Source organism: Asparagus officinalis, chromosome 10 (assembly GCF_001876935.1).
Source record: "Asparagus officinalis chromosome 10, Aspof.V1, whole genome shotgun sequence".
Taxonomy (NCBI): Eukaryota; Viridiplantae; Streptophyta; class Magnoliopsida; order Asparagales; family Asparagaceae; genus Asparagus; species Asparagus officinalis.
The window spans coordinates 3,353,260-3,424,321 of NC_033803.1; the positions used below are offsets into that span (position 1 = coordinate 3,353,260).

Below are 71,062 nucleotides of genomic sequence, written 5' to 3' on the forward strand. Positions count from 1 at the left end.
TAGCAAAAAACTCATATCACATAGTTTTTGCTCTTTACATATTACAATGGGTTAATTGTGCAACTATAAGGGGAGAAACATTGAATCTGTTGGCGTATGTGGCTAAATCTGTAATAAAACAGTGAGAACTGAAATGCTATAATTTAAAAAAAAAATTCAAGTTTAGTTGTTGTGTGTTTATGAAACGTTGTGCTTAAAGCAATATTTAGCCTACTCTGGTGCAAGGATCCCAATATCAAATTGCTTTCAGAAACAACAGTACAATACTCTAGTGTGTACTAACCCAATATTGTTAAGATCTCCTTGATCTATAAGATCTTTCGGTCAAGAAAAAGATATACTCGGTCTGTTAAACCTTTCGGTTTAAGCAAAGATCTCATTGATCTGTTAAAACCTTTCAGTTCAATAACCTTTCGGTTCAGGTAGAGATCTCTTTGATCTGTTAAAACTTTTTGGTTCAATAACCTTTCGGTTCAGGCAAAGATCTTTCGATCCGTAAAAACCTTTCGGTTCAGAGCTATGTTCCTTCGGGCACAGATTAAAGCTTTCACGCTTTCAGACTCTACAGCAGCAGCACAATAGCAAAAAACACTTGTTTGTTTTTCGTATCTCTTTTTTCCTTTTATATCCAAGAGCTCCCTAGTTAATTAATTATATTACAAGTCACTTTATGTTTGTATAATTTGGTCCCTAAAACTTCCAACGTTATTGTAAAACTCTACACCATATTAATTATTAGTAATGTAAAATAATATATTAATAGATAATTCCATGTTAATAAAGTATTTATGGAATGGGGAAAAGAGGGAGTTTTGTGGAAAAACTTTTCAAGAACTATATTACCCCTGTTCTTTTTTTATATTACCTTCCAATACTAACTAAACTAAATTAATTATCATTGTTTAATTATATTATATGTCACTTTAAGTTTGTATAATTTAGTCCCTAAACTTCCAACATTACTGTAAAACTCTACATCATATTAATTAGGGAAAAATGCTTCCAGCCCCCAAAAGCCAAGTGAACGTGCTTCCTACCCCCAAGACTTGGTCAATGGGTGTTTTACCCCTAAAATTAAAGATTGTGTTCTCTGAGCCCCCAAAACACAAAACCCAAGACATTAAAACATGCGAAGACCATAATACCCTTCTCTCTCTCTTTCTTTTTTTATTAAAATATGATGAGGATTATTTTTATTATTTTTCTCTCTCTCTCTCTCTTTATCATGATGTACCAAGAGGATAGTTGAAATGATTGATGAGGATTATTTTATTATTTTCGTTTTTTTATTATTTTCGTTGTTTGTATTGGGAGGTTGTTAAAGTTACGGGTTGATTGTTAAGGTTACGGGTTGGTTGTTAAGGTTAAGGGTTTGTTGTTAAGGTTATGAATCCTCTCTCTCTCTCTCTCTTTCTTTTTTTATTAAAATATGATGGGGATTATTTTATTATTTTTGTTTTCTCTCTCTCTTTATCATGATGTACCAAGAGGATAGTTGAAATGATTGATGAGGATTATTTTATTATTTTCGTTTTTTATTATTTTGGTTGTTTGTATTGGGAGGTTGTTAAAGTTACGGGTTGATTGTTAAGGTTACGGGTTGGTTGTTAAGGTTAAGGGTTTGTTGTTAAGGTTATGAATCCTCTCTCTCTCTCTTTCTTTTTTTATTAAAATATGATGGGGATTATTTTATTATTTTTGTTTTCTCTCTCTCTTTATCATGATGTACCAAGAGGATAGTTGAAATGATTGATGAGGATTATTTTATTATTTTCGTTTTTTATTATTTTGGTTGTTTGTATTGGGAGGTTGTTAAAGTTACGGGTTGATTGTTAAGGTTACAAGTTGGTTGTTAAGGTTAAGGGTTTGTTGTTAAGGTTATGAATCCTCTCTCTCTCTTTCTTTTTTTTATTAAAATATAATGGGGATTATTTTATTATTTTTGTTTTCTCTCTCTCTTTATCATGATGTACCAAGAGGATAGTTGAAATGATTGATGAGGATTATTTTATTATTTTCGTTTCTTATTATTTTGGTTGTTTGTATTGGGAGGTTGTTAAAGTTACGGGTTGATTGTTAAGGTTACGGGTTGGTTGTTAAGGTTAAGGGTTTGTTGTTAAGGTTATGAATCCTCTCTCTCTCTCTTTCTTTTTTTATTAAAATATGATGGGGATTATTTTATTATTTTTGTTTTCTCTCTCTCTTTATCATGATGTACCAAGAGGATAGTTGAAATGATTGATGATGATTATTTTATTATTTTCGTTTTTTATTATTTTGGTTGTTTGTATTGGGAGGTTGTTAAAGTTACGGGAGAGAGAGAGAGAGGATTCACAACCTTAACAACAAACCCTTAACCTTAACAACCAACCCGTAACCTTAACAATCAACCCGTAACTTTAACAACCTCCCAATACAAACAACCAAAATAATAAAAAACAAAAATAATAAAATAATCCTCATCAATCATTTCAACTATCCTCTTGGTACATCATGATAAAGAGAGAGAGAAAACAAAAATAATAAAATAATCCCCATCATATTTTAATAAAAAAAGAAAGAGAGAGAGAGAGGATTCATAACCTTAACAACAAACCCTTAACCTTAACAACCAACCCGTAACCTTAACAATCAACCCGTAACTTTAACAACCTCCCAATACAAACAACCAAAATAATAAAAAACAAAAATAATAAAATAATCCTCATCAATCATTTCAACTATCCTCTTGGTACATCATGATAAAGAGAGAGAGAAAACAAAAATAATAAAATAATCCCCATCATATTTTAATAAAAAAAGAAAGAGAGAGAGAGAGGATTCATAACCTTAACAACAAACCCTTAACCTTAACAACCAACCCGTAACCTTAACAATCAACCCGTAACTTTAACAACCTCCCAATACAAACAACCAAAATAATAAAAAACGAAAATAATAAAATAATCCTCATCAATCATTTTAACTATCCTCTTGGTACATCATGATAAAGAGAGAGAGAAAACAAAAATAATAAAATAATCCCTATCATATTTTAATAAAAAAAGAAAGAGAGAGAGAAGGGTATTATGGTCTTCACATGTTTTAATGTCTTGGGTTTTGTGTTTTGGGGGCTCAGAGAATAGATTCTTTATTTTTAGGGGTAAAACGCCCATTGACCAAGTCCTGGGGGTGGGAAGCATGGTCACTTGGCTTTTGGGGGCTGGAAGCATTTTTCCCTATTAATTATTAGTAATATATAATAATATATTAATAGATAATTGTCTGTTAATAAAGTATTTATGAAAATAGTATGAAACATAGAATTATTCTAAAATTATACCATGGCACTCATGTAGGGAATTACAAAGAGCACCCTAATGTTTAGGTATATAACAGAAGATATAAACATAAAATTTTAGAAAATATTAAGATATTTAAGTTTGCTAAGATACATTTTCTAAAATTAAAAAAAGTGCAGCAAGATACAAGTGGAGGCATATAAGTATAATTTTGGTAAACTATAAGATATTTAAGTTTGTTAAGCCTATAAAAGATTTAAAATCTTTGTTATCCACAAACAATATATGATCCTATTGATAAATAATATTCGTCATACAATATGAAGCCAGATGCGTAGCTTATATTTGTATTGTAGAGAAGATGTGAAAAAAAATTAAAGTATCATATTTTGAATGAGTCTCAAGATTTTAAATTATTTCCTAAAATTATATACTTCGCTTAGAAAACTTTAGAAGAGGCTTTCGAATGACTACTATAGGGTGTTGGATATCAAATAAATATTGAACAAATAAAATCTATGATATCGAATTGTAGAAACAGGGAGATGTATATAATATTGGGTGTCATATGAGATAATATTCAAACATAGCATGACATTATAATATGTAATCTAACATATTAATGAATTTTAAACATAAGAATTTATATCAGGATATATGCTTAAAGTTTGGGAGAGCTGAAAGTGGAGAAATTTAGGAGAAAAATTGTAGCCTTTATGGGTTTTGTGGGTTCCAATTTTGTTTCCCAAACACAATTCAAAACCGAGCCCAAAATCAAATTAAAAGTGACACAATTTTCTCAATATCTTCAAAGGAACATATCATCAATATTTTCGATAGTGGTCGATATATCAAAAAAATCACCAAACAAAAGAAAACAACATAAAATATTATCAAGATAAAGTCTATAACGTCATATATTGGCCGATAAGGAAATATATCGATCGATATTTAATGCAATGCCTATAAGAGTAAATATGTAAATGTTATTTAGATATTAGTTCATTGATTTTAAATATCCAAAAATTCTATGTTATGCCCTCACATTTTGAAAATGCTCATAATTTTAGGGACTAATATTAAATTATTAAAATTCTGATGGACAAATTATGAATAAGCCATATTTAAAAGAAAAGTAATAACCCACTCAACTATGGGGATTATCTTAAAAACATACCCAACTAATTCAATTTGACAAAAGCCCCTTCTTATGGGGGTGTATTATAGATAACCTTTTTCTCAATTTTGGTGCAATTTAGAAAAAAACCTCTCAACTATAATGTGTCTTATAAAAACTCCCCTAATCTTTTACACATCTATCAACAAACCTTCTTAAGATAGTCACTTCAATATGTGATTTGGATAAAATACTCTCTTGAAGAAAGTAATGTTAGTTAAAAAGAAACCATCAACCGATAATAAAAGGATCACAGCCAATTTGCAATTCTTTTTCCCTCTATATCACCTCTTTTTCATTCATTTGGTAAAAACCAATGTAATTCTTTTATGGTTGATGGATATTTTTTAACTTTACAAATCAAGTACTTGTTACATAATAGATATGACTCAATGCTATTAGTTTTGAAAGGTTAAGTTTTAGTGAGAAAAATTCACATGGGTTAAATCAAAATTTTTTAAGTTGAGATAGATTATCTATAAAACACTCAAAACTTGATGGAGATTTTTTCCCCCTCAGTTTTAAAGGGAGGGGGGTTGATGGGGAGGGCGGTTGACATGCCCCCCATAGTTGAGGGGGAGTTTTCTACAATTAACCCTTAAACAAAAGCACAACGTCAGGCACATGTGATATCAAGTTTATAAGAGTGGAGTTTATAGCAAGTTTATCACTCAATGAACTTGTTTGTGTTATTGTCCTTAAATTTATCTTGTACATCAACCCGAAAAATCTTTTACTATAAGAATCTCTAAGAGAAATTTATTATTTAAGTTGTCATTTTATATTACTCACATTCTTTTAAGTTTATGAAGCTCAAAGCTTGGATATGTGTATCATTGCGGATATTGTATTCATGTAATTCCGTAAGCTATATTTGGATGTTGTTTGACATTGGATTGATATGAATTATTTTGTTAAAATACAATCAATATGAGTGCATGATATGTATAAATCATTCTCAGACTATATTTTATAATTTTCTAAAACTAGAGAGTAATCGTTTTGACAGATCAATTAGTAGTTGGGAAGATGTAAAAATAGTACAATATGAGATTTTAAAATTGATCACATTATTTATATTTTCTTTCTTGATTGAATTTGCGCATTCTAAATTAGAAAATTGTAGAAAAAAGTTCTTGAATATCTATAATACTCGATCACCGGATAAACAATAGGTGGAAGTAAACAATAAGTGGAAGATATTTTTTATAACTGAACAAAATCCTTAATGACTAGATAAAACCTACCATTTTTCTTTGATGAATTCAAGAATTTATTTTTTTCATTAATAATGATAGTTTTTTTCCATATTGGTCCCTTACATCATTAATATTTAAAAAAATTACTAATTAATGTTAAAATCATTAATATTTTAAAGCTTTAAACATCACTATTTCTTTCAAAGACAAAACGTTAAAACCAACAAGATTTTACACATGAAATATCCAAAAAAAAATAATATACTATGATAATTATAAAGTTTTTTGCAACTATGTTATAGTAAATGAATAAACTTAAAGCAAATAATTAAGATATTTGACTATGTACAGTTCATATGCATTCCATCTAGTATTCTTAAATATGCAAGCTTGAGGATATTTAAGTGTAATTATCCAAAAAAAATCAGAAAATTTTAAGTGCAATTAGACATCTTACATCAGAATCCCCTTAGGATTCCCCAAGATTACTAGAATCCTTCATGAATATACATCTCCCAAAGTTCCTTCACCTTGCCCAAAAAATATAATAATACGCACATCATCGGTTTTCGTGACGCCACTCCCGTAATTTACATCCCTACCCCTGGCAGAAAGGTTCCAGGCCTTGAGTTTACGAGTCACATCTTGGGCAATTCTGTAATTTAACTCAAGATTGTGGGGCCCATGAAGATGAAAGATTCCATTATCAGGCTTAAGGTACTGCAGAGATACTACTGGACGTAGCTGGAGATTCTACATACCCGTTTACACCTGAAAATGAAAATAAAAATAAAAGTGCGAAAAACAAAATAAAATCACAGTAAAATTCCAATTTCATGAAGGATTTCGCTTGGAACATTTTTCTGTCGTTTTTCTCAATAGCTTTTGTGTTCCTAGCATCAAACGAGGAGAAGAAAAAGGCGCCAACTTTGTGTTGGAATCATCTACTAAAAGTGGGAGCTTTTTCCTTCTTCTTTTTTTCCTCTTTTCTTCTGCAAGTTGTAATTTTTTTTTTTTTGACTGATCAAGATACTTATATGCTCCTTTGATTCTAGTTGCCCATATTCTTTCTCTGATTAATTTTGTTGATACTCGTTCACTTTTGACATAATTAACTGAAAAGTTAAAAAGATTGAATTTTGGTGATTTTCCTTTGATGGGTTTTGCTTGAATTGGGCTTTGCAGCAGTAGCTAGCTTTTCATGAGATGGAATTTTGAAGAAATTATTGGATTCAAATATGGGAGATGCTAGTGCTCAAAGACCTGGGAGCTCACTGGAGAGAGCCGTGTCATGTTCTTCAGTCGATTTCGATCTCATGGATGAGATGTTATCAGGAGATTGCTGGTTCCAAACAAACACCCCTTCGCTTGATACACAAGAAAATGAAACCCCAGAACAGGGCTCTGATCAAAAACTCTACTTGTTGATTCAACCAAGAAGCCCAACTCCTCCTCTAAAAGATAGACTGATCCATGCACTGAGACGCATTAAGGAAGCTCAAAGAGACAGTGATGTCCTTGTTCAAATTTGGGTTCCAATTCGTACGGAAGGCAAACACTTTCTCTCAACCTTTGGCCAGCCATTTTGGCTCGACACGAACTGTCAGAGTTTAGTGAGTTATAGAGCAGCATCAGCAGGCTACCAGTTCTCAGCCGAAGAGAACTCGAACGAGGCTTTAGGATTGCCTGGCCGAGTTTTTTTAGGCAAAGTTCCTGAATGGACACCAGATGTTCGATACTTTAGCAGCTTCGAGTTTCCTCGAGTTGATCATGCTCAAACGTGTAATGTTCGTGGGACCATCGCGATACCTGTTTTTGAGAGAGATAGTCGATCGTGCCTCGGAGTTGTGGAGGTTGTTCTGACTATGCAGAAGATTAACTATAGTTCGGATATTGAGAGTATTTGCAGTGCTCTTCAGGTTTGTTTGAACTTTTTTTTTAATTAGTCTGTTTTTTAGTTTTAGCAATTGGGTATCATTGTGATATTGTTTCATTTAAATTCAATTTGTAGACGTTGAAGTTTTTATACATTCATCGGTTGTTTTCTACTGTCGATGCAAACTCGAAGAGCCAAAGTGCTTCATCTTTGAGCTCTCGTGTTGGTTGCACTTTGGTGAATCCCGTAGTGATACCTGCGTTGTAGGATGACTTGAAAATATTCCTTTTGGAAATAACATAGGAATAAGAATATGTTTTTATCGTACCAACTTTGAAGAATCCTTCCTATTCTTATGGACTTTACGATTATTCGATGCGATAAGCGAGCATGAGAGGTCTTAGAAGAAACATTTGTGATATTTTTCCTAACATCGACCTAATTTCAACACCGTGGTCATTCTTAATATCTACACTCTACACTAAGCCTCATGATAAACTCATAGCCAGTGCATAGTTGCATAGTACATGGTATTGTAATAAATCTCAATGTCTTATTTTTTTTCTTATTAATACCTCATGATAAATACATCACCGGGGTACACCTGCACGTTATCTCTTTGCTTCGTACGTTTCCTTTACATTGTCTATTTATTTACAAAGATTTAGATCTAAGCTAATTAAACTCTTTGATCAGATGCATTTCTTTTACCTTATTTCAGCTTTTTGGGTATGCCATCAGACATAGCCTTTTTTGAGATAGCTAGCTGCGAATTTTGTTGACTCTTAAGTTTACGAACTTAGAACTCTCCCAAATAAAGACAAAAAACTTACTTTTATTTCTTCAATTTTTTCTTGATGAAATAAGGATTACAATAGCTAGCCCTTTATATAGGCTTCAAAAATAAAACGTATAGGCATACCAATAGACACAAATTAAACTCCTCTTTTAATGTCATAAAGATAAAATATCATAAAGGAGTGAGTAACTCGTATTCTTCCATAACATATGTCTCTTCCCCTTCTAAACTTATGACCCTTGCACTTCTAAAACTCATGCTATTAACCTCATTTATTCTAACATTTTAATTTGATATTCCAACACGCCCCTTCAAATCAAAATGTCTTTATGCCAAGCATGTCTCTTAGCCTCATGAAAGTTTCACCTGATAATAGCTTGGTGAATATGTCTGCTACTTGTTCAGTGGTGTGACAATGCTTCAGTTCAACGGCTTTCTGCTTTACATGGTCTCTGAGAAAATGAAATTGTGTATTTATGTGTTTGCTCCTCCCATGATGTACTGGGTTCTTTGCAAGCTGGATGACTGATTTGTTGTCCACAAAAATTACGGTCGGGTCTTCTTGTGGATGATCCAACACCTTTAATATGTTCCGCAACCAAATTGCTTCACATACTGTAGATGCAGCCGCCACATACTCTGTTTCACATGAAGATAAGGCTACAATTCCTTGCTTCTTTGAGGTCCATGAAAATGCAGTTGACCCAAGATAGAAGACATAACCTGTGGTGCTTTTCCTCTCATCTTGGTCACCTCCTCAGTCACTATCTGAGTAACCAACTAGTTGTGCATTTTCATCATATGCATAGAAGAGACCCAGGTTGAGTGTGCCTTTGATATACTTTAGTATCCTCTTTGTAGCTAGCCAGTGAGTCTCTTTCGGTGTCTCCATGTAGCAACTCACAAGTCCGACTCCATAAGTAAATATCGGGTCTTGTGATCATCAAGTATCTCAGGCTGCCAACTAGACTTTTGAAAAGAGTTGAATCCGCGAAACGTCTGTCTCCTTCTCTTGAGAGCTTCATTCTGATGGCTACTGGGGTATTCACAGGGTTGCATTCATTCATCTTGAACTTCTCTAAGATCTCCTTCATGTACTTCTTCTGAGATATAAAAATCCTCTCTTGTTGATGCTTCACTTCAATGCCAAGAAAATAGAACATCAATCCATTATCCATCATCTCAAATTCATTGAACATTACCGCCTTGAATTCAGCAAGTATCTCGGTACTGCTTCCTATGTATAATAAATCATCAACATAAAGATAAATTATTAGAAAAATTCACCTTTATGGTTCCTCTTCATGTTGATGGCATGTTCATAAGGACATTTAATGAAACCGTTTTGATGAAGATAGCCATTAATTTGAGCGTTCCACGGCCGTGGTGCCTGCTTTAAGCCATACAAGGCTTTCTTCAAATGGTACACTTTGTCTTTTCGCCCTTTCACAAGAAAGCTTTCTGGTTGTTGTACGTATACCTCTTCCTCAAGAACGCCATTGAGGAATGCTAACTTGACATCCAAATGATATATATTCTACCTGTGATGAGCTGCAAGTGAAATTAATAGTCTCATCGTATCCATTCGATCAACCGGAGCAAAGACTTCTTCATAGTCGATGTCGTACTTTTGTTTGTAACCTTTCGCTACAAGCCCCGCCTTGTACCGATTAACTTCAACATTTGCTATGCGTTTGATCTTGTACACCCACTTGACCCCTATTAGCTTGTGATTTTGTGGAAGTGTTGTCAACTCCCAAATGTCATTCTTTTGGATGGCGTGGATCTCCTCCTCCATTGTTGTTCGCTAACAATCTTCTTTTACCGCTTCTTGGAAGGTATGAGGTTCATGATCACCATATAAACAGAAGAGATTTGACTCTTCGTCTTCTTCTATCTGCTCATAAATCTTTTTGAGGCTTCTCATTTTGATGGGACCTCGTTACACGGTAGATCCGTTGCTACTACCTTCCCCAGAATATGGAGAACCTCTTGTAGGAGAGAGTGTAGAATGTGGATGAGATGGTGGCGTACGTAGCTGGTGATGGTTCCTCATGTAGAGACTCATCAAGTTCATTCACCATGGGTTGATCTTTGGTAGTCTCTTCATTGCTCCAGTTCCATGCTTCTTCTTCATTGAAGACAACTTTCGAAAGAGAGTTATTCGAGAGATAAACTCTCGTTGTTCCTGTGCGCGACTCGTTAAAACAGCATTATATGAATGTGACTGTTTTAAACGAGAAGTCATCCCACGAAAAGTCTCTGTATTATCGAAACCTAAGCCGAGACATTTCCGCAAAAGAAGAACAACTGCCCAAGATGATGAATTCCCTGAAGTCACCATCAACGTGGCTGATAGAAGAAAGTCTAAACAGCATTCAAGTGACTCAAATCCCGACTTTTCCCCGAAAGGAAAAGTCTTCCATACTTCTTCTTCATTGAAGACAATGTCTCTACTAACAACTAGTTTCTTGGTTAGTGGATTGTAGAGCTTGTATGCCTTCGACTCCTCGCTATATCCGATAAAAATATATTTTTTACCGCGATTGTCAAGCTTCTTCCTTTTGATTTTAGGTACTTGAGCATATGCAACACACCCAAAAATTCGTAGGTGTGTCACACTAGGCGTGTAACCGCTCCATGTCTCTTGAGGTGTCTTGTTCTTCACTATCTTTGTGGGATATCGGTTAAGAAAATAAGCTGAGCACACTATGGCTTCTGCCCAGAACTGCTTTGGCAATCCCTTTTCTTTGAGCATGGTTCTTATCATGTCGAGGATGGTCCGGTTCTTTCTTTCTGCAATGCTATTTTGTTGTGGTGTGTAGGCAGTAATAAACTGTCTCTTTATACCTTGCTCCCTGCAATATTCTTGAAACAGATTTGATGTGTACTCACCATCTCGGTCAGATCGAAGAATTTTTAGTTTGTGGCCGCTCTCCGCTTCAACTAAAGCTTTAAAATGCTTGAATGTAGTAAAGACAGTAAATTTTTCTTTAAGAGTGTACACCCATAATTTTCTACTGAAGTCATCAATGAAGGTTATAGAATATCTATTACCTCCCAAAGAGACGGGATCGATCGGTCCGCAGATGTCGGTGTGAACAAGTTGCAATGGTGCATTTGCTCTCCATGATTTTTCACTAGGAAAAGGAAGTCGTGGTTGCTTGCTAATTACACAACCTTCACAAATATGATTCGGTGGATCGATTGTTGGTAGAACTCGTACCGTGTCAGCTATAGACAGTAACTTCAGGCCGCTGAAGTTTAGATGGACAAAGCGAAGATGCCACCTCCATGAGTCCTTGAAAACACTTGTCGACTTTCGTGTTTAAATGCAAGGGAAACATGCGGTTCGTTGTCATCTTAACACAAGCTATGAGGTCTCCATTTGTATTTTTTTAGCCAAAGATGATTGTTCTCCATATGTACTTTGTATCCCTTTCTGAGTAATTGACTGATGTTAAGAATATTACTTTTCATGTTAAGAATATAGTAAACATCGAAAATATACTCGGGCTTACCATCCTTTGGGTAAATTTTAATCTTCCCTTTGCCTTCAGCCGTGAGTTTTGAAGAATCTCCGAGACTCACACTTCCATGAACTCCTTCTGCGAGTTCCATGAAAAGTTCTTTCTTTCCGCACATGTGGTTGCTAGCACCCGAGTCAAGGTACCAAGCATCATTCTCAACACTTGAAAATCATCATTAGCAAGAAGAAGCGTAGAGTTGTTACCCACATCATTTGTTGCTTCGGTAAGATTGATTTGGTCTTTAGTTTTGTGCCAACAATCTGAAGCATAGTGCCCAAACTTGTAACAGTTATAGCACTGAACATTCTTGTTGTTTCCACGCCTAGGTGTAGATCTTCCACGATTGCTTCGTCCTCATCCTCTAAAGCTTTGGGTCTCCACTTGATTTTGAGTGGTTTGCTGTTGGAGACCACGTCCCCTGCCTCTACCACGACCTCTACCTTATGAGGCTTGATTACTTAGAGTCAATGTTGACTCTAGTACTTATTCCAAAACTATGGAACTAGCATTCTTTTGCATTCGTTATTCATGAACTTGGAGAGATCCCAAGAACTCCTCTATTGAGATCTCCTCTAAATTTTTTGACTCCTCAATTGTCGCCATCACGTGCTCGAATTTTGGTGTAAGGGATCGGAGCAACTTCTCCATCACTCGGATGTCCTCCATCTTCTCTCCATTTCTCCTCATTTTATTCACAATTAGAAGTAATCGTGAATAATAATCGAAGATTTTTATTTCATCTTTCATTTGAGCGGCTTCAAGATCGCCCCTCAAAGTTTGGAGGCGAATTCGCTTCACCCGCTCGACACCTTTGTAGATGGTAGCAAGGATTTCTCATGCTTCCTTGCCCGTCGTTGCTTCGGCAACTCTCTCAAATGTAGACTCGTTCAACCCTTGATAGATAGAAAACGAGTCTTGATATCCTTCTTTCTTTGCTCTCTGAGAGCCTTCTTCTCTTCGGCGGTGTAGGTGGCTTCTATTTCTGGTGTAGGTTCCGTGAACCCATCAATGATCAGCTCCCACAACTCTTGAGAACCAAATAAAGCTCTCATTTGGATTGATCAACTCTCATAGTTATCTTTCGATAGTTTGGGCACTTGAGTTTGACAAGATAATTTGTGGTAGCCATGAGAAGAAGAGAGAATGGAAAAATTGGATCAAGTGGCTCTGATATCACTGTTGACTCTTAAGTTTACGAACTTAGAACTCTCCTAAATGAAGACAAGGAACTTACTTTTATTTCTTTAATTTTTTCTTGATGAAACAAGGATTACAATAGCCCTTTATATAGGCTTTAAAAACAAAACGTATAGGCATACCAATAGTCACAAATTAAACTCCTCTTTTAATATCATAAAAATAAAATATCATAAAGGAGTGAGTAACTCTTATTCTTCCATAACCTATGTCTCTTCCCCTTCTAAACTTATGACAATTGCACTTCTAAAACTCATGCTATTAACCTCATTTATTCTAACATTTTAATTTGATATTCCAACACATTTTGCTTGGTTATCACAAATTTTTTCCTTGTTCTGCCTTTCTTCTCGGACGCTTGATCGTACTCCAGTTACATATCAATTAAGCTGTAAATAATGATAAAACCAAGTCCCCTTGGAGTCCTCGTTGTCAAAGGTGCACACATTGTTCCGAGTAAAATCAACATAGTGCACCCTACCGCTTGTTTCTTGCATGCAATATTATTTTTTAAGGAAAACTTTTAAATAGTATTGTTGAATATTTTGCATTCTTAATTTTGAGGACGAACTTTATGGTGCTATATCTAGAGGATTTTGAAGGCTAAGTCTCAGAAATGATTTAAAACGTCTTCCTCTTTCGGATAATTTCTGAACGCAAAAATAATATTCGCAGGCAGTGGATCTTCGAACTTCCGATGTTCTCAGTGTTCCCCGATTAAAGGTGCGCTAGCGACTACCCTACACATTATAGACCACTCAACCTCGGCCAAGTAAATGACAAGGGTCTTGATTCTTTTTAATTTCTCAGGTGAGTGAGAATTCGTACCAAGCAGCTTTACCGGAGATCCAAGCAGTACTAAAAGCTGTATGCGACACTCATAGTCTTCCACTAGCCCAAACATGGATCAAATGCATTCAGCAAAATAAACAAGGAAGCCGACACTCCAACGAAAACTATAAAGACTGTGTATCGCCTGTTGTTTCTGCTTGTTACGTGAATGATCTTTCGATGTTGAGCTTTCATGAAGCTTGCGCTGAGCACCACTTACTCATAGGTCAAGGTGTTGTTGGCAAAGCTTTTACGACGAATCAACCGTGTTTCTATCCGAACGTGACTGATTTCATCAAGACACAGTACCCTCTCTCTCATCATGCTAAACTGTTCGATTTAAGGGCAGCAGTGGCTATTCGACTTCGAAGCGTTCACACTGGAAGAGCTGACTTTGTGCTGGAGTTTTTCTTGCCTGTGGATTGCGTCGAGAGCGAAGAACAGAAACTGATGCTTAATTCGTTGTCTATCACGATACAGAAGGTTTGCAAGAGTTTGAGAGTTGTAACCGACAAGGAGCTCGAAAGTGAGGCTATGTTAACTGATTCAGTTGCGACTTCTTCTATACCTTTGGAATTTAGCAAGGAGATCAAAGAATTCAGTGTCGCTACTAACTGGGACGCATCAGAGGCTGGACATTTACAAAGAACTGATGATCAAAAGGATTCTTTTTGTGGTGATGCTTGGTTTCCACAATCCGGAAAGACAACTGAAAAGAGGCGTGCAAAGGCGGAAAAAACTGTCAGCTTGCAAGTTCTTCGGCAATATTTTTCTGGTAGCCTGAAAGATGCTGCAAAAAGCCTTGGAGGTAAGCCTTTTCTCTTCATAAGATGTGAAATTTTGTAAACCATATATCCTTCTTAGATAAGCATATATAATCTTGAATTTTACGTTGTTTTCACGACTATATATTCTTTCTATAAACTTGGAAAATATACTTATCACCAGGAAACAAAGTACCTACTGAACCATCTTCTGTGTCATATATGACGACATGCACTTAATATCAAAACTAATGTGTGTTGCTTGGATCATTCTACTACTTGGCATGATCTGTGTGTTCTTTTTGCCCATCATTTTAGATATTTTACATTATCAATGTTAACATGTAGTTTTTAACTGGTTATCTAACAACAAACTTTCTTTCTCTGAGGATTAAAGAGGCAAAAAAATTAATAGAAACTATAGGGGGTATATCCGCAACTGGGTGATACTACATGAGGTCCATCCACAACTATCCCATAAATGAAGGGTTTCATGACATCAGACGCAATTCAGAGTGCATATCACAGTGTTTTACGCCAAAGATTTCTGCTACTATTAAATAGTTCTCCTATGGGTAAAAGATTGAATATTGCTCATTGAAAACACTTGTGTGACATAGTACCTACTATGATCTAATGAGTTAATAATCTATGAAGTAACAACACATGTGATATAACTTGTAATATAATAATCAGTTACTCTTGCATACTTGCAGGTTGCATCAGATACATACAACCCAGTTAACCTCTCCAGAGGAGTAGTCAAACCTTAGCTGGCCTGGGAGAATAGCATCTTACTCGGAAAGGGCAAGGGGGCACTAGTGGCCCGCTTCGTCCATTGACCGAGCAAGTACCTATCCAGATTTTATCAGCAAAGGGAGCTTTCCCAATTATCGAGGACAGGACCTTGACAAGAGTGCTTGACGCTAGGAATCTGCCGTGAGGCTGGCCCAGGTCATGCGAGTGTTGTGTTTGTCCCCATGTAGCCCCTCGTAATCGTAAAAGCTCCCCTTGCTGATAAAATCTAGATAGGTACTTGCTCGGTCAATGGACGAAGCGGGCCACTAGTGCCCCTTGCCCTTTTCGAGTAAGATGCTATTCTCCTTGGTCTCCCAGGTCAGCCAAGGCTTGACTCCTCCTCTGGAGGGGTTAACCGGGTTGTATGCTTCTGAGGCATCTTGTAATGAAAAGTTATTGTATCTACAGTAAGCACCTACCGCTACAGTGATCACCAATCGCGGACCTATTAAATATCACTGTAGCAATACTGTAACAACAGTGCGCACCTACCACAAAATCGCCTATATATAGCTCTCCCTAGCATTAAGTTCTGATCATGCCAGTGTCTTCAATTAAGAGTGAAAATAAAGAGAGAGGGAGAGAGAAAGAGAGAAAAATAGAGAGAGTTTCTCATTGAAAGGAGAGATTGTAACTCCAAAGTTTTTTCTTATAGTGGATTCTTCTATCTTTGCTCATGGTTTTTACCCTAAATTTATTTAGAAGGTTTTTCACGTAAATCTGTGTGTTCATTTTATTATTTCTGCTCTACTATTCACTAGGGCATTGCTCTATTGGGCCATGAGTTTGTTCCAACAAGTGGTATCAGAGCCTGACTTAGAGTGCGTGTATCTACTTATCGTATGCTCTGTGACTGCCATGAAATGTGGATCCTCTATATCAGAAAATAAGTTAGATTATAATTTATCTTTTGAAGACGATGGTACTATTCACGAGTACATTACTGTTCATAAATATGATACTATTCACAAGTATAGTACTATTCACGGATACGATTACTGTTCATAAATAAAGTTATTGTTTACATTAAATAGTAAGAAGCTACTGTTCATGGTAGAGATAATGGTGGTAAAGTTCGATATCGAGAAATTCAACGGGAGTAATTTCTCACTGTGAAAGTTGAAGATAAATGCTATTTTGAGAAAAAAATAATTGCCTAGCGTCATCGGTGCAAGATCAGATGACATCACAGATGATAAAAAATGGAACGAGATGGACGGGAATGCTATTACTAATCTCCATCTGGCATTAGTAGATGGGGTACTGTCAAGTATAGAGGAGAAGAAGACATCAAAGGAGATCTGGGATACTCTAATAAAACTATATGATGTAAAATCCATGCACAATAAAATATTCTTAAAAATGAGACTTTACACTCTAAGGATGATGAAATCTTCATCAATGACTGACCACATCAACACCCTAAACATGTTCTCCCAACTCACAACAACGGGGCATGCAATCAGTGTGAATGAACGTGTAGAGCTTCTACATCAGAGTCTACCTGACTCGTATGATCAGCTCATCATTAATCTCACAAACAACGTCCTTACGGACAATGCAGTCTTCGATAACATTACAGCCGCTATTCTGGAGGAAGAAAGTGGACGCAAAAATAAGGAAGACAAGCAGGCAAGTTCGCAATAAGTAGAGGCCTTATCGGTGACGAGAGGAAGATCAACGAAATATGACTCCAGTAGGAGTCATACCCATAGTAGATCAAAATCAAGAAGTAAGAAGAATATCAAATGCTATAACTGTGGCAAAAGGGGCACGTGAAATCAGAGTGTTGGCACAAATAGAAGAGTGGTGATAAAAAGTCTTTAGAGCCATCAACGTCTCAAGGATGCGTTGTCAGCATATCAGACGATGATGAAATTTTATACAGTAGAACAACCACTGTTGATGAAGGCAGAAAGATGTTTGCTGATGTCTGGCTTCTAGATTCAGCGGCCTCTTGGTACATGACCTCTCTGAGAGAATGGTTTCACAAATATGAACTTATCTCAAGAGGATCTGTATTCATGGGTAATGATCATGCCTTGGAGATTTCTGGTATTGGCACTATCAAAATCAAAATGTTTGACGATACAATATGCATCATTTAAGATGTGTGACATGTGAAGGGCTTGAAGAAGAATCTATTGTTTTTTTGATAATTAGATCAGCTTGGGTGCAAAACCCATATAGAAAACGAGATCATGAAGATTGTTAGAGGGGGGGCTTGTTGTGATAAAAGGAGAAAAGATAGATGTAAATATATACATGCTCAAGGGAGAAACCCTATATAAAGTTGATTCATGTGTAGCATCAACTAGCCACAGAGAAGAACAAATCATGATGTGGCATCGCAAACTAGGCCGCATGTCAGAATTGTAGGCATAAAAAATTGTCTATAAAGCCCAAAACTAAGCTCAAGACGAAGAGAAGACAAAGAACGTCATCATCTAAGTCAGAGAGGATCATCCAATGCAAAATGAAGCAAATGAAAATGCAAAACAATAGCCAAAATGGATTGGAACTGTCTCACAGTTACCGAGACAGTATACACTGTCTCGCATAACCGAGATAGTGTAGACTATCATAACCGAGACAGTGTAGACCGTCTCGGAAATGCGAGACAGTAAGAACTGTCCTGCCAACTATAGGATAATTACTCGTGTTTTCTAATGATTTTGTGACTTTTTGTGGGGACCATGTGACTCCATAACTGCTTGGAAACATCCATAAACACGGAGAGGCCGTTACAAACTAAAAATTCGCCCACAATCCCTGAAAATCACAGCATTTAACAGAGCGGTCGGCGATTACAAAAATATCTGGAATAACTCCTTCATCCGAGACAGTAAACACTATCTCGGAAATAGGAATTATCGGTTTCAAGTTGTTTTGAATTCTTATATTCAGTTACGACTTCCAAGGGCTATAAATACCCCTTTAGCACCCTTATATACACAGGGTGGACCGAATTGACAGTAGGAGACGGCCGTATTGGTAAACTTTGAGATCCAGAGAGAGAGTCATTCACTATTTTCAAGAAATCCTAAGAGCATTCGGTGTTTTCCTTGAGACCAAATATTGATTTGATCTTGAGAAGAGTATTTGTCTTACTTTGCTAAGATAGTTACTTTTGTTCTTGTTTCTAAAACGAAACATCAACACAAAACCTTCTTCACGATCAACTTAGATCATTGAATCGATGATCCACGAATCAAAGCGTCTGCGGCACGAGCAAAGATCTCACGCAAGAAAAAGCTAATAAAGAGTTTCTGTGTGTATTTCTAGGGAGCATCCCTAATCTTGTTTTGTTGTAAAGAGAAGTTATACAAATCACAAAGCTCACTCTTTTGTTTCTATTGTAATGATAAACGATTGTAATGGAAGCTGTAATGAAATCTGTTCCCGACGCAAACAAGAACGAGGCTTGAAGATTCTCTCCAACCAGAAGCTACTTCCTAGACTTAATTTGGTAGCTCTTTCATTCCGCGAGCATTGTGTTATAAGTAAGCAGCATCATCTAAAGTTCAACACATCGAGTTTTAGAAACAAGACTATTCTGGAACTAGTTCATTCTGATGTATGGCAAGCACCAGTTACATCCATGAAAGGAGCAAAATACTTTGTGTTCTTTATTGATAATTACTCCAGGAGATGTTGAATGTATCCTATCAAAAAGAAGGCGGATGTATTCTTAATTTTTAAAGCCTACAAAGCGCGATTCGAGCTTGAATCTGAAAAGAAGATCAAGTACTTGAGGTCAGATAATAGAGGATAATATGCAGACGGTGAATTTCTTATATTCTGCAAGCAAGAAGGCATCAAAAAATAATTCAGTACTGCTTTTACTTCTTAATAAAATGGAGTGGCAGAGTGGATGAACAGAACTCTGTTAGAAAGAATAAGAGTAATGTTGGCAACTGTAAATTTGGATAAAGTTTTTTGAGTGGAAGTAGTAAAAACCGTATGTTATGTGGTGAATCGATCTCTATCAACTGAAATACAGTTAAAGACGCCAATGGAGATATGGATTGGCAAGCCAGCTGAATATTCCAACCTCCATATATTTAGAAGTCCAGTGTACGTAATGTACAATACCCAAGAAATTACAAAGCTAGATTTAAAATTTAGAAAATACATATTCTTGGGGTATGCTAAAGGAGTTAAGGGATATCGCTTGTGGGATACTACTATCCATAAGGTTATCTTCAGCAAAGATGTTATCTTTGTAGAGAACCAACTACAAAGTGAAGAGAAAAAAAGTTGTTCATTAGCACCCTTAAATGACGATGTACTGACTCGGTTGTTCATTGGCACCCTCAAGGGGGTTGTCTTTGAATGGTTCATGAAACTGCCTGCGGGATGTATCTAGAAATGAGCGGATCTAGAGAGACTATTCTTGTCAAGATTCTTTGAAGACGATATAGAAATCACTGTCACTACTCTTCTTGTCACTAAGTAGAAGAAGGGAGAGCCCATCAAAGCCTTCGTGAGAGGTTCCGAAGTGTGGTTCTTGTCCAACGGTATGACACAGTCTACTCTGTTGGAAACCTGTCGACATAACTTACAGACCCAACTCCTAACCCAAATGGGAGTTGCAGAGTGCCGCTTCTGGAAACAACTAGTTTCTCAAGGCGAACAGGCTCAAGAAATAGTTATTAGGGTCGAAGCTGAAGAAGAAAGTAAGCAGAAACAACATGCGCAATGGGTCCAAGCCCAATCTTCCCGGTCAAAAGGGAAAGATATTGTGACTACTGAAGTTAATCCCCGGCCATCACCTACCAAGGGTAAACCGTCGGGTCAGCAAAGAGTACCTAATCAATACTCCTTCAAAGAGGAGCATGCGGTCTTTTTATGCAAGTTACTTCAGAAGAGTGGCAAGCTGAAACTCCCTGAAGTTAAAAAGCCTGAAGAAGTAGGGAAGGTAAATGATCCAAACTACTGACTTTATTATAGGACGTTAGGACATTCAACGAAGAGATGCTACATCTTCAAAGATGTCCTACATGCTTTGATTAATGACGAAGTGCTCAAGCTGAAGTCAGAACAGAAAATCGTATCCACCAACATGATATCAGTCCAATTCGGGAATTTCCCACCCGTTGTAGCTCCCAATGGCGTTGTTCTTATCCCTAAGGGAGACTTACACCTAAAAAATACTGATTTGCATAGTCAAAAAGATAAAGGATTGGTATCCCTTACTACTCCGAAAGGAGAGATAGTGTGGGTCCATCCCGATCTACTTGACGACCAGCAGTGGACAAGTGTGTCAGAGAAAACTAGGGGAAAGAATGCCTAATCTTGGTATTCGCCTGGATGCTCATGATGAGACCTTCTTCATTGAACTGTTGTCTCGCAAAATGGTCTATACTGTTATCGCAGGACGAGATGCGATCTATACCTCAAAAGGCTGTTAAAGAGAAGCCTTGGCAAATTTCTTAGCTGACTATTAAGCACCAGATTCTCCTAAGATGGAGTGGGGGTTGGTTACTTGGAATTCACGGGATTAAGAATAAAGAAGTTTCTAAGTTGTTATGTTTAACAAAACACCTCTGTCAACTGTAAAAATAATCCCCAACGAAGTTAATCCTAAATTGGTAAGACCATTTGTAGTAGAGTCGGTGTAGTCGAGTGGGGCTTACTATTTCATTAATCAAAAAGACGATAGGCTCATGGTGTTAATTAACGGGAGATTTCTCAAGAAATATTACCCATGTAAATCATTTAGCTCCCTTCTTCCCCTGCTAAGTCTTAGTCAAAATTGGGGATTTATTATTTATTATTTATTATTTCTTGAACAAAATAACGAATTCTCAAAACTATCAAGTTAACAAAACACCTCTGATAATATAAGCACTTCAACGTGCACCACCACCAAAATTAACTTATCAATCTTATCCAATAAGATGATAAGACCACAAAACTATCAAGTTAACAATACACCTATGATAGTCAATTCCTTCAATAGATTGATAACACCACAAAGCTATCAAGTTAACAATACACCTATAATAAGACTACAAAATCAACTTATCAATTCCCTCATCAATCCTCTCCAATAGGATGATGGGTTTACAAAAATATCATCAAGTTAACATGACACCTCTGATGATAAAATTAACTTATCGACTCTCTTCAATAGAGAGATAAGTCTTCAAAAACCTCGTCAAGTTAACAATACACCTCTGACAACCAAATTAACTTATCAATCCTCTTCAATAGGATGATAAGTCCATAAAATTGCTTAAATTGCAACACAACCACGTCAAGTTAATAATATACCTCTGACGACCAAATCAACTCATCAACCCTCTTTAATAAGATGATAAGTCCACAAAGTTGCTCAAATCATAACACAAACCTGTCAAGTTAACAATACACATCTGATAACCAAATCAACTTATAAATCCTCTTCAATATGATGATAAGTCCACAAAGTTGCTCAAATCGTAACACAACCCCGTTAAGTTAATAATACACATCTGACGACCAAATCAACTTATCAACTCTCTTCAATAGAGTGATAGGTCTTCAAAAAACTTGTTCAAATCACAAGTGTAAAATATCATCAAGTTAACATTACACCTCTGATGATAAAATTAACTTATTAATTCTCTTCAATAGAATGATAAGTCCACAAATTTTTGTTATGTTAACACCACACCTCTAACAGTTAAACCCCCACAAACTTGTTCTTTTCAACAGAACGACAAGTGTTCATTATCAAAGCGTGAGGGTCATCCCCACGTTCCAAATTTCAAACGCGAGGGTCATCCCTACGTTCTAAATTCTAAACGCAAGGGTCACCCCCGTGTTCCAATATTAATACACGGAGGTCACCTCTGTGTTTCAAAGGCAATACGCGAGGCTCACTTTCGCGTTTCACAAGACAAACACGAGGCTCATGTTCGCATTTCAGAAGCCAAACGTGAGGTTCACCCCCGCATTTCAGAAGCTGAAGCATGGCGCTCACCATCGCATGGGTCTTGCGTGGAAAATCCCTTCAACCAAGTTCATGATACCTTCGAAACGGATGTAGTGAACAAGTCTTCCATGATGAGGAATCAACAATTCTAAGATCAAAATCGAGATCCAAAGTATTTCAAAAATTCGTTCCAATCAACCGTAAACTTTCAAAAACTTTAAAGGGGGTTCTGTAGGTTGTCTAAAAATTATTACGGATAGATGATTCTCACAAAGCACTGATGATGAGAGTTATAATCTGACAACTTTCACATCGACTGATGAAAGTTACAATCTGACGATTTTCATGATAATAGATGATGGAAGTTACAATCTGAGGATTTCCACATTAACAGACGAAAGTTACAATTTGATAACTTTTACATCAACAGACGAAGGTTACGATCTGACGACCTTCACAACAGCATATGAGAGTTACAAATTGATGACTCTCATATTTTAAAGAGTCTAATAGGATTACAAGATGATGATCCTTGCAACACTCGAAAAAAGAGATTATAAATTGACGATCTTTTTAAACCAAAACGCGAGGGTTATCCCCGCATTTTAAGTTTAAAACGCGGGGCTCACCTCCGGTTTCAAGTTCAAAACGCGAAGCTCACCTCCGCATTCCAAGCTTCAAACGCGAAGCTCAACCCCGCGTTTTATTAGTTAGACGCGAAGGTCATTTTTAAAACGCGAGCCTCGAGTTTGACCCATTCAAACACGTTTTAAACGGTTCCAAAATTATTTTGCATGTATTAAGGGCATGAAACCCTCATTAAGGAGTGATTTAAAGGGTCGGTTACACCCCTTAAACCCCTATAAATAGCTAAGAAGTCAGCTACAAAGGATCTTTTTGGGGATCATCTTGGAGGTGGGCACTCTTTGGAGCTTTTGTTAAAGCTTTGGAGCAATTTGCATTGGCTTTTTGAACCGTGTTTCGGTTGAAGAACTTGGAGATTGATTACTGAACTATTTTCAGTTAAAAAGGATTAATTTTTTTCTAAAATCAACTCTTTTACAGAGTTCTTAAACTCGTCTAGAGTTCCTAAACTCGTTCAGAGTTCTTAAACTCGTTAAGAGTTCAAAACTTACCTTGCAAGTTCTTCCTGACGTCAAGTCAAGAGGAATAGACTAACGTTCCACGAAGTGAAGTGCTCAGATCGTCAACGAGATACAAGAATCAAACTCCCATCGCCACCAAGAAGAACCCAACTTTAAACAAAGCAGAAGGTCTTCATCGATCTTTCTCTCTTTTATAAACCGGGAAATCGATAAGAGAAATTATAAAAAAAAATTCTAAGTCAGTTAGAGAGAGATTACTGTGAGAGATTGTATTTACTCTTTTTCTAAGTTAGTTAGGGAGATTAATACAAATTTACTTCTCAAATTTCTCGCAATATTTTTCCAACAAATAATCGTATCAAAGAATTAAAGGCACAGTTGGCTAGGAAATTTAAAATAAAAGATTTAGGATCTGCAAACAAGATTCTAGGGATACAAATTTACCAAGACAGAATTAATAGAAAGATTTGTCTTCCTCAAAAGAATTATTTGAAGAAAATATTGCGACGCTTTAACATGCAAGATTGTAAGTTAATTTCTACCTCACTTTCTGTTAATTTTAAGTTATCCTCCAGTATGAGTCCTAACAGTGAAGAAGAGAGGATGGAGATGTCTCGAGTACTATATGCATCAGTAGTGGGGGAAGTCTAATGTTCACTATGATTTGTACAAGACCAGACATTACACAAGCAGTGAGAGTGGTTAGTCGATACATGACGAATCCTGATAAAGAGTATTGGAATGATGTAAAGAGGATCCTAAGATGCATTAAGGGAAGCTCTAATGTCGCATTATGTTATGGGAGATCAGATTTTATTATCAATGGATATGTTGATTCTGATTATGCAGGTGATCGTGATAATAGCAAATCCATCACAGGCTATGTGTTTGCACTTGCTGGCGGAGCTGTAAGCTAAATTTCAAAACTACAGTCAGTTGTGGCTACTTTAACAACAGAAACAGAATATGTAACAGCTACACAAGCTAGTAAAGAGACGATACGGTTGAGGATGGTGCTGGAGGAACTCGGGTATGAACAAAAAAAGATTTCTCTATTTTGTGACAGTCATAGTGCTTTACATTTGGTAAGAAATCAAGTCTTCCATTCAAAGATAAAACACATTCGAGTTTGTGTCACTTCGTCTATGAGAAAGTGGAAGAAGGAACAACGGATATGCAAAAAATTCACACCAAAGACAAGTTAGCAGATTTTTTAACAAAATCAGTCAATACTGATAAATTTATTTGGTGTTGATCCTCTTGTGCTATGTCGGAGACATGAGCAACATGAAGATGACAAGATATAAAGAATGGTGTGAATGTATGATTGATACTCAATTAAATTTTCAAGTGGGAGATTGATGAAAAGTTACTGTATCTACAGTAATCACCTACACGCTATAGTAATCACCAAACGCAGACTCATTAAATGTTAATGTAGCAACACTGTAGTAACAGTGCACACCTAACACAAATTCACCTATATATAGCTCTCCATGACGTTAAGTTCTGATCATCCTAGTGTCTCCAATTAAGAGAGAGAGAGAGAGAGAGAGAGAGAGAGAGAGAGAGTTTCTCCTTAAAAAGAGAGATCGTAACTCCTAAGTTTTTCCTCATAGTGGATTCTTCTTTCATTGTCTGTGGTTTTTACCCAAAATCCATTTACGGGGTTTTTCACGTAAATCTGTGTGTTCATTTCATTACTTCTGCTTTACTATTCGATGGGAACCTGCTCTATTGGGCCCCGGGTTTGTCCCAACAACCTGCAAGTATGAAGAATAATAAAAATAATAATTCAGGGGTCAATCTGCACTTTGGGTTAGTGCAAGGAGTCTAATCCACAACAATGGTTCTAGAGGAGTTCCATCCGTATTAACTCTTCGATTATTTGTCCTTTGGTTACAACTGCTAATAGATTTCCCAGGGTTACAACAGCTTATATATAGATTTCCCGTGCATGGTGATAATTTTATGTAGTGCTGATGATCCTCGTCTCCGAATTTTTCTCTGTTTCAGTATGCCCGACTACCCTGAAAAGGATATGCAGACAGCACGGGATAAGTCGTTGGCCTTCAAGAAAAATTAAGAAAGTCGGCCACTCTCTAAAGAAACTCCAAGTTGTTATCGATTCAGTCCAGGGTGCTGAAGGGACTTTTCAGTTTAGTTCTGTATACGAAGATTTCGCGAAAATTTCGAGGCCCGATAAATTGTTATCAGGAAAGCAGACCGATCATCCAGAATCATCAAACACGCTTCAGAACCAAGACGCCAGGTTTAGTTCTCAGACTTCTTCATCGAACTCCCTCTCCTGCTCTTCTTGCTCCCACAGTTCCAACTCGAATTTGGGGGTTCATGCCCCTAAACCTGGTATAAAACAAGAAGCGCCCCAAGATGAGAACCAGATAGCCAAGCTTAAGAGAGAAAATAGTGAGGTAAAGTTGCAGGTCTCGGCTCGAGACCCACCAAGAACTCTGGTTCAATCGCAAAAGAGATCAGACGTGCTCAAGGTCAAGGCAGCGTTTGGTGAAGAAAACATCCGGTTCAGGCTGAAGCCTTCTTGGGGATTCCACGAACTAAAGCAAGAGGTATTGAAGATGTTTAACATAGATGACCTATGTTCTGTGGGTCTCAAGTACTTAGACGACGATTCTGAGTGGGTCCTGTTAACATGTGATGCTGATCTTCAAGAATGCATCGATGTGTATAAATCATCTAGTTGTGGTACTATCAAGATGTCTGTGCATCGTGTTGCAGCTCGCATGGCCTTGTTAAGCTTCGCACAACTGCACTAGAAGGGCGGCCTGGTGCACGAAGCTTCAGCTGTTTGCTGGGTTCGGGAACGGTCGGATCACTTTAGTTCTATTGTACGCAGCATTACCTTGCATTTTTTACAAAAGTCTGTTCTCATGACTCAAACACGTGACCTCCTGGTCACATCTTACTATTTTGTAAGGTAACTCTTCCCACTACACTCGACAATAATGACTGCATTGATAGACAGGTGACTGCACTGATAGTGGCTATACTGATATGTCATGTATCGCCCTCTCCTTTTTATATGATATTCTACAAAGTGTATTGAAACGTCTAAATTCGTGAGTTAATGCAATTGTTGTGTTCTTTGTCTTGTTTTTCCTATTGTTTGCATGTATAACTCTTCGTTTTCAAGTTTTACTTATTAACGAGCGAATTTTCCATCTTTTACTTAGAGAAAATGAGCAAATATGAAAGAAAAAAAATTATAGACTAAAACAAACATATTGCGTAACACCAAAGCCTTCCTTTCTTATGTAACTCACACCGCAAACATTGCCGTTGAGCCAACTGCAAGCAACAAGCTACAGCCTAGGTTTCCTCACTCATGCTTCATGCATGCCCCTTAAAGAAATGTTAGTTCTTTGTCTATAAAAGAGCAATATGCTCTTTTGTAGCCTTAGTACATAAAAGCTAGTGCCACAAGTGACCCACATGAGCTCTCTCTTCTATTGTACATAAAAGCTAGTTCAAGAGGTTCTCTCTCTGTATGTATGTATGTCTTATTATTATTATTATTATTATTATTTTGTTTTCCTTGAGAAACATTTTTTTCAATTGCAGATATTCCCTATGTATTATAGGGGTTAGTCATTTATGGTTAACAATTTGCTCAAATTTTTTATTAGCACTTGGAGCTCTATGAAATTCAAATAGCTATCTTTCCACTATTTATAGATGTACTATATGGCTTGGGTATTCAATACTTATAAGTGAATAGAGGTCTCTCTCCCAGCACGCTGAAATGGGCTCCGTCTTCAGCATATTGGCTTCACGTGACACCCACATGACGGATGTAAATAGCGAGAGGTGACTTTATTTGTAAATTCGAGGATCTAAATATTACTACTTCATGTATAGTACAAGAGCTGTGTACCTGCAATTAGTCATTTAAATTTTATCATTTCTATACATTTTCGGCAGACCAAAATTTAAAGTTTCCTCTCCATCATGTATTGCACTCAAAACTGATTCAGTCAAATTTCAAATTTACATTACAGGCTCAGCAGGCCAACGGACAAAAACAAACCCAACCAAATAATTCCAACCAAACTCTTCGATGGGGTCCGCAGCCTCATGCGCCGCCTCCTCTTCAAAATCCTCGCCTACGGCCCGATGCCCCGCCATCTGGCCTTCATACCTGCCGCCGCTATGGCCGCAGATGGAACCTTCTAGAAGGCGAAGCTCATCGTATAGGCGTAGCCAACCTCATGTCCATGGTGAGATACTGCTACCAAATGGGTGTGAAATACGTAACCATATACGCTTTCAGTATAGACAACTTCAAGCGCAGGCCTTCTGAAGTTCAAACCTTAATGGACCTTGTTAAAGAAAATGCCGAGGCTTTAATGAAAGATACGAGTATAGTGAATGAATTAGGCATTCGGGTCGAATTTTTAGGGAACTTGGATATGTTGGACGAGGAGATACGAGAAATGGTACAGAAAGTTATGGATTTGACGTGCAAGAATACTAAACTTGTACTGCTAGTTTGTTTGGCGTACAGTTCGATCTCCGAGATTGTCCGTGGAATTCAGGGCTCGTGTCAGGATAGACTTGCCAGGATGAGTGAAAGAGAGAGCGACGGTGTCGACGACAATTTGATATCGGTCGTCGATTTGGAGAAGAATATGTTCTTGTACGGGCATCCAGACCCGGATATTTTGGTGAGGACTTCCGGAGAGACGAGGTTGAGCAATTTTTTGCTGTGGCAGTCCAAGTACTCCTTGCTGTGTGCACCAAGGTGCCTTTGGCCGGAGATTTCAGTGAGGCATTTGGTTTGGGCTGTTTTAGAGTATCAAAGGAATTACGGTTATTTGGAGAAGATTAAGAAGAAAATTTGAGGGGAATGCTTGTGTTTTATGATGTATCGCAGGTATAACATGTTATTGCACTTGTGAAGCTCATTAAGATGTATGAGCTCTTAATGCTCTCTAATTCCCAAACCAGGCCAACAACAATAATATAATTAGTACACAATAAGACTTCAAATGCAAGGAGAATATATTTATTTATTTTACTCATGTGTACTCCATTTTATCAGCTCAAAAGATTAGATACAACCACAGTTTGTGGATCCTAAGGAGCTGATTATTGAGGCATCTTACTCTGAGCTTTAGCCTTGTGCCTTCTCTTGAAAACATCCTGCCTGAATCTCTTGGTTTCTTTCTGCAACTCCTTGATGGGACTATTCTTGATGCCCTCTTTCTCCATCTCCAGCATCTGCTGCCTCTTCGTAGCAGCCTTCACCGCCGCAGCTTCGTTATCTTTCTCCTGTCGACCCACCTCCTCCTATACCGTTCATTATATTGTACAATTCAGAAAGAGTAAACCAAATGCCATGTATAAAAAGTAGTCAAATTCACTAACGTAATCGCCCTGATATTTGTACATCCAAAAAATAGATCATATTTCGACGGGTTAATTGTCGACGGGCGCCCTGTACTACCCCTCTAGTTTTATTGCTGCAGATAGACCGTCAGAATGAAACTTTTGACCTTCTTACATCCGGGAGGTCTATTTGTTTGAGGGAAATAAATTATTTTTCATCAGGTGGAGATTTCGGGAGTCATCATGTAAAATGCATGAGTATTATCGGAAAGAAAACCAGTAATAGGATAAATTCTTTTTCATTGATGTCACAAGGAATCATTCAATAACAATATTATGTCACTTTTTACCCAAATAGCAATATTATGTCCCTTATGGAAAATCAAGTGGAGCCTGAAGTTTCTTCAAATATGCACTTAAATCCTTCTGTTTAGCGACAAAAAGAATGCAATTGAGAAGAAAAAGTAGATAGGGGTATACCTGGATATTTTGTATCAACGTATCAAGAGACTTTATTTTTCGATGTGGCCAACGAGGTATGCCGAATTCTCTGCATTTCCTCTTCAGTACAGTCAGTCCAATCTTAAGATTTCTCGAAGCTTCTGTCATCGGTAGGTTAAAATGTTTGGCGAGATCGGATAAAGAAATGTTGGCTACGCGATCTGTTGGGGCTCTCCTCTTCTTTGCCGAAGATCCCAGTTCTGCAAGCTTTCAATTGATCATAAGAAATGTTGATAAATTAAGAGAAATGCACTATAATGCAAGGAAAGAAAACATACTTTTACCTCATTATATAGCCAAAATCACTCAATATATGCAATTGACTTGACTTAGAGGGGAAAAATTAACCTCCTTTTGGTCTGTTTTATCAACCATAATACAGTCAAATTCATTCACAACATGTATTCTTTCTAATAGAAATCTTTCAAGATAATCCAGGTATAAGTGTGTTTTCTTTCCGTAAGAATGTGAAGTATATCAGATCCAAAACTAAAACGCATCACAAGATTAATTAATGACAAGGTTGAAATATGGGTGAATGTTGTTATTTTCAATCCTTTACCCAAGTAAGTGTGATTTTCACCCCATTATTGTCAAATTATTGATTTAAAGTTTTAGTACTCTCTTACTTACAAATAACTGCAAAACAAGTACAGCTGTATCTAGTAGAAAAAACTGCGAACCTGGCAGAAATCGATCATTTGGTTGATTTCTAGTAGAAAAAACTGCGAACCTGGCAGAAATCGATCATTTGGTTGATTCGTAACAACTTGCTGATCTTCGAGAAAAGAGGAGTCATTTCCACTAGAAGAATCGATCATTTGGTTGATTCGTAACAACTTGCTGATCTTCGAGAAAAGAGGAGTCATTTCCACTAGAAGTAGAGGATTCCTCTTCTTTCTCCTTGCGAGTTTCTTCGTTACCAAAGTTCAATGGCTCATCTTTGTATGTTCTGGACATTAAGAGATAAACCTTCCGCAGGTCATTCGCTAAATTTGGTATAGACTTCAGTTGCGGGTTTCTGAAAGAAGAATGAAGCAAATGCAGAACCATTATCATATGTTAGAACGAGAAGTAGGAACAATTAGTAGAATTATTTTCAAAAGAAACAAGTGATCATCTCATTTAAATCTCATTAAATCTTAGATACAAAGACAAAGGTGACACTGTCTCGACAATTCTTCAAAATTCTAGACTTACATCTGATACATGCTTATTAATGAAGGTATGAATTTGACATCTGTATCTGTCTTCGTGATTTTTTTTCTCATACCAAAGAATATAAGTTTGAACATACAACATCAACTTTTTGGGTTGGTGGAAAATAAAGTAAAAGCCTTATAGTTTCTAACTTCAACATGAAATAATTAAGCACTTTCCTAAAAACAATAATTATGTTCATTAGTTGATTGTAAACATTTCTCTTATTAGACTTGACAATGACCTCCCCCCGCCGGAAATAGTAAGATCTTCCTAAAAGATGAGGATACCTCATCACATTCTCCACCTTTTTGCAAACACGGCAAATCTACTAAAGACCATATATTTAAATTTCAATCAAAAAATTTTCTCTGCTCAGATTTTTAAAACCCAAATTTTTTTACCCCCTGGTAGCTAGCATGCATAGAAACAAGCTGCACAGTACAAAAATAACTCAATACTCCTCAACAGAAACCAATTCTCAAAAACTAGAGAACCTAGAAACTAATGACAGCCCCAATTAAATTAAACTGACAAAGTTCTTAAAGCAATGTATTCAACTGGAAAAGCAACCGAAAACTTTTTGTATACCTTGATAAGCAGAGCATCGAAGGAATCGACAACGAGGACGACACAACATCAGCCGAATCGAAGACGAACATACACAGCCAGAAGCCAATCCTCTCCCCTTCCTGAAACCTCCCCCGCGGCTGTCGACCAATGACGATCACCGGGTCAGCTCCAATCTCGATGCAGTCATCGGGCAAGAGCATGAACTCCCTCTCGGTCCAGCTACCCTCCCCCCCTCCGTTATCTCGATAGGCATGAACACTTCTTATTAGCTCTGCGCAGAAAAGAGGGTACGTACGTAGTAGAGACAAAGAGAATGCGGGGGGTTTGTACGCAAAAGGGTTAACAATACCTTGGTTGAGGATGTTTCTGAAAACAGCCAGAGCCGAGAGAGACTCCGATGAAGGTGATGAAGAGGAAGAGGAGCTCATTGTGAGGGAGTATTGGTACTGATTTGTGGGTAATTTCTTCATGTTAGAGAGAGAGAGAGAGAGAGCAATGAGAACGTGAAGAGGAGTGAAGTGAGGAAGAAGATGAGGAGGAGAAGCTCAAACGTAATGGTGATGCCGCTGGCGACGCTCTGTTTTCTTTGAAATGAGACAACTTTTTGAAGTGGTTTTTGTCGCTTGCAGTTAGCTTCCTAGAACAGTTTTCAGTGAGATTGTGCTTTGGGTTTAAAAGTGACACGTTTTTTAATTGAAGGGTTATTTATATATTTTAGTTTTTAATCTCTTTCACTCCCCCCCCCCGTTAGGGCATGTTTGGATCTTTTTTGGTAAACCATGCAATAGGTGCAGTAATAACTAAACCAATGGTCCGACTAGACCAGGAACATCATTCCGAAATAGAGTCATTTGCTGGGAATTAGCTAGAGGCTGCCGACTGAGATTTTTGGCTGCCACATCAGTCCCCTATTGGTCCAAACAAACAAAGTAAAAGTTGTAATGTTGTTGTAGTCTGATAGCTACAGTAGATTTCAAGCCAAAAATACTCTCAATTCCTTCAGAGATATTAAACCAGTAGAAATGGCAGATTTTGGTTTTAATTTGGTTTTAGAATATTTTCAATTTAATTTTGAATGTATAGTGCTTCAAATTGAAGGGACTGAACAGAATCCTCTCACCTCAATTCTCTAACCGGTATTTGCTAAACTCAATATATCAGATCATAAGCTAAATTGATTAGACAAAAGTTTTTTAGGGAAGATGGATGAAAACCTTTTCTTGCTTTTGACTTCGGCTAAAATGGTATGTTTTTAGTTGGACCGCTCCAGGACCAAACTGAACAAATCAAACTATATGTATACCAATTTGAGCCAATCAGATTCGGTTCGGTTGGTTTTGATAAAAAAACAGTTAAAGTCAAATGAAGATAAAATAAGATGCCCTCACTCTTTTCTCACCCTTATTCTCGCCAACCCTTCGCTCTTTCGTAATTCACCATTAGCACCAAAAGAATTAAATATAATTAACATCAAGTAGCAGTAATTATTATTTTTTGTTCTGCCTCGAGGATGTTAAAATGTTGGTCAAATGTAGAATGGTGATAGTAACTGAAGTATTAATGAAGCCAACGGCCAAGATTAAGACCGGTCTAACTTTCAATTAACAACCGCCGAATACAGTGGGGGGCCCACGTGTACATTTGACTGGGCGACATAAAATCCACTTTTACCCCCACATTAGGGGTTATTTTTGGCCCGTTGGAATTTACAGCACAAGTGCCATTAGCGTGCGCTTGTCATTAATTAAATGGGATTTAGACAAAGAAGCAAGAGGAAGCTTGTGGAGTTCGTTAGGGAAATTTGTCCCTTTGTTTAGAGAGAGAGAGAGAGAGAGAAAAGTGTTGCTTACACGTCGAGCTTCTTGTTTTTGGTAGGAGGAAGTGGCAACCGCCGACCCCCTTAGTTAGCGCTTGCACCGGTTGAGACCTCTACCAATTTCTATCTTTTGAGTTCAATAAGAAAATAATTGATGCGTAAGAGAAATAGACTGAACTATCCAGCGGACCATGTTTACTGGGGCTGTTTGGTTGGTTTCCTAAAATCCAAGAATAGGAAATTGGGTCATGGAAATCTCAAAAACATCAATTTTCTCTATTTCCATCCCTAAAACTCATCGCAACATCCAATAAAATATTATTTTCATCTAACAATTCATCCACTTTATCTAATAAAATATTATTTTCATCCATCAACTCATCTCATATCATCTCCTTAAAAAAACACAAGAAATGGGTCATCCAACTCATCTCATCTTTAAAAATCACACACATCATCCAATAATATGGTGACAACTCATCTCATCTCATTAACATTTTATTTCCTCCCATTACATCAAAAAAACCAAGGAAATTGGTTTACTTAAGTGTGGATCACATCATCCAATAATATAATGACAACTCATCTCATCTCATCTCTTATTTTTAAGAATGAACCAAACATAAGAGAAGAACCTATTATAGGAAATAGGTTTCTTAAATTCATTTCCTTTTTTTTAACCAACCAAACAACTTCAAAACAAGTTTCCTTAAAAATCACTCACATCGTCTAATAATATGGTGACAACTCATCTCATCTCATCTCCTATTATATGATTTCCTTCTTTTTTTAGCCAACCAAACAACCATAAAACAATTTTTTTAAGAAACAGGTTTCCTATTTTTTTATTTCCTTCTTTTTTTAGGGGCTATTCGTTTCGCAAAAAAAATTGAGAAATCAAAGAATAGGAAACCTATTTCCTATAATAATTGTTTTGAGGTTGTTTGGTTGGCTTAAAAAAGTTCCTAAGGTGACACCTTAGATAATCATCTAAGGACGTGGCCTAAAATCACATGATTGAGCTATATTGTGGATGATCTGCTCCGTTGAACTTTATCTACATATTCTAAAACCCTAATATACCAAGTTTGGGGTGAATCCATCGTCATTTGACCCTCCGTCGAGCCATGTGAAAAGTTTTATTCATTCGAAACCGTTAAAATTGGTACGTGTGGATGAAGGGTCAAACGATGACGGGTTCACCCCAAACTTGGTGTGTTGGGGTTTTAGAATATGTAGATTAAGTTCAACGGAGCGGATCATCCACAATGTAGCTCAATTATGTGATTTTAGACCGCGTCCTTAGATGATTATCTGAGGCGTCACCTTAGGAACACTTCTCCCTATATATATATATATATATATATATAAAATTTTTTTTTTAACTCTTTCTTTCTTGGTGATTTTTTTCTACTTTAACGGGCTTTCTAAGTGACCATTTAACGAGTTTTGGGCCAATGGATCCCAACCCAAATGGGCTTAGGTCATTAAGTATGGAAATACTCCTTGGGCTTAATTACTCGGTCAGCTTAGGCTTTATAAGATAGAATCACATTGAATTCAAGAGTTTTTTTTTGTGCCCATTTTTCGCACTCTTCTTTTGCAATTTTTTTTTTTTTGTATATGTATATATATTTTGAAAATATGTAAATCAAGACACTTTGAAAAATTATTTTCAACTCTAAGTTAAGCATGCAAAAATTTCATTATTTTAAATAAAAATCCAAGTTAAGGCTTAAGTAAAGTCTACTACTTTGAAAATCATTTCTTAAGAAAATTATTTAGAGTTATCATAAAAGGTGAGCTTAAGTAAATAACTAACTAGGGATTAGAAATTTTCAAATTTATCAAATAAATCAATTATTACATAACTCTATCAATTTGGCAAGTGACGATATTTTTATAAAAATTTTTTTTAAATAAAGAGAAAAAATAACTAATTCCCACCCCCACACCTAAATTTTGCATTGTCCTCAATGCAAACTCTATGATGCATAAAGTAAAGCAGATAAGAAGTGAAGCACTTACATTTGGTCGGCTGATAAAAATCTGCAATTACCTTTGGTCTGAGGAGGATGAAAAAAAAAAATTTATTCTTTTTTTTTCTCTTTTTTTTTCTTTTCTTTTTTTTTCTTTTTTTTTCTTTTCTTTTCTTTTTTTTTTCTTTTTTTTCTTTTTTTTTCTTTCTTTTTTTTTCTCTTTTTTTTCTTTTTTTTTACAACTGAACAAGAAACTCTCACATGAGAGAAGAATAAATTCTTTTTATTGTTCTGAAATAAACAAAATAAACAATGTAGAATAAAATATTCAACATGAAGAGTTCTTGTTCTACATTGAATCCTACCTTATTGCTGAAAATTCTCCCACGGATTTTAAATAAATTCAACATGATATAATCAACAATGTGCTGAAATTCTAAGCATTCCGGGGTGTTCAATGATTTTTGTGGCAATGGAAGGTAGGTATTATTGGTGTCATGCATATTGGACTCAGATTCTTGATTTGTGAATGTGTGTTCTCTAACAACCAATTTTTCTTTAACAATTTTCTCAACCCCAAGATTCATGGTTGATGTGTAAAAATTTGGTTGTTGTTTATTTTCCAAAAATCTTAGTTCATCAAGAAAGAGTTTTTCAAAATTCAGTTCAAAGCAGCAATTGTCCAACACAGTTTCTTTATTTTGACAAACCCGATCTGCTTCTCCTAATATTTTTAGCTCCTCACCGAAAATTTCCTCAAAACTTAGATCTGACTCTTCTTCTTCTTCCCTCGGTCTTTCCTGAATTGAATTATCAGGGGAAGAATGAATTGGAACAAGAATTTGGCTTAAAGGTGTTCTTTCCTGATTATCGACCTGTTTTCCTGACTGTAGTGCATTCATTTGAGTGTCCTTAGGATTGACCACGGGTTGACTCAGAATTTCTCCTTCCTCTACTTCACTTATGGCACTAGCTAGTTGATCAATATGGGTTTCTAATCTAGCTAGGGCTTGAGTGTTAGAGTTAAGTATGAGTTCGGTTGATTGCATAAAGGAGTTCATCGTGTAGGATGTTTGAGTTAACATATCCATGGCTAGTGTGGAGGCCTTAATTATGATTTCAAAACCTTTTTCCAAAATATTGAGACGTTCATCATGATCTGTATCAAGAGGAGTGTGAGTTACAACTTGATGATGAGGAGACTGATTTTGATGTGACAGATTGGGTTGTTGAAATTGTGGATGAGAATTGAAAGGAACTGTATTACCCCTAGGACAATGTTGGTTCAAAGAGGGAGTGAAGTTTTGAGTTCCAGAGTGGTTTTCCTGATTCCATGCAATGTTTGTGTAACTTGCCCAACCTGGGTTGTAGGTTGGAAAAAATGGATCATTTACCGAATACTGATATGGACTCTCTACAAACTCCCGGACTTCATTGGAAATTTCAATCCTATTGGGATAACATAAATTTTGAAAAACTTGTGGATTAGCCATTTGTTCAAAATGAATTTGTTGATGTGTATTGTCCCTAATCCACGTTTTGCATGCACCAAAAACAATTACTTTTTATATAATTTTTTTTTGTTTTGGAAAAATAAAAGTTAGTTTTAATTTTCATTTTGTTGTGTAAAAGAAGTCTTATAAAAAAGCTATTTCTTTTGAATTTATTGTAATATAATGAATTCCACAACGAGAGCAACTTTTGACGCAAACAAACTGGCGACCACAGTGGGAGCCAACGGTCTCGTTGTCGAGACCGTCGTGTCGCAGCCGATTAAGATTCCAGTTGAATCCATGGTCGAATACGAATTCGACCAAACCAAATTTGAGGAATATCTCTCATCATCCTCTTCAAGATCTTCATTGTCTCGTAAATACCAGAAGATCTCACAATTGATTGCTAAGAATTTTACTTGCAACACCTCTGCTCACAATGACTCTTATTTAGTTAAAGAGTCATCGAATCAAAGCTCACCGGTACTGACGAAAAGGGCTCGTCAGAGACAGCGTCAGCGCCGTGCTCGCCAAATAGCTAAGGCATTTGAACAAACCGACGGAGTTCGTTATTATGCGGACTTAGAATCGAGGAAACAACAAGTGGTTTGTTCAACGCAACGACAAACCACTCACGTTTCTGCACAATTCACGACGGAGGAATGGACACTCGTCAAAAGGGCTCGTTCGACCCTCAAAGAACGTATACAAAAACATCGTGCAAACGCAGCTCATGCTCGTGCTCTCTTACAACAAAGACGAGAAAGGAGGAAGGAAGTGGTGACCAAAGAACCACCGAAACTCCGCCATTCCAAAGTCTGGACTTATGCAAAATCAGCATTCGGAGCCCGTTAAGACTCCATACCCGCAAGGGGGTGGTTCTAAACGTGTGACTCCCGACATAACCTTGGATCGTTCAAAGACAAAGATAAATTGTCCTGAGAATGCCAACAAGGTTTTATACCCCCAGAAGAAGACGCATTCACCAAAAGACATCGTCATACCTGGGAGGTCATGCCAACAAACGATACGATTTTTTGGCAATCATACCAATGAATCGTATTATCAAATTGAGGTTGTGAATAATTTTCGAAAGAGAGTTATTCGAGAAATAAACTCTCATTGTTCCTGTGCGCGACTCGTTAAAGCAGCATTATCAGAATGTAACTGTTTTAAACGAGAAGCCATCTCACGAAGAGTCTCTGTATTGTCAAAGCCTAAGCCGAGACATTTCCGCAAGAGAAAATCAACTGCCCAAGATGATGAATTCCCTGAAGTCACCATCAACGTGGCTGATAAAAGAAAGTCGAAGCGGCATTCAAATGACTCAAATCCTGACTTTTCTCCCAGAGGAAAAGTCAATCCAAGAATTGCTCAAAGGATGTCTCGACTCCAATTAGGAGCCATCAGACGCAGAGATTACAAAAGAATGCAAGAAGGAATGTCCTCGGAGGATGAATTCTCGGACACTTATTCTGCAATCGCTTCTGATGATACAATGTCTAGCACAGGACAAATCAGAGAAGTATTCACAATCACTGCTGATCAGTTCACTCAAATACTTCAGGAAGCTCTAGCCAAACAACGTGAAGAAATTAGAGCTGAAGTGAAGACAGAAATGAAGTTGGCTATCCAACAAATGAGAGAACTGTTAACTCAACAGCCTCAACCTCCTGAGTCCAATCAGCGATTTGAATCCAGCCACCACACTCGGAATGTTGTAGATGACAGTGATCCAGAGGTGGATGAAGTCATTATGGCTGATACACCTCCCAATGGCAATAACGCTGGGGGTGGTTTAACGGATCCTCCCAATAACGATATTGGGGGTGGTTCAATAGCACCTCTCACTGGGGGTGGTCCAATTATCTTTACTCGACATCATTCAGAAAGAAATGAAGACGATGACGGGAAAATGCAAAAACTTGAAGACAAAATCAATGCTTTGATGACGGCTCAAGAAGTTAAGAAGACGGGTATTCCATGTCCTTATCCGAGGGAATGGGATTCAATACCATACCCGACCAAATTCAATCTGATTAACTTCACACCGTTTGAAGGGAAGAGTTCGCCGATTCAACACTTGATTTATTTCAAGTCTCATTTGGGCATAATCTCTGGAAACGAGGCCTTAATGATCCGGTCATTCGTTGGCACCCTTCGTGGGCCCGCCTTCGATTGGTACCGACGGCTCAAGCCAGGGAGCATCAATTGCTGGGATGACATGGAAAGTTTGTTCCTCAGCAACTTCTTCGATGATGACACCGAAGTGTCAATCGGAATCCTTTTGGATGAGAAGCAAAAAGACGGAGAGTCAGTCGACAATTTTGTCAAGCGTTTCCGTAACATGGCGATGAATTGCAGAGATCCTATTACAGAGGAGTTCATCCTGCAAACATGCCACAATAACCTCTCCATCGATGTCTTGGAAGCTTTGGGGGTTGAGCCGTCCACAACTTGGAAGGAGTTAAAATTTCGTGGCGAACAAGCTGAACACTTTCTTAAAAGAAAGGAAGCTGAGAAAGGCCAACAAATGACATCTGCAATCATTGGGAACGCAACTTTCGATCCGAAGTTTCAAAAAGAATATTCATTCGAAGAGGATGAAGCTCCAGCCATATTGGAATACCTCCTCGCTAATGACAAAATCGAGCTACCACCTATTAAAGATCAGGATGGAGCTAAGATGATTACGGATCCAAATTACTGTGCGTACCACAGAAGGATTCTTCATCCCACCGAAATTTGCTTTGGACTCAAAAACAAAATCCAAGCCTTAATTGACTCCGGCGTCATAACGGCCAAAGAAGTCGAGTAAAGACGACCATATTACTCCATCGGATACACGAGTATAAACTGTTTTCCCCAACTCCATTGGGTACACGAGTATAAACTGTTTCCCCTCACTCCGAAAAGTATACGAGTATAAACTGCTCCTCGATACTCCAAAAGGTATATGAGTCTAAACTATTTCCTTTCCTTAACGGGAAGTTCCTGGAGAATCCTATATTCTTAAGGATAACCCGAACATATGACTGAGGTTAACGTACTCCTCGTTATACCCAGTTTTACAAAGAAAGCTGGGGGTCGATAATTCATGTAATGGGAAGTTCCTGGAAGAATGTTAAATATAATATTCTTAGGGATAACCCGATTATTATGGACAGAATGATAAATACTAAGCTCCTATTATGATTTTCGAACACTCTTTTGCTGAGATGAGATTCGATCACTTCGTTAGATCAATCTTCCCTCACAAAACCCATTTGGTCAAACCTTTAAACAGTTAGGACCGAAGCCAAAATCCCCTCTCGATTCGTTCCATGAACGAGAGGTCCACAAATTGAACGATCAAACCTTTAAACAGTTAGGATCGTCTTAAATACCCATTTGGTCAAACCTTTAAACAGTTAGGACCAAAACCAAAATCCCCTCTCGATTCGTTCCATGAACGAGAGGTCCACAAATTGAACGATCAAACCTTTAAACAGTTAGGATCGTCTCAAATTCCCATTTGGTCAAACCTTTAAACAGTTAGGACCAAAGCCAAAATCCCCTCTCGATTCGTTCCATGAACGAGAGGTCCACAAATTGAACGATCAAACCTTTAAACAGTTAGGATCGTCTCAAATTCCCATTTGGTCAAACCTTTAAACAGTTAGGACCAAAGCCAAAATCCCCTCTCGATTCGTTCCATGAACGAGAGGTCCACAAATTGAACGATCAAACCTTTAAACAGTTAGGATCGTCTCAAATTCCCATTTGGTCAAACCTTTAAACAGTTAGGACCAAAGCCAAAATCCCCTCTCGATTCGTTCCATGAACGAGAGGTCCACAAATTGAACGATCAAACCTTTAAACAGTTAGGATCGTCTCAAATTCCCATTTTGGTCAAACCTTTAAACAGTTAGGACCAAAGCCAAAATCCCCTCTCGATTCGTTCCATGAACGAGAGGTCCACAAATTGAACGATCAAACCTTTAAACAGTTAGGATCGTCTCAAATTCCCATCTTGGTCAAACCTTTAAACAGTTAGGACCAAAGCCAAAATCCCCTCTCGATTCGTTCCATGAACGAGAGGTCCACAAATTGAACGATCAAACCTTTAAACAGTTAGGATCGTCTCAAATTCCCATCTTGGTCAAACCTTTAAACAGTTAGGACCAAAGCCAAAATCCCCTCTCGATTCGTTCCATGAACGAGAGGTCCACAAATTGAACGATCAAACCTTTAAACAGTTAGGATCGTCTCAAATTCCCATCTTGGTCAAACCTTTAAACAGTTAGGACCAAAGCCAAAATCCCCTCTCGATTCGTTCCATGAACGAGAGGTCCACAAATTGAACGATCAAACCTTTAAACAGTTAGGATCGTCTCAAATTCCCATCTTGGTCAAACCTTTAAACAGTTAGGACCAAAGCCAAAATCCCCTCTCGATTCGTTCCATGAACGAGAGGTCCACAAATTGAACGATCAAACCTTTAAACAGTTAGGATCGTCTCAAATTCCCATCTTGGTCAAACCTTTAAACAGTTAGGACCAAAGCCAAAATCCCCTCTCGATTCGTTCCATGAACGAGAGGTCCACAAATTGAACGATCAAACCTTTAAACAGTTAGGATCGTCTCAAATTCCCATCTTGGTCAAACCTTTAAACAGTTAGGACCAAAGCCAAAATCCCCTCTCGATTCGTTCCATGAACGAGAGGTCCACAAATTGAACGATCAAACCTTTAAACAGTTAGGATCGTCTCAAATTCCCATCTTGGTCAAACCTTTAAACAGTTAGGACCAAAGCCAAAATCCCCTCTCGATTCGTTCCATGAACGAGAGGTCCACAAATTGAACGATCAAACCTTTAAACAGTTAGGATCGTCTCAAATTCCCATCTTGGTCAAACCTTTAAACAGTTAGGACCAAAGCCAAAATCCCCTCTCGATTCGTTCCATGAACGAGAGGTCCACAAATTGAACGATCAAACCTTTAAACAGTTAGGATCGTCTCAAATTCCCATCTTGGTCAAACCTTTAAACAGTTAGGACCAAAGCCAAAATCCCCTCTCGATTCGTTCCATGAACGAGAGGTCCACAAATTGAACGATCAAACCTTTAAACAGTTAGGATCGTCTCAAATTCCCATCTTGGTCAAACCTTTAAACAGTTAGGACCAAAGCCAAAATCCCCTCTCGATTCGTTCCATGAACGAGAGGTCCACAAATTGAACGATCAAACCTTTAAACAGTTAGGATCGTCTCAAATTCCCATCTTGGTCAAACCTTTAAACAGTTAGGACCAAAGCCAAAATCCCCTCTCGATTCGTTCCATGAACGAGAGGTCCACAAATTGAACGATCAAACCTTTAAACAGTTAGGATCGTCTCAAATTCCCATCTTGGTCAAACCTTTAAACAGTTAGGACCAAAGCCAAAATCCCCTCTCGATTCGTTCCATGAACGAGAGGTCCACAAATTGAACGATCAAACCTTTAAACAGTTAGGATCGTCTCAAATTCCCATCTTGGTCAAACCTTTAAACAGTTAGGACCAAAGCCAAAATCCCCTCTCGATTCGTTCCATGAACGAGAGGTCCACAAATTGAACGATCAAACCTTTAAACAGTTAGGATCGTCTCAAATTCCCATCTTGGTCAAACCTTTAAACAGTTAGGACCAAAGCCAAAATCCCCTCTCGATTCGTTCCATGAACGAGAGGTCCACAAATTGAACGATCAAACCTTTAAACAGTTAGGATCGTCTCAAATTCCCATCTTGGTCAAACCTTTAAACAGTTAGGACCAAAGCCAAAATCCCCTCTCGATTCGTTCCATGAACGAGAGGTCCACAAATTGAACGATCAAACCTTTAAACAGTTAGGATCGTCTCAAATTCCCATCTTGGTCAAACCTTTAAACAGTTAGGACCAAAGCCAAAATCCCCTCTCGATTCGTTCCATGAACGAGAGGTCCACAAATTGAACGATCAAACCTTTAAACAGTTAGGATCGTCTCAAATTCCCATCTTGGTCAAACCTTTAAACAGTTAGGACCAAAGCCAAAATCCCCTCTCGATTCGTTCCATGAACGAGAGGTCCACAAATTGAACGATCAAACCTTTAAACAGTTAGGATCGTCTCAAATTCCCATCTTGGTCAAACCTTTAAACAGTTAGGACCAAAGCCAAAATCCCCTCTCGATTCGTTCCATGAACGAGAGGTCCACAAATTGAACGATCAAACCTTTAAACAGTTAGGATCGTCTCAAATTCCCATCTTGGTCAAACCTTTAAACAGTTAGGACCAAAGCCAAAATCCCCTCTCGATTCGTTCCATGAACGAGAGGTCCACAAATTGAACGATCAAACCTTTAAACAGTTAGGATCGTCTCAAATTCCCATCTTGGTCAAACCTTTAAACAGTTAGGACCAAAGCCAAAATCCCCTCTCGATTCGTTCCATGAACGAGAGGTCCACAAATTGAACGATCAAACCTTTAAACAGTTAGGATCGTCTCAAATTCCCATCTTGGTCAAACCTTTAAACAGTTAGGACCAAAGCCAAAATCCCCTCTCGATTCGTTCCATGAACGAGAGGTCCACAAATTGAACGATCAAACCTTTAAACAGTTAGGATCGTCTCAAATTCCCATCTTGGTCAAACCTTTAAACAGTTAGGACCAAAGCCAAAATCCCCTCTCGATTCGTTCCATGAACGAGAGGTCCACAAATTGAACGATCAAACCTTTAAACAGTTAGGATCGTCTCAAATTCCCATCTTGGTCAAACCTTTAAACAGTTAGGACCAAAGCCAAAATCCCCTCTCGATTCGTTCCATGAACGAGAGGTCCACAAATTGAACGATCAAACCTTTAAACAGTTAGGATCGTCTCAAATTCCCATCTTGGTCAAACCTTTAAACAGTTAGGACCAAAGCCAAAATCCCCTCTCGATTCGTTCCATGAACGAGAGGTCCACAAATTGAACGATCAAACCTTTAAACAGTTAGGATCGTCTCAAATTCCCATCTTGGTCAAACCTTTAAACAGTTAGGACCAAAGCCAAAATCCCCTCTCGATTCGTTCCATGAACGAGAGGTCCACAAATTGAACGATCAAACCTTTAAACAGTTAGGATCGTCTCAAATTCCCATCTTGGTCAAACCTTTAAACAGTTAGGACCAAAGCCAAAATCCCCTCTCGATTCGTTCCATGAACGAGAGGTCCACAAATTGAACGATCAAACCTTTAAACAGTTAGGATCGTCTCAAATTCCCATCTTGGTCAAACCTTTAAACAGTTAGGACCAAAGCCAAAATCCCCTCTCGATTCGTTCCATGAACGAGAGGTCCACAAATTGAACGATCAAACCTTTAAACAGTTAGGATCGTCTCAAATTCCCATCTTGGTCAAACCTTTAAACAGTTAGGACCAAAGCCAAAATCCCCTCTCGATTCGTTCCATGAACGAGAGGTCCACAAATTGAACGATCAAACCTTTAAACAGTTAGGATCGTCTCAAATTCCCATCTTGGTCAAACCTTTAAACAGTTAGGACCAAAGCCAAAATCCCCTCTCGATTCGTTCCATGAACGAGAGGTCCACAAATTGAACGATCAAACCTTTAAACAGTTAGGATCGTCTCAAATTCCCATCTTGGTCAAACCTTTAAACAGTTAGGACCAAAGCCAAAATCCCCTCTCGATTCGTTCCATGAACGAGAGGTCCACAAATTGAACGATCAAACCTTTAAACAGTTAGGATCGTCTCAAATTCCCATCTTGGTCAAACCTTTAAACAGTTAGGACCAAAGCCAAAATCCCCTCTCGATTCGTTCCATGAACGAGAGGTCCACAAATTGAACGATCAAACCTTTAAACAGTTAGGATCGTCTCAAATTCCCATCTTGGTCAAACCTTTAAACAGTTAGGACCAAAGCCAAAATCCCCTCTCGATTCGTTCCATGAACGAGAGGTCCACAAATTGAACGATCAAACCTTTAAACAGTTAGGATCGTCTCAACGTGCGACTCCCGACATAACCTTGGATCGCTCAAAGACAGAAATAAATTGTCCTGAGAATGCCAACAAGGTTTTACACTCTCAGAAGAAGACGCATTCACCAAAAGACATCGTCATACCTGGGAGGTCATGCCAACAAACGATACGATTTTTTGACAATCATACCGATGAATCGTATTATCAAGTTAGGGTTGATAAACTCTCATTGTTCCTGTGCGCGACTCGTTAAAGCAGCATTATCAGAATGTAACTGTTTTAAACGAGAAGCCATCTCACGAAGAGTCTCTGTATTGTCAAAGCCTAAACCGAGATATTTTCGCAAGAGAAAATCAACTGCCCAAGATGATGAATTCCCTGAAGTCACCATCAACGTGGCTGATAAAAGAAAGTCGAAGCGGCATTCAAATGACTCAAATCCTGACTTTTCTCCCAGAGGAAAAGTCAATCCAAGAATTGCTCAAAGGATGTCTCGACTCCAATTAGGAGCCATCAGACGCAGAGATTACAAAAGAATGCATTTTCTCAAGAGTTGTAATTTTCTTTTTGTTGTGTAAAAGAGTCTTATAAAAAGGCTGTTTTCTTTGAATTTATTGTAATCGACCGAAGATATAATGAATTCGACAACAAATTCAACTTTTGCTGAAAACAAGATGGGGTTAGCTATTCAACAAATGAGAGAATTGCTAACTCAACAACCTCAACCTCCTGAGTCCAGTCAGCGAGCTGAATCCAGCCGCCACACTCAGAATGTGGCAGATGATAGTGATCCAGAAGTGGATGAAGTCATCTTTGCTACCAATGACAATAACGCTGGGGGTGGTTTAACGGATCCTCCCAATAACGATATTGGGGGTGGTTCAATGGCACCTCTTACAGGGGGTGGTCTAACTCATTCTCCTCAACGTCCTTCAAATGAAGACATAGACGATGACGAGAAAATGAAAGAGCTTGAAAACAAAATCAACGCTTTGATGACGGCTCAAGAAGTGAAAAAGACGGGTATTCCATGTCCCTATCCAAGTGAATGGAATTCAATACCGTACCCGGCAAAATTCAACATGATTAACTTCACACCGTTTGACGGGAAGAGTTCGCCTATTCAGCACTTGATTTATTTCAAGTCTCATTTGGGCATGATCTCTGGAAACGAGGCTTTAATGGTCCGGTCATTCGTTGGCACCCTTCGCGGGTCGGCCTTCGATTGGTACCGACGGCTCAAGCCAGGGAGCATCAATTGTTGGGATGACATAGAAAATTTGTTCCTCAGCAACTTCTTCGATGATGACACCGAAGTGTCAATCGGAACCCTTCTGGATGAAAAACAAAAAGACGGGGAGTCAGTCGACAATTTTGTCAAACGCTTCTGTAACAAGGCAATGAATTACAGAGATCCTGTTACAGAGGAGTTCATTCTGCAAACATGCTACAATAATCTCTCTATCGATGTCCTGGAAGCTCTGGGGGTCGTACCATCCAAAACTTGGAAAGATTTGAAAATGCGTGGTGAACAAGCTGAACACTTTCTTAAAAGAAAGAAAGCTGAGAGAAGCCAACCGACGACATCTGCAATCACTGGGAACGCGACTCCCGATCCGAGGTTCCAAAAGGAGTATTCTTTCCACCGAGATTTGCTTTGGACTCAAAAGTAAGATCCAAGCCCTAATTGACTCCGGCGTCATAACGACGAAAGAAGTCGAGTAAAGACGACCATACAACTCCAGTGGGTGCACGAGTATAAACTGTTTCCCCACACTCCAAAGAGCATATGAGTATAAACTGCTTCTCGATTATCCAACTGAGTACAATGTTAAACCCGGTTTCGCAAAGGAAGCTGGGGGTGGATGATTTATATAACGGGAAGTTCCTGGAGAATCTTATATTCTTAAGGATAACCCGAACATGCGACTGAGGATAACGTACTCCTCGTTACACCCAGTTTTGCAAAGAAAGCTGGGGGTGGATAATTCATGTAACGGGAAGTTCCCGGAAGAATGTTAAATGTAATATTCTTAGGGATAACCCCGATCATTATGAACAAAGTGATAAACACTAAACTCCTACTATGACTTCCGAATACTCTTTTGCTGAGATGAAATTCAATCGCCTCTTTAGATCAATCTTCCCTCACAAAATTCCCATTTTTGGTCAAACCGTTAAACAGTTAGGACCAAAGCCAAAATCTCCTCTCGATTCGTTCCATGAACGAGAGGTCCACAAATTGAACGATCAAACCTTTAAACAGTTAGGATCGTCTTAAATTCCCATCTTGGTCAAACCTTTAAACAGTTAGGACCAAAGCCAAAATCCCCTCTCGATTCGTTCCATGAACGAGAGGTCCACAAATTGAACGATCAAACCTTTAAACAGTTAGGATCGTCTCAAATTCCCATCTTGGTCAAACCTTTAAACAGTTAGGACCAAAGCCAAAATCCCCTCTCGATTCGTTCCATGAACGAGAGGTCCACAAATTGAACGATCAAACCTTTAAACAGTTAGGATCGTCTCAAATTCCCATCTTGGTCAAACCTTTAAACAGTTAGGACCAAAGCCAAAATCTCCTCTCGATTCGTTCCATGAACGAGAGGTCCACAAATTGAACGATCAAACCTTTAAACAGTTAGGATCGTCTCAAATTCCCATCTTGGTCAAACCTTTAAACAGTTAGGACCAAAGCCAAAATCCCCTCTCGATTCGTTCCATGAACGAGAGGTCCACAAATTGAACGATCAAACCTTTAAACAGTTAGGATCGTCTCAAATTCCCATCTTGGTCAAACCTTTAAACAGTTAGGACCAAAGCCAAAATCCCCTCTCGATTCGTTCCATGAACGAGAGGTCCACAAATTGAACGATCAAACCTTTAAACAGTTAGGATCGTCTCAAATTCCCATCTTGGTCAAACCTTTAAACAGTTAGGACCAAAGCCAAAATCCCCTCTCGATTCGTTCCATGAACGAGAGGTCCACAAATTGAACGATCAAACCTTTAAACAGTTAGGATCGTCTCAAATTCCCATCTTGGTCAAACCTTTAAACAGTTAGGACCAAAGCCAAAATCCCCTCTCGATTCGTTCCATGAACGAGAGGTCCACAAATTGAACGATCAAACCTTTAAACAGTTAGGATCGTCTCAAATTCCCATCTTGGTCAAACCTTTAAACAGTTAGGACCAAAGCCAAAATCCCCTCTCGATTCGTTCCATGAACGAGAGGTCCACAAATTGAACGATCAAACCTTTAAACAGTTAGGATCGTCTCAAATTCCCATCTTGGTCAAACCTTTAAACAGTTAGGACCAAAGCCAAAATCCCCTCTCGATTCGTTCCATGAACGAGAGGTCCACAAATTGAACGATCAAACCTTTAAACAGTTAGGATCGTCTCAAATTCCCATCTTGGTCAAACCTTTAAACAGTTAGGACCAAAGCCAAAATCCCCTCTCGATTCGTTCCATGAACGAGAGGTCCACAAATTGAACGATCAAACCTTTAAACAGTTAGGATCGTCTCAAATTCCCATCTTGGTCAAACCTTTAAACAGTTAGGACCAAAGCCAAAATCCCCTCTCGATTCGTTCCATGAACGAGAGGTCCACAAATTGAACGATCAAACCTTTAAACAGTTAGGATCGTCTCAAATTCCCATCTTGGTCAAACCTTTAAACAGTTAGGACCAAAGCCAAAATCCCCTCTCGATTCGTTCCATGAACGAGAGGTCCACAAATTGAACGATCAAACCTTTAAACAGTTAGGATCGTCTCAAATTCCCATCTTGGTCAAACCTTTAAACAGTTAGGACCAAAGCCAAAATCCCCTCTCGATTCGTTCCATGAACGAGAGGTCCACAAATTGAACGATCAAACCTTTAAACAGTTAGGATCGTCTCAAATTCCCATCTTGGTCAAACCTTTAAACAGTTAGGACCAAAGCCAAAATCCCCTCTCGATTCGTTCCATGAACGAGAGGTCCACAAATTGAACGATCAAACCTTTAAACAGTTAGGATCGTCTCAAATTCCCATCTTGGTCAAACCTTTAAACAGTTAGGACCAAAGCCAAAATCCCCTCTCGATTCGTTCCATGAACGAGAGGTCCACAAATTGAACGATCAAACCTTTAAACAGTTAGGATCGTCTCAAATTCCCATCTTGGTCAAACCTTTAAACAGTTAGGACCAAAGCCAAAATCCCCTCTCGATTCGTTCCATGAACGAGAGGTCCACAAATTGAACGATCAAACCTTTAAACAGTTAGGATCGTACTGTTATGCATTGCTACCCCTATAAATACCTCCCTAGACACGAAATAAGGGGGAGAGAGCAGATTGGAGCAGAAAAGGCTGAAGCTTTCGGTGATTTTGAGCAAGAGAGAGTCTTCCTTCTTCACAAACATCCTCAAGAAGCTTCTGGCGATTCCTAGAGATCTAAGCTCTGACTTGATCTTTAGAAGAGTGAATATCTTACATCGATAAGATATTCGCTTTAAATTCTTACTTCGATAAACGAAGGAAGAATTCCTAAAACCCCTCACGGTTCAATCAGAATCTGTGAATCGGTGGTCCACGGGCTAACGCGCTCCCGGCACAGGCAAAGATCCCACGCAAGCAGCGATCCAAACAACGATCTTGCGTTTGTTTCTAAAAAGTTATAATTTTTATTTTGTTGTGTAAAAGAAGTCTTATAAAAAGACTATTTCTTTTGAATTTGTTGTAATCGACGGAAGATATAATGAATTCCACAACGAGAGCAACTTTTGACGCAAACATATACAATATATTTACATATAATATATGTATATATAATATATGGTTACATAATAATTTGGAAGTATATACTAATACATAATTATATAAAATATAATAATATTAAACTAATTTTTAGTATTTTTTTATCAAAAAAAAAAGAAAAGAAACTTAAAAAAACCTAGTTGGGATGTACTTATCTATTGTGATGCGATGAATTCCAAAATAAATTTATACTTATAATTTGTAAATGATTTATTAATTATTAATAAAGAATTTCGGCCTGGTCGGGCCCGGGCCCGGAACCCGGCCCGGGCCCGTGTCCGGGTCCGGGCTTCGGTTTTGCCCGGGCCGGGCCCGGATTTCCGGGCTGGGCCGGCCCGGATGGACAGGCCTAATTATTGGATGATGTGAGTGTTTTTTAAAAAAAACTTGTTTGAGGTTGTTTGGTTGGTTAAAAAACAAGAAAATGAATTGGAGGTATATTATTAAATGATGTTTTGATGTTGTTTGTGTTTGGTTCATTTTTAAAAATAAGAAAATAGATGAGATGAGATGAGATGAGTTGGAGGTATATTATTGGATGATGTGACACATACTTAAGGAAATCAATTTCTTGTTTTTTTTAGGAAATGGATGGAAATGAAGGTTTAATGAGATGAGATGAGTTGTCACAATATTATTGGATGATGTGTGTGATTTTTAAAAATAAGATAAGATGAGATGTGATGAGTTGGATGATGTGACACATTTCTTGTGTTTGGTTTATTTTTAAAGGTAAGAAATGAGATGAAATGAGATGGGTTGGAGGATAAAAATATTAATTTATTGGATGTTGTGGGTGAGTTTTAGGGATGTAAATGGATAAAAATATTATTTTATTGGTTTCATTGTAGCGATTTTCTTTTCTTGGTTTTTAGGAAACCAACCAAACGGCCCCTTAGCCAAACAAACAGGCCCTGAACAAATACTGATACTAATATAGTAATATGAGAATTGTGAGTCTCTGAAATCAGTGCTAGTTTGAGATAGAGTGCATCGATAAAGCTTTATGATGTTTTTGAGAATGCATGGTAGCAAAGAAGTCTGATAAGAACACCTTCGTGATCTCAAAGCAGTGAGAAGCATTCTGAGCCGGGCGTAGCGTACAACACATGAATCATAGATGGCAGAATGATACAAAAAAAACCCATAAGTAAAGAAGCATAATAAATATCACGTAGCTTCTATTTGTATCTTGTGACTTTTATTGATCATAGTGAACAGTATGTGACAAAACGATAACAAAAAAGATCGTGCTTTAGCATTACTTTTATTGGACATGCCAATTTTTTTTTATCAAAAACAAGGGATAAACCCTGTCATATGTATTAAATAACAAGTTTTACAAAAACAGGATACGAATTGTATCCAAAATTTGGAAGATAGAAAGACTAGTTTCTCAATACTAGTGATATATGACTTTCTTCTCTCCAACATCCGTGAAGGTGAAGAGAGGGCCTTGCCGTCATTCACCGTTGACACAGATATAAGAGAGAACAAAAGCCAGCCATATATTTGGTATCAAGAAACTAATATTTCTATAGCCCAATCAAAACATATAACAAAACTTGTGATAGATCATATACAAAAAAACTGAAGAAGATATCATATCACTTGCAGATTAGTCAAGTGCTTCTGCCAATGGGGTCTTTCTCCAACATAGCTCTAATCTTTTGTGTTGTAGCTCCACTTTGAGTACATGTCCAATCATATAATGACGATATTGCATAGTTAATAATGGACTTGATAGAAAACCGTTTTTGATCAAAAATAGAATTATTTCTTGATCTCCATAGACTCCAGCAAACAGATGCAAATATACTGCGCCACATATATATATCCTTTCAACCCATGAACTGATTCTAAGATAAGCAATAGGTCATCCCAATTTGCCGGCCAAGTGAATGGAAGATTGTAGTTTATGAAATGCTGTCATATTACTTTTGTTACTGGACATAAGAAGAACAAGTGCTCTGTAGATTCCAGATCTAATCCGCAGAAGGAACATGTAGTGTCTGTTGGATTTAATCTAATAAATCTATTTGTGGGCACATATGATTAATCAATGTGTATTGCTATCTTTCAGGATAACCCACTAAAGTGATCAATTAAGTTGGGTTAATGGGTATTTAAATATAATCATGGGGTTTTATGTGCAGATACCAGGTTGTAATTGTGATTTATTGAGGGGCTAAATTACAAAAATACAACATCTATAAATAAGGGGTTATGGTCCCTAACCTAGAGTTACACTCTCTAATTCTCTTCACCCCCATCTAGAGAGAGAAATTCGGATTTAGAGAAACCCTAAGGTTAGAAGATCATTGAAACCCAAATCAAGATTTCTTCTATGGATTCAGGTATAATCTTCCGCACTCTTTTGATTATTGTTAATCTCTTTGAATTAATCATGGCTATATGGTTTTTTAGATCTCAAGTTTTGATTTAGATCTAACAAGTGGTATTAGAGCCACCTTGATTAATTCTTAGGGATTTAAGTTTTATTAGGTTTTTTTATCTTAAATCTCTGGTTAAAGATTCAGTTTTGTTTTTCGGATGAACAGTAATTTTTTTGTTCGGATAGACAGTAACGAAAATTTTTCGGATGAACAGTGAAGTTTTTTGTTCGGATGAACAGTAACGAAAATTTTTCGGATGAACAGCAAAGTTTTTTCGGATGAACAGTAACTGAAAAATCGCCGGTGAACAGTAACTTTTTTGGATTTTTTGGCGGTTTTTTCTTGGATCTGGATCAAGAAAACTCATTTTTCGATTTTAGATCTGTTTTTTGATTTAATGGCGGCGGTTTCAGTTTGAAACCCTAAGGGTTCGTGCGTGAAAACGTGGCGAACATTAAGGAGGTGGTTACCTCAAATTTTGGCGAAGCGGTAAGCTTCAAACGAACCTCGCGTTCGTTCAATTTTAACCGAACTTCGCGTTCAAACGAATTTCGCGTTCGTTCTCAAGTGAGCCTCGCGCTCAACGAACTTCGCGTTCGTTCTCAAGTGAGCCTCGCGCTCAACGAACTTCGCGTTTGTTCTAATGTGAGCCTCGCGCTCAGTTCTAAGGTGAACCTCGCGTTCAGTTCTAAGTCGAACCTCGCGTCTCTGTTACATTATGTTTGGTTTTGACCTCACTAAGGAGGACCAGTTGAAAATAGACATGTACTGATCACATTGCATGTAATTTTCATGCTGCACATCCATGATTGATCTATGTCGTTTGATTGTATTGGTATATGTGACCATTGATGGGTCGAGTCACGATAAATGTGACGAAGGCCGCTTTGATCCTATATTGATATAGTCAATGGACGAGATTGTTCGGAAATACCTTTTCAGTGATAGCAATTTTTGAGCTCATAAGGTTATACACAGTTTAAGGAATCATATGGTGCCCAAGTGGGAGATTGTTGGATTTAATCTAATAAATCTATTTGTGGGCACATATGATTAATTAATGTGTATTGCTATCTTTCAGGATAACCCACTAAAGTGATCAATTAAGTTGGGTTAATGGGTATTTAAATATAATCATGGGGTTATATGTGCAGATACCAGGTTGTAATTGTGATTTATTGAGGGGCTAAATTACAAAAGTACAACATCTATAAATAAGGGGTTACGGTCCCTAACCTAGTGTTACACTCTCTAATTCTCTTCACCCCCATCTAGAGAGAGAAATTCGGATTTAGAGAAACCCTAAGGTTAGAAGATCATTGAAACCCAAATCAAGATTTCTTCTATGGATTCAGGTATAATCTTCCGCACTCTTTTGATTATTGTTAATCTCTTCGAATTAATCATGGCTATATGGTTTTTTAGATCTCAAGTTTTAATTTAGATCTAACAGTGTCACCTTGCCAGCCTTTGGAAAGAAGAACCTCCTTTGTGTGCAGTTTGTTTTTAGTAAGTAGCCAATTAAACCTCAGATTGATCATGTACAGGACAGCTCCAATAAAAGAACCTGCAATTTCTATCAAAACAGTAGAAAATAGAATACAACTTAGTGTTCATCGAAACATACCCATGACATAAATCTAAATATTCTTTTCATCATTTTTATATTAATAAGAATCAATTCCATGACATAAATCTAAATCTTCTTTCGATCATTTTTATATTAATAAGAATCAATTTTTAATAGTTTGTAAACAAATATTGTCGACGGCCGACGGGTGATGATGAAACGCGTTGAGCGATTCAAGATCTTCTACCGTGCCGCGAATTGGTCCGGTGCCACATGGAATCAAAAACTCCGTATAGTGAATATGTATGTATGTATCATGTATGCTTGGTGCATATTCAAAACGGGTTGTGATTGTTTGCCTCCCATATCTCAAAATATATTGCATATATGCAATTGCTTCCTCCATTTTACTTCAATTTAAAAGGATAAATAATTTAGAAAACTAAGGAGATGAATACTTCGGCAGAGTGGATAAAAAAGCCTTCGAGTGTTATCCTAACGAAAAATCATATAAGTATTTTCATCTATTAAATAGGCCTGCGAATTTATTGGGTAAATTACACCGAAACCCCATGAAGTTTTAGCATTTTGCACTAAAACCGCTATGAACTTTCAAAAGCACACTAAACCCCCATTAATTTTCGTTGTTTTGCAGAAAATCCACAATAAGTTTCTGCATTCTATCGATAACACCAGAAAACAGCGTAAAAAAGCATTTTGAAAGTTATTGGGGGTTTAGCGTAACTTACCTTAAAGATATTAGGGGTTTTCTGCAGAAGTTATTAGGGGTACAGTGCGATTTTAAAAGTTCATGGAGGTCCACTCTAAAATGTTGAAAGTTCAGGGGGTTCAGTGTAATTTACCCAATTTTTTTAGTGTTTTCGGTGTCTGTAAACATTTAGGCCCTGTTTGGTTCCGGTTTTCGGTGTCTGTAAATATCAGTTTTTTCCCAAAATCACCTTTATAAGAGGATTTTGAAAGAAAGCTGTCAAAAAGCTAACATTTTTGACAGCTTTCTCCCCTTCTACCCATCCAAAAAACCGATCAGAACAGCCCCTATTGAAATTGAGGAGAGTGACCGACACCTCAAGTATCCACCTTCTAGAGCGTTGGCAACGGCGCGTGGTATCCGAGCAGTAGGACCCACTAGTGTTCTTATCCGCAGGGCCACAATTTGGGCTGGGCCTTTAAATTATTGCTCAACCCAAATCTCTGTACCTAAAGAATCAGCCCATCAACGTAATTAATAACCAATTCACGCCTGACGTTTAATTTTTTCCTTTCACACCTTGCTCGTTATCTTAAGTAACGTTAATCTGCACGTGCATTATATCTCTCCTCAGTAAAAAGGGCAACAACGACATTTCCTCAATCAAGAATTTACCCCCCTGAAATTACCCCACCAGGCTCAACGAAAGCACAGAGGAAACACAACGAGGCGAGAGAGAGCGATGGGGATGGCGGGAACCCGGATGAACCAATATAGCCCCATCACGCGGATCGCTGACGTGGCGTCGTAATTTTGAATCCCGCCCAAAATCGACCCCCCCGTCCCTCTGTCCTCCGTAGATTCGCGAGATTGTAAAAAAAGAAAGGAAGGAAAATATCTCAGTTCCTCCCTCTTCTTATCTCCACACCCAGCGCCCTCTCACGCCACTCACTACCAACTCCCTCGAAACCCTAACCCTAACCCTAGGTCAGCCGCCCTCAATTTCTGCGATTTTTTGGCCGATTTTGGTGGGTTTTTGATCGATCTTGTCGTTTTTTTGGCAGATTCGCGATGAAAGGAGGGAGATCGAAGGCGGACACCTCGAGGAAAGCCGATGCGAAGTGAGTTTAAGATCTGGATCTCGTTTTTTCTTTAGGTTTCTAGATCTAGGGTTAATTAGGGTTTTGGATCTGATTAATTTGGTGGTTTTTTTTTCTTATGAACAAAGGCTTTCGGTGAAGAGGAAAGCAGCTGAAAAGGTGACGAAGAAACCGGTGAAGAAAGCGAAGGCGGTTAAGGATCCGAACAAGCCGAAGAGGCCTCCGAGCGCCTTTTTCATCTTCATGTGAGCTTCGATTCTAGATTTTTTTTTCCCGATAATTTTAATCGATATTGATCTTTTTTCCCCGTTTAATTTTAACTTGAAGGGAGGAGTTTAGGAAGCAATTTAAGGAGAAAAACCCTAACAATAAGCAAGTCTCCGTTGTAAGTTTTTTTTTTGTAGATCTGTTTTTTTTTTGTTGAGATTTTTTACCTTATTTTTAAAATTTTCTTGATTAGGTCGGCAAAGCTGCTGGAGATAAATGGAAATCTTTGTCAGCAGCTGTGAGTAATTCTACCTAAAACCTCGGAACTTTCGATCCATACAAAATTCGCCTTTTAATTTTCTAAAATTAGAAATTTTCTGTAAAATTCAGGAAAAGGCTCCGTATGAAGCCAAGGCGGCAAAGCGAAAGGCTGATTACAACAAAACCATGGTCGCTTACAATAAGAACTTGGTACTCTTAACTTTATTAATCTTGTTTGTGCAAATTTATTTTTGTTTATACCTTCTTAATTTAATTTAATTTTTCCAGTCTGATGGCGGAGGGAAAAAAGCAGTAGAGGAGGAAGAAGAGGAAGAATCTGATAAGTCCAAATCCGAGGTTCACGACGATGACGATGATGAAGAGAGTGGAGAGGTAAATTTATCAATAATAATAATAATAATAATAATAATAATAATAATAATAATAATAATAAAGTTCTTTGCAAATATTTAAGTTTGAAAATACAGTGATTTATTTGCATTTAATTGTTAAATTGACAGGAGGAGGATGAAGACGATGATGATGAGTGACGAGGGAGCCAATGCAAAAAATGGGCCTAGAGACGTGACGACCCAACTTCTCACCCCCTCTGTTTTTTGCTTTGATTTTTTCTGAAGCCGGGGGGGTTGGGGAGTGGGGTGGGTAACAGAAACTATGAATAGGGTTGTAATTGTAATATTGTCGCGATGATATTTCGCCTGCGTGGGCCGAGGGGCGGCTTGGATGTGGGCCGTTGATCTACTCTGCCTTTGTATCTAGCTTTCGCGTTTGATGTATTTTAACTTTGAATTGTTCCTTTAGCTAGTGTTTGGGTTGCCACTATCACTATCAGCTCCGCGTGCGATGCCTTTTAAAACAAAGAAGGGATTTGACAGAAAGAAAGACTATTCCACTCCTTAGCTGTATTGCGCAATTATTGTGCAAGATTCTAGAACTAGGCCCAGTCAATTTGGCCCATCACATTTATTTTTTTAGATGAGATGTTGTTGGTATTCTTAGCTCATACAGGTTGAGTTGACTCATTTGGAATGTGCTCAGAGGTCTAGAACCAGTTAGGTCAAATCTGGATCTCGCCGAAACCTCTACGGTTTTTTTTGGGGTGGGGGTTGGGCTGGCCCGGTTTAGGCCCGTGATCCTGCTTGCCGAGTTTAAGGCCGGGGTGGGTGTGGGGGCCTGCTCGAGTCATAGTAAGCCGTGCTTATTTCTCCGATCTTAGGTATGAGGTTGGACCGGGCTATAATCCGCTTAGGGCCTGTTTGTTTCGCTTAAAAAACAGGGAAAGTGAAGGAAAGTAAAGAAAAGTAAACATATTTTTCATGATTTGATGTTTTCTTGTGTTTGGTTCACTTCTTAGAAGTAAAAAGGAGATAAAAGAAAATGAGTTGTCATCATATTATTGGATGATGTGAGTGATTTTTAAAGATATTTTATTTAGAGTTTCTTTTCTTGTGTTTGGTTAGCTAAAAAAATAAGGGAAAGTGTTTTCTTGTGTTTGGTTCATTCTTAAAACTAAAAAAATAAATGAGATGAGATGAGTTGTCATTATATTATTGGATGATGTGACGCATACTATTTTCCATCAAATTCCTTGTTTTTTTGGAGTAAAGTGAATGAAGGAAAATTTAGAGGAGATGTTATGAGTTGTCACCATATTATTGGATGATATGAGTAATTTTTAAAGATGATAGAAAATGAAGGAAAATGGGGTGAGTTGAGTTGGATGAGTTGATTGATGTGACTCATTTTTTGTGTTTAGTTTATTTTTAAAAATAAGAAATGAGATGAGATGAGATGAGTTGTCACAATATTATTGGTTGATGTGGGAGATTTGTAAGGGTGAAAATGGGGAAAGTGAAGAAAACACAAAAAATGGGGGATGGAAAGTGAGGGAAATGAAACAAACAAGCCCTTAAGGGCAGGCTTTGTCAGGCTTGTTCCACGGGCGACGCACCCGTGAGTTTTTTAAATTTTTTTTCATTTCTATTTTTTAAATTATACTAGTTGAGATGCATGTGCAATGCACTTTGTTGAATATCATGATTATTTAAATTGATAAAAGTAGAGTAAAAATAAAAAAAAGAAAATGAAGTTTTTTGGGGATTGATCATCAACTTAATAATCTTTCTCTCAAATAAAATATTATCATTGTTTTTCTCAACCTAGATTGTGGTCACATTTTTTACTATTTGTGAGTTGTAAATATATTAATTTAGTATAACATCTTTTCATGGTTTGATTTATATTCACGTTAACTTTTAGTTGATGTTTTACTCGTATTTATATTATCTAATATTCTCATTCAATTTTATAGCTCATTCTATGTATCATAGAAGTATAACGAAAAATATGAAGAATTATTTCTTACGAAATTAGAACAGAGAGATTATGATATATTTCGACATGAGCTCTAAATATAAAAATATCTTTTTTTTGTGCAAGGTCTTTATCAAAAATTACCCCAAACGAAGTGAATAAAAAATGTTATTATAACTCACTTGCTTAAGGCAACTGTATTGTATATATGATACATAACTTGTTTGGAATATCCATATCTCCTAAGTGAATTTTGTTGTTGTGAGAGCAATATATTAGAGGCTTGTATTCAAACATTTTGGCTCTATAAAAGACACAAGAATTTGGAGTGCGTAACTTATATATCGTACAGAACATATAGATTCATAAAGAATTTTTTCTAATAATGATACTATTACAATGATATTACTATTTAATAATAAATTAATTTTATTATATGACCCTTTTTAATAAGTTATAAAGTATATATATGGAAACCTCGATGCTTTTTAATATTAAATTATAAGATTATATGACCATTTTTAATAAATTATAAAGTATATATGAAAACCTTGATGTTTATAGCTAATAGTTGGGCTGTACAAAATAGGTTAACTTTACATTGTAGTTTACTATTTGTAGTGCTATTGGCAATGTCATTACATTTCCTTTTTATCTTATTATTCATATTTTTCTGATGTAAGTTCTCTTTTGCTAATAATTCAATTGGCTATATTTAGTTTTTATAATATCAGATGTTAGAATTTTTTTTTATTTAAAAAATGTTGTCATGATTTTTTAAAAAAATATATACACATAGTAGCAATAGTATATATTTCAGTGTAACTCAAACATTGGCTTGAAGCCTATTTAGAGTGAGGTCCTTTCTATGCTAGAATGGTGATATAATGATTATACAGTATAAAAGTCAAGTAATAAATTTCTACAAATGAAAAGTAATTTAATATGTCAAATTAAGAACTAATGTATAAAATTTGCATGAGCAGTGTAGATAGCTATAGAAAGTAAGGTATATATATCTTCATAAAAATTTTATAGTGAGTGACCAACTACAATCATTCTAGTTTAAGCATAAATATTTATTATTTTAGTTATTAATTTGATATATGTAACTATGGAATAAATGTCCAGCAAAAATAGGAATTGAGATTATATTATGTTGTAGGTAAATAAATAAATGTTATTAGAGCTCATCTTTATATTAAATTTAAAAGTAATAATTTAAATTATTCAGCACTAAATATTAGCTCATGTGAAAGAGTAAAATAATCTATGGTCTATATACGTATATAGTCAACTAATCAAATGTATTAAAATTATAATGACCACAAAGTTATATGGTGGACTCACATTATATATAATTTGTAAAAAAATAGTACATTAAAGCCAAAATTTTTTAACCACTATATAGGTTGTCTGAAAATTTTCACATATATAAACTATACTATCTACGAATAGTGATGTGCACACTTAACTATGGTCTAATAATATTAAGAACGACTTATTCTTCAATATTATCATTAATTGATATATATGTGCATTACACTAAAAACACAATAAAAATTTAAAAAACTACAAAATAAACACTTTCAAAAGTTTTAAAAGTGTAAAAAACACCCTAAAATTTCTAATTTACAAATACACAAAACTATTAAACATTAAATTGAAATCAAAGAATTACAAAAAAAATCATTGAAATTTTTTAAACTTTGGAGAGGTAATTTGCAATGTACTATATTTTAAGGGTGTTTTTTTGTAAATTTTAAATTTAATAGATTTTTAATTAGTTATGTTTTTTTAAAGAAGTTATGTGTAATATTTATCATGAAAAGTTTTTTCTAAACCTAATAATTTTAAAAGGTGTATGATATTTTTTACAAAATTTTAATTTTTTAGGGGTTGTTAGTAATTTTTCATATTCATTTAGTGCCTGTAGGTTAAAAATTCTCATGATGGATTTTTGTAAATTATGAATTTTAAGAACTTTTTGTAATTTTTTAAACTTATAGGCATTTTCTACAGATTGTAAATTGTTTATAGACTATTTATAATTTCTATGCTTTCAATTTACTAATGAATTTGAAATTTTTAGGGTGTTTTTTTGTAAATTTTGAATTTTAAATGTTTGTTTGTAATTTTTAAAACTTTAAGGGTGTTTTCTATAAACTATAAATTATGTAGGGGATATTTATAATTCTTATATTTTTAATGTACTGTTAAGTCAGAAATTATCAGGATTTCTATAAAATTTATAATTTGAGGGTTTTATTTTGTAATTTGTAAAAAGTTCAGAGTGTGTATTACAAATTTTATAAATTTTTGAGGGTTGTTTGTGTTATTTGTAGGTTTTTAGTATGTTTATAGGTTTGAAATTTTCAAGATGGTTTTTATAAATTTTGAATTTTTAGGAGTGTTTTTGTAATTTTTGAAACTTATAAGATATTTTCTCCAAAGTCAAAAAACTTTTATTTTCTAGTTAGCATATGTTTTTCAGATTTCTCACTGAATTGAGATAAGTAAAATTTATAATTTTCAAGATACTTTAATAAAATTTTGAATTTATAGGGGTACTTTTGCAATTTAAAAAATTTGGAGAATATTTTTTAAAAAGTTTAAAAACTCGTAGGTGCTGGCTAGCATATGTTTTTTAGATTTCTCTACAAACTGAAATAAGTAAATGATTTTTTTGAATTATATGAAACGTAACTATTTTATCCAATAACATGTTAAGTTTCGTTATGAATAGAATAAATTATTTGGTTACCAATTCAAAGAAGATTGGATAATTATAATAGATTAGGATAACAATGTAATATTAAAAAAAAACTAAGAGTAATATTGACCATAGAAAGATTTTCCCGAACTCGTACTTTTAAAGGGAGTATGATTAACTTTTTATTGATATCTACCATATTATATTTAAATTATTTTTTTCTTATTTCACTTTTTATTTAAAATGATATATATTTATATATACAAAGATAAACTTGACAGAGAAAAACATCCTGAACACAAAGATATACGTGGTCCGGAGTTCAAAAGAATATCTACGTCTACGGGAAGTTAATAACTTTCTTTTAGTTTAAATTTAAATTACAAATACAAGAGGTAAAAAAGGGGGAAAAAATATGCATCAAGCCGAATCAATGGTGAGCTGGGCTGGGTCGGGCTGGATCATGGTGAGCCGGATCAATTGTGGACGCGCCTATTTCTTTGATCTCGGGTCTGGGTTGGACCCGGTCTTACTTGTGACCTAAATATAGAACGGGTCAGTTCGGGCCCGACCCACTACAGTCCGGGGCGGGCTGGGCCGGGTCAGCCCGACGGTCGCCTCGGCCCATGCCCAACCCTAATCCTAATGAGGATCTAATTCATTTGAATCCAAACCACCAGCTAAAAAGACCTACTTGAGGATATTTATTGAACTTTATTCACGCCAAGTAGTTTGGTTGGTCAGAGAGATGTAAATGATACAGCAATATAGAATTCAATTGTTTAGGTTTGAGCACAAGTTCATAGGTAATCTTTTGAGTATCAGAAGAGATTCGAATGCAAATTCAATTGATCGACCAGCAACAAAGCTCACATACGGGGATCAGGGGTTCGGAGGACAAATTTTCAAAACCAACCTTTTTGATTATTTATTTGTAAAAAACGACTCATTTTCAAAATATTTGTAAAAAACGACCTGGTTTCAGCCTCAGCGCTGAAACCAGGTCGGTTTTTGAAAAAAAGTTTCCGAAACTTCACGGGAGTTGAACTCCCGTGAAGTTTAGCAGTTTTTAATTAAGCTGCTAAACTTCACGGGAGTTCAACTCCCGTGAAGTTTCACAGTTCAAAATTTTTTTTTAACTGTGAAACTTCACGGGAGTTGAACTCCCGTGAAGTTTAGCAGCTTAATTAAAAACTGCTAAACTTCACGGGAGTTCAACTCCCGTGAAGTTTCGGAATTTTTTTTAAAAAACCGACCTGGTTTCAGCGCTGAGGCTGAAACCAGGTCGTTTTTTGCAAATAAAACTGAAATAGGTCGTTTTTTACAAATAAAAAACCAAAAGGGTTGGTTTTGAAAATTTGTCCGAGGTTCGGAGCTCTTTCTCTCCACTTGACCCGTCCCTGCCGGGTGGTAGGATTAGGGGTTTTACTTGGCAGCATACGTGGAGCCATGAGAGCCCATTGGGTCGAGTCCTTCCATGTGTGCCTTCAGCTGAGGATGGCCCCCCTGGTACTAGGTTCCAACTGGGGTCTGTCGTGGGGTAAGAAGGGTGCACCGGTTTACCTATTTTCTAAAAAAGTTTTGAGAAAATACCTAACAATGACATCTTTGTATAATTTTTTTTTATAGAAATGTTCTCTATAAAGTAGGAAAAAGTACACATGTAGAAATTGCCTAGAAATCTGGCATTTACATTAAAAAAATAATGAAGTACACACGTACTCTATTTCTTCACCCCCATGTGATTTCTCATGGGTATTGTTAGGAACCTATTTTCTATAAAGTGATATACAACCAAATAAAAGAAAAAGAAAACAATCTATGTTGATGGTCTAAATCACACAGGTAAACTAATACGAACTAAGTTGATTAGGGACGACGACTAACTTTTCCGAATATCTGGTTTTGAGTTGAACTGTTCTTCCCTGCACGGGTAGTGTTCCCCTCGTTGTTCATTCGACGATCAAGTTAGCGAGGTACTTGACTGGGAGAAAATAACGAATTGTAACAATTCTTAAGGACAATGAAATGGAGAAAAGTACAGGAAAATTGCTTACGTTCGCATTGGGAATAGTTTTCCCTTTTATAGTCATGTAGGAGGGGCATTTTGGTCTCTTTTAGCCGAGACTGAGCTGGTGACTGAGTCAGCGTTAACTTTACAGGTGTCGGCTATGGAGAGGCCACAGAATGGGCGTTGTTACTTCGGCAATAATGAGATGGGATAGGCGACGTACGAAGTCGTTTAACTAGTTGAGCATCCGATGTGTCATAAATAGTGTCGTGGATAAAGAAATGATGGCATCTGCCAAGCATTTAATGTGATGTCGACACCGAGGTCGAAGTCGCTTTTTGGTTTGTATCGAGGGGTGTCGAGAAGTATCGCCTTTTGAGTCGGTTCCCGTGAGTTGCCGGCTAATTAACTAGTTGAGTAAGCTTGTGGCGAGTCGTCTTTGACGAGAGGACCGACAAGCATCGCCATTCAAGTCTGCCTAGCGAGATGTCGACTTAACGAGTCGGCGAGATCGGGACTCTGACAGTCCCAAGGGTTGAGTTGACTCAATTGGGCATAACGGGGGATATTTGTCTGTTGTTAACAAGAGATCATAATTTGGCAACTAAAAACACCACAACAACCTTTTTTCTATAAAGTTAGGAACTTTTTCATGTTTTGAACCAAATAAAGAAATAGTAGAAAAAAAGAACAAAAAATTAGTACTCTTTGATTTCTATAAGTTTATCCTACACATTTTTATAGAAATACAAGAAAATCAAAAATTGAGCACTTTTCATTTTCCTTTGTTTCATAGAAATTGAACCAAACAGCCCCTGTGTGTTTAAACAAAAAAAAAAGAAAAAAAAGAAAGAAAAAAGGGTAGTTACTAATAAGGGAGAAAAGATATAAATTGAACTATATAATTACAGCTACTGATAAACCATCCAATGAACGCAGTAGTGCACATACAATTGCGCGCACAAATTGACACTTGCATCAGACCATATAAGCTATTAGTTGCATTAGTCCAAATTGAACATTAACAAGAGGTATAATCACATCGGGGTTCCCATCAGAATACTCTTATAGGAACAATGTAACCACCTTAAATAAAAGAGTTGTAATTTTAAAACTAATGGATTACCGCATAATCCTTGCTCGTAGGATCACTTTTAGGTGAACAGTAACAATATTTCATTAAGAGATCTGCTATAGGGATTCAAAATATGAGACCAACGGGTGGACAGGTAAAGTGTCACCCTCCTATTATATAATAAGCTCATCACATGTCTCTTCGTTATGCAATAGGAGGGGGACACCTCACGTGTCCCCCTTGCTCTCATATATTTTGGAACATTTGAGAATTTTTCTTTCATTAAAAAAGAAAAAAAAAACAGCTTCTAGCTTGTCATCCAAAAATAGGTGAAGGCCCTCTTCTTTTGTTTGGGCCAAACTAGAGCTTCAACCGGCATGGCTGCTGCTGCTGCTGCTTCTCCGGCCTGCAAATGCTTTCTGGTCACCGGCTCTCCGGTATGCAATATTTTAATATTTTCTCCAAATTTAAAAAAAAAACTAAAATAAGAAAAATGAAGATGAAAAGGGGGAAAAAAAAAACTTGGGCAGGGAATTGGGAAGTCGACGCTGGTGATGAGAGCGGTGGAAAAGCTAAAGGCCTCCCACCCTCACCTCAACATCCGAGGCTTCTACACTCGTACGCGCTCGATCATACTTTCTAGGGTTTTATTTTTTCTTATTTTGGATGTTAAGATTTTCTTGTGAATTGATTGATTAATTTACAGGGGAGGTTAGGGAGGGCTCGGGTCGGGTCGGGTTCGAAGTGGTCACCTTGGACGGCAGGCGCGGCCCTCTCGCCTCCTCTAAGTTCTCCAGGTTGGTTTATTTATTTTATTTTAAAAAAAGGGTTCTAGGGTTTGGCATTGCATCAATCTTGAATTTTTTTTGGAAGAAATTTTCAAAATCGCCTCATCAATTTTTTTTTTTTAAGAAATAGACCCCATTCACTTTTAATTATAGAAATCGATCCACTTTGAGATAATTGCGGTACTAATTAGTCGGGGTTACCAACCCCGACTAATTAGTAGCCTAATTACAGGGGGAAGAAACAAATCAAGTTTGATTGTCCAAACACATGTTCTTGAAGCCTTTCCATCCTTGAGTTTATATAGCTAGAAAGAGGGGAACATTGCATGTTGGGCTATTACATACACAATGATTTTGGAAAGGTTGGTATGAGAAAAATTACATTTCTTTAGATTATTGAAGATGAGAATGATACTGAAATTAAAAAAAATGATAGCTAGAGTTTAGATGTATCTGAGGGGGCGTGGTTGGTGGCAGTGGTGCACCATGCAGGATCAAATTGGCGGAGAATTGCCGAATTTGTGAAATGGAATGTACATTTGAGAAGATTATTCGAGGAGCCCCTGGGAAGCTGATGTTATGGCCTTCTGAGAGGCTGGATAGGATTTGTAGCAGGATTATGGTTACTCCAAATACATTCATCAAATCTAGCAACAACACAATTAAGACGTCTCCGTTACAGAAATCAAACACTGTAAATAAGACTAGTTTTCTAGGTGGTGATGATGACAATCTTTCATCTTTCGTAGGTCTTTGAGAACTTAAAGAAAGAACAAAGGTTTACTTTAACATTTCAGAGTTCTACCGCTATGTTTTTGAAATATTTGCTATATCTTAAATTATTCATCGGCAGTATGTATACATATATTAGTTGGATTCTGTTGAATGTAACGGAGAAGATCCAATGTAGTACTCATTCACTTCATTGTATAGTGCTTGCTTGCTTTTGTGAAGTTTCCAGCAGAACAATCTTATCATCTGATTCAATGTTAGCCGTTTACTTTGTCTTCTCTTTCTGTTTGATGTTGTTCCTCTTATTCTTAAGTTTACGTTTATTTCTGCTGTGTAGCTCAGAGTCTCTTAGATGGCCTAATGTTGGAAAATACAAAGTAGATGTGGCATCATTCGAGTCACTGGCATTGCCGGAATTGCAGGTAAGATGCTTTGAAAACTTTGACATATTTACATATTGTACAGTTAAACATAATTGTGAATTTTAGTCGCTATCAGATCAAAGATGGGGTAGATCTTTACGTCATTGATGAAGTGGGCAAAATGGAGTTGTTCAGTTCTTCGTTTTTTCCTGCTGTTCTGAGAGTTCTTGAATCCAACATTCCGGTTCTAGGATCTATACCTATACCTAAATGTGGTCGCGACATACCTGGAGGTAATAATGAAGTCTACTTATTATTATTTGTAACATTATATTTGGACTCTTACGTTACTTTGGTTACCAACTATCCATCAGAATAGATAAAATTTTATTGATTCTTATAATATTTCAGTTACACAATCTTGGTTAGTTTTAAGTTCTGAGCTCATTTTTTACCTGTAATCTCTCCACCTTATTTTTTATCTTCTTCATTTTATCTCTGGTTGACTTGGGAGGTCAAATATGTTCGAATGGGTTGTACAATGGAAAAAGGGTCACAATTTCTGATGATTCCCCTCATCTATATCTTCAATAGCACTTATCACCCTTCAGCTCGTTTATTAGAACTAGGGTAAATTCTACACCCCTAAGAACTTTCAGTGTTTGCAATTTACCCCCAATAAGTTTCAAAAGCACACTAAACCCAGGAACTTTTCAGTGTTTTCCGGTAAAACCCGAGAACTTTAAAAATTGCACGAGACCCCAAATAACTTTTGCAGAAAATCCTCAAAGTTAAACAGCATTACATCTAATGGGGCATGTGCCACTGCCATGACATAAAAAGTCCAAAATACCCCTTAAATCATTAAAAGATCCCTTGATGGCCTTTTTATGTTTTCAACCTAAAAACAAAAATCTCGTCTTTTGTCATTCATTCTCCTCTTGATTGATTCCAGGTTGGGGTCCTGAACACTTTTTTTTTTCTTTTGGATGAAATTGTCCTTCAACATGTCTTTTTTATGTTGTCTTTTGGTTTTAATTTATGGGGGTTATGTGCAAACACGTAAACTTATTGGGAATTTCTGCAAGACACTGAAAGTTGTTGGGGGTTTAGTGTAATTTACCCCAAAACTTAATGCTCCAAGGTTTGGCATTTTGAAATGGATAAATTGCAATAAACACCCCCCCATCCCGCTCCACCCCAAAACACACACATGCACACAAAGTGAGCGCAGAAGAGAGATTGTTTGCAATTTACTAGGAAAAAAAATATCCTATCAGTGTTTGCCAAAGGTTAAAAGGCGAAATGGTCAACTGTGATATAAGCCTGCAGAGATTTTTTTTCTTCCAATTTTGCTTCTGTTTCGCCTTTTTGTGCACAACTAATAAGAGCTTATGATACTCACAGTTGCAAGGTTAAGGAATCATCCTGGAGCAACTGTGTTCACTCTGAACAGAGAAAATAGAGAAGCTATCAAGGATCATATTTATTCTCAGCTGGTCAACTTGTTACCCAGATGCTAAAATATTAAAAACTTTCTCTCTGTCCAGATTTCCTGTTTGTTAATTTGAATTAGTTAAATATGCAACTTTTGAAATACCTCGACTTGTTGCTTGTAAGTAATAGAAATGTCATCTAAATGAGAATGTGTAAGCTTTGATAGCTCTCCATGAGTGTCTGAGAAAGGAAATTAGCTTCATGCGCTAATATGCTGAAAGTGAGTTTCTCCCTTTTTTTCCCCTCCTTTTTTCTTTTTTGTTTCTCCAATTGCTTGGGGGTGAAATAGATATATAGTTGCTTATTTCAGTTGCGGTTCCTTGCATTATTAGGCATCTTTGAGATTAAGGATGCTACTGGAATGAGAGGCAGTAGAGGGATATTCTAAGTAATTTACCTTTAAGGTTAATACTAAGGGTAAATTACACTAAACCCCCAAGAACTTTCTGTGTTTTGCAGTAAACCCACAAAAACTTTCAAAATTGCAACAAACCCTTGTGACTTTTGGAATCGGAGAAAACCCCCGATAAGTTCTTGCATTATTGCAGATAAGCCCCATCAATTCGAACTGAACAACATAAAGAGGCATTATGAAAGTTATTGGGGGTTTAATGTAATTTATCCAAAATATATTGGGGTTTTCTGCAGAACTTATTCGGGGGGTTTGGGGCAATTTTGAAAGTTATTGGTGGTTTAGTACAACACGACAAAACTTTTTCAGGATTTAGTGTAATTTACCCTAACTTTAAAGCTATAAACAGTGTTCAAACCAGCAACTTATGATCAATTAACTTTAAGTAGTCACACATCTAATTTTCTTGGAGTTGGGCTATATTACTCTTAATATTATCCAAGATGTGTATAGCATTTGATCCAAATTTAAAATTTTCACTCTGAGGCGTGTGTTGTATGTTGTCAAAATTAAAATTTTTGTTCCTAAATACTTCTTGTGTATTACGCCATATGCAAGGCCTGTATTTTCAATTTGCCAAATCAAAGTTTTAGATTTGGATTGATAGTAACCACATCTCGGATACTATAATGGAGTTTAGGTCAACTCATTTTCTTTACTCAAAATGTAAAGGAAAAGGAGATGCCACATCTTAAAGAGAATATTCATTACAATTACACTGAAGATTACAGCAATAATAAAGCTTTAATCCCAAAAGATTGCGTCTGTAAACAGCCTCCAAATCAAACTGTAGTCAATATCTGTACATAAAATTTACACAAATCAAATGTACACAAAAGATTACAACAACCAGGAGAACACCACCCCGATAAAATCAGGGTCATATTAATATGAAGCCAAAATTAAAAGGAGTAAAAAATAATGATCACATATAACTCATATGCGTAATTAAAGGAGTCATATTTCTATGAGCTCTTTTTATCTTTTTGTGTAGTTCTTAGGAGTTCCTTGGCCAACGATGAGAATGATTGAGCAGTATCCTTCATCTCTGATGTCTTGTCGTTAATACCCTGCCGAAAAAAGTAATTAAAGCGTCAGAATGTTCGCGTTCATGAAGGAGAAATACAGAATGAACAAGGCAAGCAAATCAAAATGCAGCTAAGAACTGCTCCTGATTCTTTTTTAAACTGTCACAAAGAATTGTTCTGATTTAGCTTCATTGTGGATATCTCATCAAAGACAATTTTTGAATGCTCTTTCGGATCCTTGACAGAGAAATCTACCACAACATAAAACTTCAATCTGAATCACTTTTTATTACAGGACAGTGGAAAAGGAGAAATCAACAAAAACCAAGATGTCATTATGGCAGTGAATTTTACGTAGCTAACTTGAGCATATTGCAAATTTAAATCAGGTCGCAAAAAATGTTGACCAAAGAGCTGAAATGTTCGAAACAAGAAGCACATATTCCAATGACATTTACTTTTATTAAAAACCACTTCATTCTAAAATTGGGATGGTCAATTTACCTGCAACTTTCTGACATTGTCACTCAGCTTGCTCTCTGCAGCTTTTGCTGCACTAAATTCCTGATTTAAGGAAAAAAACAAGGAATAATTACATACGTATAATATATAAGTTACAATAGAACAGGTAGAAAAAAGGCTGGTTAATCATTCAGATGCCTGAAGCAGGTACGCAGCAAAAGAAATATAAATCACAAAAATAAAAATTTATGTGCAAGGTAGTTGGTTAAATGTAGGATGGCATATAGGATGTAGAGTAGGGGTAGGATTGCTTTATTTGCTGATGATAATACCTCATTAAGATACTAAATTACAACCTTCAACTTTCACCATAACTTCAGAGTTTAAAGAATACTATCAAAATTCAAATCCCACCAACTGTACATTTAAAAGCGGATTTAAAGAATATTATCAAGTAAAAATCCACGTTTCAGCCCATAAAACAAAGTGCTCTAACGTAAAAAGGTATTAGAATAACAGCTTAACCTTATTAGCTATCACCTAACTTTGGGATTTTTGTGCACTGCCAGGGACTTTAGTTATGCAAACTTGTATAACACAGAGAAAGAGCCCATCAACCTTACCTAAATTTGGAACTTCTGTATGGAAGAAGAGTCTTTAAGCTAATTCTCATAGCAAGGAAGAAAACATTCACATAAAATGTAACACTACTTGATTTGGAAGGGGAAAAAAATAATATAAAAAAGGAACAAAGGAATGGAAGGATGAAACATGCACAAGACATAATACCTAGATATTTTAAAGGGAAAATTTAAACACATTGAACATAGTAGCCATCAAAAAGAGAAATAAGGACCTGTATAGTCAAACCAAAATTGATGGAAGCGACCTTTTTTGCTTATGACCATGTTCTAACAACATAAAAATTAATTAAATAATTTTTAAGGGAAATTTTTTTGCTAGATATTAGCATGTGAAGAGTTGAATATATTGATAAAATTTTACATGAGCAACTCCTTCATTATCAAATTTAGCTGTATAAAGATGCTTCTTACATTGTTCATTCCATATCCATACTTCTTTTTTATCTGATCAATCCCACCAACAGCCTTATCATCTTCATTCCCGTTGTTTGATGAATTTAACTTTTCATCTGTTTTGGTCTTCAATTTTCCTGCAAATTACAGAACAAAGACCAAAAGTATGTTGATATCCTCTAAAGCTTCAAGAAGATTAGACAAAATCTGAAGTTCTAATGGAACATGATCCAAACAGTCTCATAAATGCTTGATGCAGAGGAGAAAAAAAGAAGTTAAAGGAGGTAATAGCACCATCATACTCTAAACCTTTTCTCATCAAAATGGGGTCGGCTAGGGTGCAAGGCTCCATGAAGGACATGCTAAATTTTCGTTGCGATTGTTATGAAGATGATTGAAGGTGAAAAAAATAATGTAATTATTAAATTTAAATACCAACCTTTGATTGCTTGAAATTTCTTGCTTAATTTCTGCTTATTCAGGACAGAGAAGTTCCATTCTTTGGGTTTCTCCTTTGTATCCTCAACATCGATATCATCTTTTCAAACATAAAAACAATGCCAATTTTAAACATAGAAACCGCATAATACAAAAATGGTAACACTTGAAATAATCCATATGGGTGGAGAAAGAGAGTGGAATTTACCTATATCCAACTCGATATCTTCTTCATTTTCAACTGTGTGCTTGTTCACATAATCTAGTGAGAAATTAGCCGTTGAAAACAAAGCAGACAGTTCCTCCGCCGTACTTGCTCTGGACTCTTCAGTGTCAGTATCTTGTCCATGTTTTGACTTATTTCCAGTTAAATCTCTGACCATGCTAAATATACCCTATAATACCAATTTGCTTATTATGTACTCTACAAGTTTAATAACACAGTCTGAAAAATCTCATGCGTTACCTTCTTCTTTTCTTTATGAGCATTTATCGCAGTTGGGCTCCCTCCTTCCACATAAACATTGTTATGTTTATATACCTGGTTAATACCCTTCAGGTTCCTAAGGAATAGCTAGTTTTCAGGTTACCAACAAAACAGTTCTTAAAGCAGTTCACCAAATAAGGCAATTTACTTATATTTATTCATTAGTTGGAGGTGAATAACAACACAGTTATTTAAGAAATCCAACACAGGTCTAAATTCAAAATATAAATAAAAGAAACTTCAGATTTGAGATTAAT

The 71,062-nt window shown here is 36.9% G+C and overlaps 5 protein-coding genes and 1 pseudogene across 11 annotated transcripts in view; 4 read left to right on the forward strand and 2 right to left on the reverse strand.

Annotated features, from left to right (window-relative positions):
• Positions 6,441 to 26,790, forward strand: LOC109826226 (protein NLP1-like). Of its 3 annotated transcripts, none has more exons than XM_020393235.1 (5): positions 6,441 to 6,610; positions 6,843 to 7,576; positions 13,735 to 13,782; positions 13,870 to 14,698; positions 25,497 to 26,790. In XM_020393235.1, exons 2-5 carry the CDS (start codon positions 6,896 to 6,898, stop codon positions 26,270 to 26,272), a joined length of 2,334 nt encoding a protein of 777 aa, XP_020248824.1. In that variant the 5' UTR covers positions 6,441 to 6,610; positions 6,843 to 6,895; the 3' UTR covers positions 26,273 to 26,790. The 3 variants fall into 3 exon arrangements, with proteins under 3 accessions (XP_020248824.1, XP_020248828.1, XP_020248827.1); XM_020393239.1 differs by having other exon boundaries at positions 6,846 to 7,576; XM_020393238.1 differs by lacking the exon at positions 6,441 to 6,610 and having other exon boundaries at positions 6,668 to 7,576.
• LOC109826119 lies at positions 26,992 to 28,533 on the forward strand (annotated as a pseudogene).
• LOC109826117 (protein RKD5) lies at positions 28,580 to 31,753 on the reverse strand. 2 transcript variants are annotated; one of them, XM_020393092.1, is made up of 6 exons: positions 31,468 to 31,753; positions 31,137 to 31,389; positions 30,194 to 30,366; positions 30,079 to 30,123; positions 29,325 to 29,545; positions 28,580 to 28,805 (listed from the first exon to the last, which is right to left on the reverse strand). In XM_020393092.1, exons 1-6 carry the CDS (start codon positions 31,586 to 31,588, stop codon positions 28,605 to 28,607), a joined length of 1,014 nt encoding a protein of 337 aa, XP_020248681.1. In that variant the 5' UTR covers positions 31,589 to 31,753; the 3' UTR covers positions 28,580 to 28,604. The 2 variants fall into 2 exon arrangements, with proteins under 2 accessions (XP_020248681.1, XP_020248680.1); XM_020393091.1 differs by having other exon boundaries at positions 31,137 to 31,753.
• On the forward strand, positions 54,693 to 56,275 carry LOC109825916 (HMG1/2-like protein). The gene is made up of 8 exons (XM_020392826.1): positions 54,693 to 54,848; positions 54,926 to 54,982; positions 55,090 to 55,206; positions 55,289 to 55,346; positions 55,422 to 55,466; positions 55,559 to 55,639; positions 55,718 to 55,822; positions 55,951 to 56,275. Exons 2-8 carry the CDS (start codon positions 54,933 to 54,935, stop codon positions 55,978 to 55,980), a joined length of 486 nt encoding a protein of 161 aa, XP_020248415.1. The 5' UTR covers positions 54,693 to 54,848; positions 54,926 to 54,932; the 3' UTR covers positions 55,981 to 56,275.
• Positions 63,771 to 70,335, forward strand: LOC109825021 (cancer-related nucleoside-triphosphatase homolog). Of its 2 annotated transcripts, none has more exons than XM_020391693.1 (6): positions 63,771 to 63,999; positions 64,093 to 64,180; positions 64,269 to 64,359; positions 65,420 to 65,504; positions 65,581 to 65,737; positions 70,031 to 70,335. In XM_020391693.1, the coding sequence occupies exons 1-6, from the start codon at positions 63,940 to 63,942 to the stop codon at positions 70,051 to 70,053; spliced, it is 504 nt and encodes a 167-aa protein (XP_020247282.1). In that variant the 5' UTR covers positions 63,771 to 63,939; the 3' UTR covers positions 70,054 to 70,335. The 2 variants fall into 2 exon arrangements, with proteins under 2 accessions (XP_020247282.1, XP_020247281.1); XM_020391692.1 differs by lacking the exon at positions 70,031 to 70,335 and adding an exon at positions 66,852 to 67,109.
• The window catches only part of LOC109825019, a 13,289-nt gene continuing 10,317 nt past the window's right edge, over positions 68,091 to 71,062 (reverse strand). For all 3 annotated transcript variants that reach the window (XM_020391690.1, XM_020391689.1, XM_020391691.1), the window contains exons 19-24: positions 70,785 to 70,881; positions 70,527 to 70,713; positions 70,320 to 70,418; positions 69,899 to 70,017; positions 68,886 to 68,945; positions 68,091 to 68,423 (exon numbers count right to left, since the gene is read on the reverse strand). In XM_020391690.1, coding sequence (XP_020247279.1) covers positions 68,319 to 68,423; positions 68,886 to 68,945; positions 69,899 to 70,017; positions 70,320 to 70,418; positions 70,527 to 70,713; positions 70,785 to 70,881 — 667 coding nt within the window. In that variant the 3' untranslated portion in view covers positions 68,091 to 68,318. The remainder of the gene's footprint in view (positions 68,424 to 68,885; positions 68,946 to 69,898; positions 70,018 to 70,319; positions 70,419 to 70,526; positions 70,714 to 70,784; positions 70,882 to 71,062) is intronic.

Excerpts from the sequence above, each read along its gene's own strand:
- LOC109826117 (XM_020393091.1), bottom strand. The coding sequence starts at position 31,588 with ATGAAGAAATTACCCACAAATCAGTACCAATACTCCCTCACAATGAGC. Across the intron at positions 30,367-31,136 it reads TCGATGCTCTGCTTATCAAG|AAACCCGCAACTGAAGTCTA; the intron begins GTATACAAAAAG and ends TTCTTCTTTCAG. Across the intron at positions 30,124-30,193 it reads TGACTCCTCTTTTCTCGAAG|ATCAGCAAGTTGTTACGAAT; the intron begins ATCAGCAAGTTG and ends CTTTTCTCGAAG.
- LOC109825916 (XM_020392826.1), top strand. The coding sequence starts at position 54,933 with ATGAAAGGAGGGAGATCGAAGGCGGACACCTCGAGGAAAGCCGATGCG. Across the intron at positions 54,983-55,089 it reads TCGAGGAAAGCCGATGCGAA|GCTTTCGGTGAAGAGGAAAG; the intron begins GTGAGTTTAAGA and ends TTATGAACAAAG. Across the intron at positions 55,467-55,558 it reads GGAAATCTTTGTCAGCAGCT|GAAAAGGCTCCGTATGAAGC; the intron begins GTGAGTAATTCT and ends TGTAAAATTCAG.
- LOC109826226 (XM_020393235.1), top strand. The coding sequence starts at position 6,896 with ATGGGAGATGCTAGTGCTCAAAGACCTGGGAGCTCACTGGAGAGAGCC. Across the intron at positions 7,577-13,734 it reads GTATTTGCAGTGCTCTTCAG|GCAGTGGATCTTCGAACTTC; the intron begins GTTTGTTTGAAC and ends TAATATTCGCAG. Across the intron at positions 13,783-13,869 it reads TCAGTGTTCCCCGATTAAAG|GTGAGTGAGAATTCGTACCA; the intron begins GTGCGCTAGCGA and ends TTAATTTCTCAG.
- LOC109825021 (XM_020391692.1), top strand. The coding sequence starts at position 63,940 with ATGGCTGCTGCTGCTGCTGCTTCTCCGGCCTGCAAATGCTTTCTGGTC. Across the intron at positions 64,181-64,268 it reads CATCCGAGGCTTCTACACTC|GGGAGGTTAGGGAGGGCTCG; the intron begins GTACGCGCTCGA and ends ATTAATTTACAG. Across the intron at positions 64,360-65,419 it reads GCCTCCTCTAAGTTCTCCAG|CTCAGAGTCTCTTAGATGGC; the intron begins GTTGGTTTATTT and ends TCTGCTGTGTAG.